The sequence below is a fragment of the Carassius carassius genome, chromosome 1, assembly GCF_963082965.1.
Source record: "Carassius carassius chromosome 1, fCarCar2.1, whole genome shotgun sequence".
Classification (NCBI taxonomy): domain Eukaryota; kingdom Metazoa; phylum Chordata; class Actinopteri; order Cypriniformes; family Cyprinidae; genus Carassius; species Carassius carassius.
The window spans coordinates 45905969-45966916 of NC_081755.1; the positions used below are offsets into that span (position 1 = coordinate 45905969).

Sequence of the window (60948 nt, forward strand, 5' to 3'; positions counted from 1 at the left end):
TCAGCTATTAGACTCTTAAACAGTGCCCGGTTGCTTGAAACTCCTTAAGTGAGGGTTTCCCTGAGGGAGAAAAAATCCCTGAGGTAAGGGATTTCATTAAGAGCGTTGCAAGAAACCTCTTAACTGTCACCCTTACCTAAGTGTTTATACTAAGCGTTTCACTGTTTCTGACAACATACGGCAAAGATCGCCGCAGTTGCTATAGTTTCTACCTCTACCAGTAAACAGAACATAATGAACCACAAAGCCAAACCTTTGCTAAAATCACAATTGTATTAATATATTTTTGCTATGGAGAGTACAAACATAACAGAAAACAAAAAAACGTAAACCAAACTGTACAGAGGACGAAAAGGCAATTATTGTTTTCGTAAGTGGTTATAATAATAATAATACTTTTCAGTCTTTCATCAACCATTCATCGTCTCCAAGGGATTATTACGATCATTAAAAACATGCCTTGGTATTTCCTCCTCCTCAATTAACATTAAATCAGCAATCGTATTTTGAGTTTAAGTTGACTTAAGGGAGCTGTTTTGGTCCCTTAAATTTATTAAGGTGAAACGGTCACTAAGGACTTTGTAGCAACGCTTAAGGGAACACTTAGACCCTTAGGGTTTTTTCTTGCAACCCAAGTTTCACTAAGGGTACCCTTAACCTTATATCTAAGGGATTTCTTAGCTTAAGGAGTTTCATGCAACCGGGCACATCCAGTGGACATTACTTAACGATCATGACATAAATATTAAAAACAATACAGGGCATTTTTGCCTCATATCTTGAATTATATTGTAGGCTAACCTGATAGCCTTCATCCGACACTGAAAACCTCTCACAATGTTTTTTTTTTTCCTTTTTTGCAAAGTTACAAAATGTCAGTTCACACATCAAAACAACAGTTAGGATATTAGTACACTATAAATATTGCACACTCCTTGCTTATTTACTTTCCCCATACGAAGCTGTCCAGTGCGTCACAGTGTAATTTAATGTTAGCCACGAGTTGTGATTAAACTTACATGTTGTTGAGATAATAATACCTTTTTTCCATCTCTCCTTAAATAACCTGTCCGTCGTTCCAGGCCAAATATCTTCTTTTGGATGTTTAAAATCACAATAAAATTGCCACACAGTTACAACGCAGCTATCATCATATCCTCATGCTGCTCGAGATTCTGGCACCACTTTAAAATGCGCATGTTAAGTGTCCAGACTCCCTAGGCGTAATATCAACGTAAATAAATTAGTAATTTGTTCCTCTTTAAATTAAAAATAAAAATGTTGTAGCGAACACACTTTATTTAATTTTCAAACTGATGTTTATTTTATTATTTTATATTATTTTTAAAATCCTCCTGCGGGCCGGATTGGACACCTCTGTGGGCCGTGTTTGGCCCGCGGGCCGTATGTTTGACACCCCTGAGCTAGTCCAAAATAAATGTTTGCATGATTACTGAGGATAAGTCACCCATTCAATTGATAAATTAACGGCTACTTAAAGATGTAAAGGGAACTGAACTACTATAGTATTAATTAAAAAGAAACTGACATTGGGAATCAATCTCTTGCTCTCCTTATGTTTCTATATGCGTGTTAACAATTCAGCAGCAAATGAAGACTGACGCCAGGATGTGGTTTTTCCAAAAAACTTTTTACTTCGATTTCAGTTTAATAAGAAATAATTGAAGTCAACAACTCACTTATAGAACACTGCTCATTTGTATTACACTGCTCACTTATATCACATTACTCACTTACATTACACTGCTTACTTACATTACTCACGTATTACATTTCTCCCTTACATTACACTGCTCCCTACTATCCATATGCATCTTTGCTTTTTCGTGTTTTTTCACCTTCTCCGAGAGATGATGCATTTCGGTGATGCCTGTAGTTGTCCATGCGATGTCCGTTACGCTCTCGCGATGGAACAAAATGCAGCGGTAAATGAGCAAAATAAAGCGTCAGCTACTTCGCAGCCGGCTAGCCTTTTTCTCCGCTCATACCAAATCCTTGAAAATCCTCGTTTATACAACTTCCCTCCCTTTGTAGATTCTTGTTTGATGTTTAAATTTGGTTTTGGTTGTCCTAATTCTTTAATTGCCAATTTATCCTTATTGCTACGATGAATGAATGGTCTTTCTTTCAATGACACGATAGAATTAATCTGCGCTGAGGTAACGTTTGCCGTGATATCGATCAAGTTCAGCTGACAATTAAATTTGCATAGCCGTCTCTCTGAGGTTTTTTTTCACATTTGATAAAGATATTAAAGAAGTTTTTCATTTTTTTCTTGTTGTTAAAATTAAAAATAGTTTTTTAAATATTATTGGATGTCAGTGTTCCCACCAGTTGTTGCACAAGTTAAGGTTACACACGATGACGAACGCACGTTAGGGCTAGCCCTCCCAGAACTCATTGCGATTGCATTGCAGTGCCTGCAGTTTGAAAAACAATGATCTTTGAATGGAAGTCTATGAGAGCACTCGGGGCGGTTCTCAGTTCCCTTTCATAGGTCACTTCGATTCTGCGGTGACGTCACTGTATGGGAACATCCCTCGGTGTGACGCATCGTATACCTGTGTGCCGTGCACTATTTCGCTCAGATTTCATTCCTTCAGGGAAGCGAATCATCTGTGCCCTAGAATCGTCTCGCGTTCTCAGCGGTTTCTACGAGCAGTGCTAACTCCTCTTCGCGGACGCGATGAATTTCCGAAAATGTTAGAAACCGTGTACCAGGTTCATCACAAAGGGAGACTCACATGAAAGGTGCGTAGTATGTTTAGGCTTACATCACGCACAGGCGGCGCTTAGCGGCCTTTCCTCTTGCCTGCGGCTCAGAGTACTGCGCTCGAGGGTGGATGTATTTTCTAATGTCACCCCCCGTGTCTAACCCCCGTCATCTCACTTCTGCATCAGCCGAGGCACCGCACGAGGCGATAGCTTGGGGTGACACGTGCGACATGGATTTTGAGGAAAGCGCAGCGCTGGAATTTTCTCCACGTCACTCGCTCTCCCCTACCCTGGTGCAGGAAAAGAGCTTTATTGAACCGGACATCTTCTCTAACGAGGATTTTCAGCCCACACCGGAGGCATGCGACGCCATCTCCTTCAGTTGTGGACTTTATGACGATGACATTTTATCCACCGCGGCCTCGGGGTCTGAGGACTTCGCGGCCAACACTAGGTCTCTCCCTCCTAGTGGACAGGAGAAGCGTGTTTCCCCATCCCACAGCGAGCTGTTGGATGTGGTTTCTCACGTGGTGGGTAAATTGGGACTGGATTGGGAGGTTGAGAAGGCCGAGGCCCAACCTTCATCTAAGCTGGACGACCGTTTCTTAAATAGTCGTACACCTGTGCAGCCCCGAAGGCCCTTGCCTTTTTTCCCGGACCTCCACAAAAAAGTTTCGAAGTCCTGGAAACAGCCGTATTCGGCGCGTATCACTAACGCTGCGCCTGGCTCACCAGCGACAACGGAAGAAATTAAACCTGAGCTCGACGGCTAATGCCTCTCGTTCTCGGGCCCCGAATAGCAGCTCCTGATGTTCTCGCTGCTTGCCAGGGACTGTACCCTCCACTAGAGAGCGCTGTTGGACCGCTTTTGCGCATCCAACCCTCTCACTGCAGTCCCCATACTCAAACACTGACTGTCTCGCTGCAAATAGCGCCTCGAGCAGCATTGGATCGAGTTGTCATGCCAAGCATTCCCTCAGACACTCAGATGACCCGTTTATGACGGCTCATACAGCCGCCGCTTTTTCGCTAGCGGCAGAGCCCGATGTTCATTCTGTTGGATTAATTCCTGCCGTGGACACGTTTCAGGATTATACACAACGAGACGCAACGACTTTTATGTATGCACTTCCCCTGTTCACGAACGCCACGAGCTTTTCGTGCCCGGACATTTTAACGCGTATGACAGCGTTGCAGCAAGCGGAAATCTTGAGACCGCTAATGTTGTTTCGGGCCGCGTGGGAACACTTGCCCGACATCTCGCAATGGGTGTTACGCACAATTCGTCACGGATACACCATTCAGTTTCGAAAAGGCCCGCCTCCTTTCCGCGGAATTCTTTCCACGGTTGTGAAACCGAAGGAAATAGTGGTGCTGTGACAGGAGATGTCAACTCTGCTGAACAAAGGGGCTATAGAAGAAGTACACCCCTCTCAGATGGAGTCAGGGTTTTACAGCCGCTATTTTGTGGTACCAAAAAAAGACGGCGGGTTGCGACCCATTCTGGATTTACGCCGTTTGAATCTTGCACTCAGGAAGAAGTCTATTTTGTCTCAGATTCAACCAAACGACTGGTTTGTCACGATCGATCTGAAAGATGCATACTTTCATATTCAGATCATCAAGAGACACAGGAAGTTCCTCAGATTCGCTTTAGAGGGCAAAGCGTATCAGTACCGCTTTCTTTCCTTTGGCTTAGCTCGGGCTCCCCGTACTTTTTCAAAATGCATGGACGCAGCTCTGGCCCCGTTGCGGCTCCAAGGCATTCGTGTTTTGAACTACTTAGACGATTGGCTGGTGATAGCACAATCGCAGACTCAAGCACACTCTCATCTGGATCTTGTGCTGAATCATTTAAACAGCCTGGGCTTACGCACGAATTTCCTGAAAAGTGTTTTAATTCCCTCTCAACGGATAACCTTTCTGGGAATAGACTTGGACTCTCGCGCGATGACAGCAAAGCTATCTCTCCCGCGCACTCAGTCGTCATGCATGCGTCTCTCAAAGCGGGTCACACAGTGGCGGTGAGCTTGTGCCTCAGACTTTTAGGTCTAATGGCAGCGGCATCCCCCGTAATCCGTCTGGGATTACTTCACATGCGCCCTTTTCAGTGGTGGACGAAAAGACGGAACATTTCACCCCGTTGTCTACCGCATCGGGCGATTTCGGTAACACGGAGGTGTATTATGTCGATAAAACTGTGGATGTCAACCGAATTTCTTCTAGCCAGGGTTCGGCTGGGGATTTGTGCTTTCCAAGAGACTGTCACGACGGATGCATCGTTGACCGGTTGGGGAGCTGTTTGTCAAGGGCGCCCAGCCCACGGAGTGTGGACAGCGACACAATGCAGTTGGCACATAAACAGGTTAGAATTACTGGCAGTTTTTCTAGCTCTCCAGTTTTTCTCGAATCTGCTGATCGGCCATCATGTACTGCTCAGGTCAGACAACACAGCGGTTGTGTCATATCTGCATCATCAGGGAGGATTACGTTCTCGCCCCCTGTGCAGGCTGACTAAAACAAACATCCCCCAAATAGAGACAGGGACAAAAAAATTTTTTTTTTACTATTTTTCAAGGAGACCAGGAATAATGATAAACTGAATAAAATCTATATCTCTTTTTGAATTGGACTTGAGATTTTCAACTTTGCAGATCTTAAACAGCAACATTACAGACTAACTAAAGTTCAAAAAGTGAATAAGCATAGGACCCCTTTAATGTGGTGCACCGTCGCCCTTTCTACCTAAAAATCTGCCAAATCCTTTAATGTCAGGTCAATGTCAGGTGTGCAATTTTTAGGCCGGGACATCTCACACTCATCCAGGCCACAGAGACAAAAAGGGGCCAAAATTTATATAACAGATGGTAATAATTCAAATGCATCTGAAAGGGGATGCCTCTTATCATTCACAATGATATTAGCTTTACTCAGCACACTCTCTTTATATATACTCTCTATACTTGGTAACTTAATTCCCAACATTTTGCTTATCATTGTTATTACATTCCTCAATGATTTCTTCTGAGCCTCTGAAGCATTTCCATACCAGCGGCTCACACAGAAAGTCATAGTGCTTTCTATAAAAGCCCCATAAAACATCAAAAGCAATCTGCTATGGACGTTAAAAGAAATTAATTTCTTAAAGAAATAGAAAAACTTTGTTGTATCTTCTTACTTTAAAAGTCAGTCCATACATCCCATTTAATCTATGATTATATATAGAAGATGTCATATCTTTTTACACCTCAAGACTCGCCCTATTTTTTTGGTCTCTTTCTTTACAGCCTATGGTTTAGAAGTGTTTGATTAGGATTGGAGCTGAACTCTTCTGAACAGCGGGTCAGAGTTTAAGACAGTGATGCCAATTATAATCGATGGAAAGTACCTAAAGCCTGCTCAAGAAGTCATTACATGTCACTATGATGTCATGCACCAGCTATTGGCACTTTAGTTTAATTTGTCACTGATTACAGTACCTCCTGAATTTTTAAAAAAAATGTTTCCTTTTTTGTGAAAGGGACAGAAGAGATGAAACAGAAATTGTCAGAGGAGATTTTATTTAAAATTATTTTTTTTTAAATCAGAATAGATCTTCCATCTTTCACTCCAAAATGCTCAAAGTGAAACTTGAGTGTTTACAGGTTTTTTTTTTTTTTTTTTGCCTTTGTCCAGTGTGAAACCACATGGACATTCACAATTGTTGCAATATAGATCACACTTACTCACTAGCTGTTATATTTCAGAAAACACACACCCATTATTAGCTATATAAAAGCAGCTTCAACCTTCTCATCTGTTGATTTGAAGAGTCGTGATCATCTAGCTGAGAACAAATTACTTTTCTGTACTTCACTTCACATTGTTACTCCTGAGCTCCTGAAAAATAACAGAAAGAAAACTCACTCTGAAAAAGACAACATTGTTTTCATTTAAGTTTGGAGATAAAGTAAGGTTATATTGCAAACCTATGCACATTTCTACTGATGTGATGAATGTTATGTAGAACCTAAAAATTTCTGTTGGATTCATTTATTTAGCATTTGTGAGACACTGTGTTGTGTTTCTTGTCTTTCATTATCTGCTCTTCACTAGATCTACAAGATCATCTGCGGGATCTGATTGAATCAAGATGCTGCTGATCATTGAAGCTCTTCTTCTCATTTCAGCTGCTCTAGGAAAGGTAAGATTGTGTTCTAGTATGAATATTACAGACATGAATACTGATGATTGATTATTATGATCCCTGTTACTGCAGGATCACAGAGCTGCTGTTAAAGGGAAGATATTTCCTCTGGATATGGCACTGGATTCAGTTGATGACCTTTATTATGGCTGTAAAGAGAAAATGGCAAAGCAGGTGGACAAAGAATATCTGAAGAAGGAACTCAGAAACTCAGTTGATTTTGAAAAGGTTTGGGAAATTAGTAAATAAAAAAGTCTCCCGCAATTTTTTTGGCAAATTAAAAACAAAAAATAAAATTGCTATTTATGCGTACACTTACACCCAGAACAACACACATATATATATGTTAAGTTCAATAATGACACTCGTTATGGCAAACAAAACTACCCAGTCATGAAATACAAATGGTATTCACTTCACTTTCTATTAACAGAAGCACTGCATATTCTGAAGAAAACACAAAATAGATGCTTTGATACTTTTCGCGGTACAAAGCTTACATTTGAGAATGATGTTCTGAACAAAGAGGTTCGTTTTGGCTCATTTACATCCTCCTCTCTTGATCGTAATAAATCCAAAGAATTTGGAACTGTATCTTGTTTTGAAATCCACACTTGTGAAGGAGCTAATATTACAAAATATTCTATGCTTCGTCATGAGAAAGAGGTGTTGATTCCTCCATATGAGAAGTTCATTGTTACTGATATCAGGACAGGAACAAAACGTCAGCAAACTTACTGGTGTAACACAGCACTGGAATACTTGTAAGAAGTGACCTGGACTGTGCCCTTTTCAACCAACCAAAACCGTAGCAAAATACTGAGGTGTGTGCAGAACAAAGGGCCTTGAATTTACATTATATAGTCATGATGGACATTAGTTCAGGTAAAATAAAAAAAATAAAAAATCTCGTGTGACACTGTGTTTACTTTGAAAGATTTTGAAAAAAGTAAGTTCTTCAACCAACAATGTAAAATAGGCCCTTTTTTAATGTTGAACTCCTTTCATGTGACTGATTTTATTAAAAATAGAGTGCTTAAGGTCTGTGTAATGCTTCACAATTCAATTTTCAGACCATATGGAACAAATGAAAAAATGTACAAATTAAATCAAACATAAATCTTTTCATTGTTTTCAGCTACTTCATAAATGACCAATTGCCATTTTCTTTCTTTTTTAAAATTTTACTTCAGAAATGATCATTTGAATCATTTGACTCACCCTCATGTTGTTCCAAACCCGTAAGACCTCCGTTCATCTTCTGAACACAGTTTAAGATATTTTAGATTTAGTCCGAGAGCTTTCTGTCCCTCCATCGAAACTGTGTGTACGGTATACTGTCCATGTCCAGAAAGGTAAGAAAAACATCATCAAAGTAGTCCATGTGACATCAGAGGGTCGGTTAGAATTTTTTGAAGCATCGAAAATACATTTTGGTCCAAAAATAGCAAAAATTACGACTTTATTCAGCATTGTCTTCTCTTCCGTGTCTGTTGTGAGAGAGAATTCAAATTAAAGCAGTTTGTCATATCCGGTTCGCGAACGAATCATTCGATGTAACCGGATCTTTTTGAACCAGTTCACCAAATCAAACTGAATCGTTTTAAATGGTTCGCGTCTCCAAAACGCATTAATCCACAAATGACTTAAGCTGTTATCATTTTTAATGTGGCTGACACTCTGCATTACTACACTGCAGTGAACGCACTCACAACAGACCCGGAAGAGAAGACAATGCTGAATAAAGAAGTAGTTTTTGCACCAAAATGTATTTTCGATGCTTCAAAAAATTCTAACTGAATTTGGCAAAATCGATCCAGACTAAACCTGAGCCCTTTTGAAATTCTTTTTGGCAACCCACTATTTATGGGTAAAGAAAGTGGGTAAACAACAGCTAGGTGTGTGAGCATGACATGTTGAGTTATTGCAAGGAAATGTCTTCTCTGTTGTCTAATGTCTGTGTTCAGGTGAAAGCTGCTCAGGAGAAGGTTGCTGAAACCCCGTTACATAACCTGAAACCAGGAGATTTCGTGGTGGTACAAGATCTGAGGAGAAAGAGCTGGAAGGCGAAGGTGGAGGTAGCAGAGAGAGCAACGTGGATCCAGGCCAGCCACTGCAGAAAGGTCCCACCTGCATCTGAGGAAGAGGAGCTGAGGGAGTAAAGATCTGGAGACACACGTCAACAAGGCCAGAATCCAGCCTAAGACTGAAAAACAGCATCGAAGTAGTCTGTGCACAAGTGAAAAGATAAATATGAGCATCATAGTTGGGTACATCATGTTGTTTTCATATTCCAGACTACAGTGACAACGTTACCAATATCATCACCCACATGAGAATGGCCGTAAAAGAGCCTGAGCGTACACATAATGCTGCTAAATGATTTTTGCTGCTATTATGTCTACCATATATTTTTCAGTTGATAGCTCAGTACAGAGACTGGTGAAGTCTAGCATTTCAAATCAAATGGTTAAAATGACTGTGTACAATGAAGACATTATCATGGATTTGAGTAGGGAGAAAGTTATTGATGAAGGGACAAACAGTAGTGGAAGCTACAGTGAAATGTGTTAAATGTATGAGATTTATGATATTTTTTCTTTGAAATAAGTAATGTTCGGGCCTATCTGAATTTATACTGTTTGCTTGCTTGAAATAGGGTCTGTCCACATATAAAAAGCCTTAGCATATTTTCTAGCTTTTTTCACAAATTTAAGAGAGTGATCATTTATGCGAAAATCTGAGATGAAGCGTATAAATATGATGATATGCCTTAAATTTGCTTTATTTTGAATTATGTTTGTTGAGGGTCTGACTGATGTCAGAAACACAGTGACAGTGTTTTACTCATTTAGCCTGGCGCCCAGAGCAAACATAATGTTAAGTGTGTAGTGAAAGTATAACCAGTAGTAATGCATTTTGTGAATTGTGAATGTTTTAGTGATCAATGAATGATTCTTTTTTTTTTAAATAAAATCAATACTTTTATTCTGCAAGGATGTGTTAAATTGATAAAAAGTGATAGTAAAGAAAATATATTATTAGAATATATATTATTAGATTTTTATTTTTATCTTGAATAAATGCAGTTCTTTTTAACCTTTTATTCATCAAATATATTAGACAGCAGAACTGTTTCCAACACTCATAATAAATCAGAATATTAGAATGATTTCTAAATGATCATGTGATAGACTGATGTTACATGTGACACTGAAGACTGGAGTAATGATGCTGAAAATTCAGCTTTGCATCACAGGAATATATATATATTTTTAAAGTATATTCAAATAGAAAACTATTATTTTAAGTTATAATAATATTTCACAATATTACTGTTTTTTCTGTATTTTTGATCAAATAAATGCAGGCTTGATGAGCAGAAGAAACTTCTTTCAAAAACATTAAAAATAGTAATTTTTCCAAACTTTTGGTCTGTACTGAATATGTATATATATATATATATATATATATATATATATATATATATATGTATATATATATATATATATGTATATATATATATGTATATATATATATATATATATATATATATATATATATATATAATTTTATTATTATTTAATAAATTAATTTAAAAGTCCCATTTTAATGATTATTGAATTGACATATGTCCTATTTCAGGTCCATGCGTTTATGACCTCAAGGTTAGATTATTGTAATGCTTTACTGGGTGGTTGTTCTGCACGCTTAATAAACAGACTACAGCTAGTCCAAAATGAACCAGGAAATATGCACTGGTTACCTATTAATAATCTGAGCCAAACCTATTGACGAAACTCTTTTTAATAAAGAGAAATACTGAATTTCAGAGAGTGGCCGGTAGATGGTGCTGTTTCAACACGTTACAATGACCTGGCTTCACCTGTCCACATCATCATTCATTGATTGGGTTAGAACAGCTGATTATATCACAAATCTGTAAGTAGCTTTTGACTGCTATTGTCTGAAGCTGTTATTAACAATGTTGACTGTTGATAAATTTCATAAAATTTTACAATGTGGTTCTGTAAAGTCTGACCACACTGTAAAGTGAAAACTGCATTAAAATAAAGGAGTGAATTCCCCAAATTATGATTTTGTATGTACACAAAACAGCTCACTGACTGAAGAAATATTACAACTTTTTCTACAATTTTAACAAAACCACCACCAACAGAGGCAACTTTTTTTTATATAGCAGAGGGGTTTCCAAACTCTGTCCTGCTGTGCTGGTGTCCTGCAGAGTTTAGCTCCAACCCTAATTAAACACACCTGATCCAACTAATCAAAGTCTTACTAAACATACTAGAAACTTCCATGCAGGCATGTTTAGGAAAAGCAGCAGTATTTATACCTCAATTTAAAGTCAACATTTTGAAAAGAACATCAAATCACATTTCAGTATTTACATCAGAATTAAAAGCAATTATATTATCATTACAGTGGGTTGAAGAAGTTCAGCCAATCATATCAGTTATATGCACAGACTCTCTATCTGCAATTAATCTGAAATTATTGCAAGTGGTATTTCTTTAGCTAGACAGGACTTAATTTATGAAATATTACAAAGTCTTTTTAGAACCAGACAATTGGGAATCATTATTCATTTTCTTTGGATACCGGCTCATATGGGGGTGGTAGGAATCGAAGTGGTGGATAGTTTAGCCAAACAGACCATGAAATTTACAGAAGTTGATATTAATATTAATTGCATTGAGTAAGACTGAGATAAAAAAGTATAATAGCAAAGGAAATTAGGAAGAAATGGCAGAAGGAGTGGGACAGTGGAAATAAGGGTCGACATTTATACAACATTCAAGGAACAGTTGGTTTAGAAAGAAGAAACATTGGAAATAGGAGGAAGGATGTTTTAATTTCAAGAATGCGCATCGGCCATTGTCTATTAAATCAAAATATGGTCAAGATTGGGAAACACCAGACTGGGTATTGTGACAAATGTAGTTCAGAAAATATGGAAACAGTAGAACATGTATTATTAAAATGTGAGGTTTATCCAAGAGAAAGATTTAAATTATTTCAAGCATTAAGAGAAATGGAAATAGAAGTTTTTTTCCATCCAAGCATTATTAGGTAATGGACCAAAGCAATTTAAAATATACGAAGAATTATTTAATTTCTTAAAAAACACTCATTTAATTAACAGAATTTAGGTCCCTTCTACCATAAAGTTATCCACACTCCAATCCAGTAGGTGGCGGGAATGCACCATTTAAGTTTGGTTTGTCAACCGCCATTAAACTTGAAAAGAAGAAGAATGTTTAGGAAAAGTTGGAGCTAAACCAAAAGGTTTTCTTTTACTGTCTATGAGCTAAACTCAGGACACTGCAAAACGATCTGGTTTATGGACTTATAAAGTGGGTCCTTAAGGGTTACATTATTTTTGTTGTATTTTAAATATTAAGTATTTTGATTTTTTTCTGTTTATTATGAAGTTGTTCTTGTTGGTAATTTTTTTTCTAGCAAGATCTGAAGTGAGTAAAGACTCACCGACTGTGTCTTGTACCAGAGACACGTCTCTAACATGCGGCTAGAATGAGTAAGAGTTAAGAGTGAATCTTCTCATCTCCTCTGATAAATTCTGGTCTGTGTGGTTTCAAGTAGGAAACAACTGTCTGTCTAAGACTCATGTGTAAATCCTTACATATGTTTCAAGTGCAGATGTTTAGTGAACTTAATCAAACTGAGTTAAGCTTTTCTAAAGATCACGTAAGACGACTTGAATAAATAAATGTTTTTTGAACAAAACTAATGAATTAGAATTTATCAGTTATTTATTACTTAAGTCCTGAGTCCTTAACCATCTTCAAGAATCAGCTTAAAACACATCTCTTATTTGACCCTCTAACTTTAACACTCACTATTCTAATTCTATTCTTAATAAAAAAATCTAACTACCTTTCTAATCTTTTTGTATTCTATTTTCTTTTCATTTATTATGCAATTGTATGTGTGTGTGTGTGTGTGTGTGTATGTGTAAAGTGAAGTGAAGTGAAGTGACATTCAGCCAAGTATGGTGACCCATACTCAGAATTTGTGCTCTGCATTTAACCCATCCGAAATGCACACACACAGAGCAGTGAACACACACACACACACACACACTGTGAGCACACACCCGGAGCAGTGGGCAGCCATTTATGCTGCGGCGCCCGGGGAGCAGTTGGGGGTTCAGTGCCTTGCTCAAGGACACCTAAGTCGTGGTATTGAGGGTGGAGAGAGAACTGTACATGCACTCCCCCCACCCACAATTCCTGCCGGCCCAGGACTCGAACTCACAACCTTTCGATTGGGAGTCCGACTCTCTAACCATTAGGCCACGACTTCCCCAAAAAAAAAGAATTAAACATCTGCCGTTTCCATGGCAGTGAAAGTGAAAAGTGAAAGTGAAGTGACATTCAGCCAAGTATGGTGACCCATACTCAGAATTTGTGCTCTGCATTTAACCCATCCGAAATGCACACACACAGAGCAGTGAACACACACACTGTGAGCACACACCCGGAGCAGTGGGCAGCCATTTATGCTGCGGCGCCCGGGGAGCAGTTGGGGGTTCGATGCCTTGCTCAAGGGCACCTAAGTCGTGGTATTGAAGGTGTAGAGAGAACTGTACATGCACTCCCCCCACCCACAATTCCTGCCGGCCCAGGACTCGAACTCACAACCTTTCAATTGGGAGTCCGACTCTCTAACCATTAGGCCACGACTTCCCAATAAGACCTCTTAACACTAGCTTGCTCTATTCTTTTTCTATTCTATCTGTTTTCTTTTTATTTATTATATTATTTAAAATCCCATGCTATATGTACTGTGTTAACCTAACTGAGACTTGTTATAGCACTTATATATCATTGCTCTTTTTGTTGTTTTTGATTGCTTCCACTTAGGGCTGGGACAACGCGTCGAGGTCAAAACGTTTACCTTATGTGTGCTGAATATACGCGATGGCCGGTTCAACATTCTGTCCAATGTTATATAACCAATCCAGGGGTTTTTCTGCATTGATCTTTTTTTTTGGCGGCTGTCAAAGCCTTATTTGATCGGTGAGTGATGTAGAATAGAATGACTGCTGCGCCTGACAGGGCGCGTACGAGAGAGAGCCCCGGCTGCGCGCGTGCACTCACAGTCTTCAAACAACACGTGAGCTTCTTGCTCTCTCTCTCCCTCGTGCATATTAATCAAAATCATTAAACACGATAGAAAAAGGGCGAAAAACCAAAGTTTCACGCGCGCTCGCGCACTCACAGTCTTCAAACCACACGCTGTCTTGCTCGTTCTCTCTCTCTCTCTCCCTTGTGCATATTAACCAAAATCATTAGACATGATAGAAAAAGGGCGGAACGCCAAAGTTTCACGTGGAGCATTCGGAGATTTTTTTTTTCTACATGACAGGCTGTTGGCTCCCACTGTTAATTTTTTTTTGTTTGGTTTTTTTTTGGAAAAGCACTCTCTGTATTAGCTTAAAGCCCTCAAGTTTACATTGGTTACTGTATTCTTTCAATTGCTCTAAACAAGTATTTTGGGTGACCTTTTTTATTGAATGCTAGACATCGAGTTGTTGTTATTTTCATCTGAAAGAAGAACTTTTTTTCAGTAAGCTAGGCCCTATGTGTTCAGTAAGCTTGTTTCAGTAAGCTATGTGTTTTCAAGGTTTCAAGGTTTTATTGAATGCTATCTCTATACAAGTGCAAAGTAATGCATTCTTAGTCAGTCTTTTATTTTGTAATTTTAAGAGCAATAAACATATATTGCAATGTTAAGAAATTCATGTTTTTTTCATTCAGATATGTAAATCAACATGTATAAATTGTTAGTAGTCAATTAATGGGGAGATAATCGAAATCGAATTGGTCTGAAAAAAATTCATTGTTAGATTAATCGATGCATCGAAAAAATAATCGCTAGATTAATCGTTTAAAAAAATAATCGTTTATCCCAGCCCTACTTCCACTATCTTCATCTGTAAGTCGCTTTGGATAAAAGCGTCTGCTAAATGAATAAATGTAAATGCAAATGTAATATAAATCAATCCCTTTCGTTTAACTGCTAGCTACTAATACGTTTGATTCAGTCTCCTGATTAAGAAAGATTACGCTATAAATATTAAGCCAGTTTTTATTTGGTATCGGTGACTATGATATTGTTAGCAAGCATTAAATTGTTCATCAAAAATGTGTAAATATGAGCAAATAAATCAAAATCACTTAAAGGCCACTGAATTGAGTCACATAAGTAACTTTATTTCATTATGCTGAAGTTGTGTAAACAAATTGTGTTTTCTTACAAAAAAGTATTTAACAAAACTGAGAAAAACACATTCTATATAGAAATGTTGTACATGATTTTATCATTTGAATTTAAGCCTTATGGTCTTGGATTGTTTCTTAAATAGAGCACAGTTCAGGTAACTTTTTGTTCCAATGCTTTTCAACACATAGACAGTTTCACACCAGAGTTTAGGCTCATCTGTTCTTCTTTTGATAGCAGTGACTTTAAACATCTCATACGGAGGAATCAGCACTTCTTCCTCCTCAGGAATCATAGAATATTTTGTAATATTAGCACCTTCACAAGTTTGGATTACAAAACAAGATTTAGATCCATAATCTGATGTACTCTTACTATTCTCAGAGGATGAAGTAAATGAGCCAAAACGAACCTCTTTGTTCAGAAAAACATTATCAAATTCAATGTTGGTACGACGATAAGTATCATAGCATTTATTTTGTGTTTTCTTCAGAATCTGTATGGCTTCTGTTAACAGAAAGTGAAGTGAATACCATTTGTATGTTTTGTTTTCATATTCTTTCTTGTCTTTACGATCAGCTGCATTAAAGTTCTTATATACATCAGATGTTTTTGAGTTAGTGTACACATAAATGGCGATTAAATGATTCTTTTTCAAGTTATCTCCTGGTGGCTTGTGATTCTTATCAGCATTGTTCCAAGCCTTTGCAAAATCAGATTCGGGGTTAGACGTTTCTTGATTCAGATATTTGTTCTTCACCAGGTTTACCATTTGTTTTGTACACTTCTCATACTGATCATCAACTGAGTTCAGTGCCATATCCAGTGGACATATCTCTCCTTTAACCGCAGCTCTTTGATCCTGGAGTAATAGGGATCATAATAATCAATCATCAGTATTCATGTCTGTAATATTTATACTAGAACACAATCTTACCTTTCCTAGAGCAGCTGAAATGAGAAGAAGAGCTTCAATGATCAGCAGCATCTTGATTCAGACAGATCCCTCAAATGATCAGTGAAGAGCAGATACTGAAAAACAAAAAACACAACAGTGTCTCATATTAACCAATGACACTGAGTATAATAGAAAGCAATATGTACATTAATCTTTCATGTGAACACCAAATTTACCTCGTTGTCAGATTGTTTTTTCTTCTAGTTTTTGTAGAAGTTCAGGAGCAACAATGAGAGGAGATCAAAAGATCAGAGAAGTCCGCCACATAGAGAGTTGACAGTGACTCAAACCAAAAGATGAGAAAATTGTCTGTCTTATATCCCTGACAGTCTCTCTGTGTAGGTGTGTGTGTGTGTGTGTGTGCGTGTGTGTGTGTGTGTGTGTGTGTGTGTGTGTGTTTGTGTGTGTGTGTGTGTGTGTGTGTGTGTGTGTGTGTGTGTGTGTGTGTGTGTGTGTGTGTGTGTGTAGATCATAATCACTTGTGTAGATCTGGTGTTTGTGCGGTTTCACACTGGAAAAACTCTTGAGATCCTGTCTGTCTTACATGAAGGTCAGATATTCTCAGCCTGATCTCCTTAAAATGTATAAATGTGTAATGGCACATGATGAAAACTGTTTAAGAAGACATACAGACATGTATGTAAATATGTATAAAAGTTGATTTTGTTTAGTCCCCATAGATCACACTTGAATAAAGCATCATTATTTCTAGTCAGAGGTCACGACGTTAGCCCTTACAGTAAACCTGAAATAATACCAAGTGTTAGCTGGATCTCTTAAGATCCAGTTGGTTTGCCCTATGCTCCATCTCAACTGAATTTGAGTGCATTACTAACCTGACACAGAAATGCGGTAACAATGTAATCAATTAGTGTCAATAATCTCAGAGTAAGTCAGAATAAAATTAAATGTATTTCATTCTGGTAATTATGTATTATGCCAATTACATGGCCAAATCAGAGATATTATAAAATCAATACAAGACATCAAATTCTCCAAGATAAACCTAAGAGTAAAAGATGCATGACTTTCAGAAAAATACACAGCATGAAGTGTATGGACACACTCCAAGCTTTGAGCTCATCTGAATACAGAAGCACTCTCAGTACTCAAACTAAAACAAACATCCCCCAAATAGAGACAGGGACTAACTATTGGAATACTATTGGAACCCCAAACCATCAAAAAAAATAATAAATAAAGAAAGAAAATATTTTTATTAAGGAGACCAGGAATAATGATAAACTGGATAACATTTTTATTTTATTTTATTTTCTACTAAGCAGAGCGTGTTTTAAAAAAATAAATAAATAAATAAATAATGCCTTGTCTTTGTTTTTGCTTGAAAAGATTTTGCACCCCATGCTCCCCATCTCTAAACTCTTAGCATCTGTATCACCTGTTAGTCTACTCCTCGTAAGATTGAAACCATACCAGTCGCACTAAGGCAATTCAAATGCTACCAAACATGACTATGAATATCACCGAACATTATATTCTGCTATTGACCATTCTGTGTCTGAGTTAAGTGAAGGGAGATGGGTGAGGGGAAGGAAGTGGATGAAAAAGATAGATGAGAAGAGGCTTTTCTCAAATCTTCTTTCAGTGAGATGTCGAAACAGATGTCTGTATCTTAATACACTGTGTGTGGATTGTCCCTATCTCAGAAGACCAAAGTGTCTGAGGTTCAAGTCTTACAAAGGCTTTTACTCTATATCTGAAAGGCCATTCGGTATATACCAACTCATCTAAATTTTTTAAATCTTGTAAAGGAGGTGATTCAACTGGCAGTAATGTGGACTAAACTAATTAATACATTTCTGCTTTATGATCAAGAGAGGAGATGCAACTGAGCCCAAATGAACCTCCTAGTTCAGATTCATATTTTCAGATTTGTGGTAACACAAACTAAATATTCACATTTAGAAATGTATTTCAAAACACAGTGAGATCAAATAGAACTGAATTAATCCTGATGCATCAAGCTCATCTGATGCAACACTGTGTGGTCAAGGTCTGTTTGGTTCAAGCAGGTCAAACTGTTCCTGTCTGTCTATGATAAGTATTATGCTCATTTATAAAACCTATCAAATATTTCAAATGCATACCAAAAAGTAAATAAATAAATAACTTAACCTAATTAAAACGATGAAAGCTTTTCTATTGCATTAACGTTTGTTTGTCAAACCTCTCAGTATTCTCAGTGAAATGTGACAATCACTTACAAAGGGGTTTTTGTGAGAACCGGTCTGATGTTTCGTCAGAGTAAAAGTATCATCCAAAGTAGCAGAAAGGTATTTTGTGTAAGTTATAAATGATGAGTACCATACTAGAAAACTGTAATGCATTTCTCACAGGAGGTGAATGCATCAGTGGGTGCTCTTTAAAAAAAATAACAACAACAACAACAAAAATTAATACATTTTTTATTAAATGTAACGTTTCTTCCTCGATATGCTGTATTATAGCATGCCGTTTGGTTTTTATTTAGATTTGTTAAAGCATCTATTAACAAAAAATAATAATAATAGCGTGACTGTGATGCGTGTAGCTCAGATCATAATCACTTGTGGAGATCTGATGTTTGTGCTGTTTCACATCGGACAAACTCTTGAGTTCCTGTTTGTCTAACCTGAAGGCCAGATATTCTCTGCCTGATCTCCTCAAAATGTGTAATAATGGTACATGATGGAAACTGTTGAAGATGTACAGAAATAGAGATGTGTACGCAGGGCATCCAGGACATCCCTAATCCACTGCCAAAACATAACTTTCAAAAACAAAAAACAAAATTTAAAGAAAGTCATGACATTTGCCAAGTAACCCATATTCAGAATTGGTGCTCTGCATTTAACCCATCCAAGTGCACACACACAGCAGTGAGAAGTGAACACACACCCGGAGCAGTGGGCATCTATTGATCCAGCACCCGGGGAGCAACTGGGGGTTCAGTGTCTTGCTCAAGGGCACTTCAGTCATGAGTATTGAGAGTGGAAGAGAGCGGTGTTCATTCACTGCCACCCGCCTACAACTCCCTCCAGCACCGAGACCCAAAAACCTGTGACCTTCAGGTTACAAGTCCAACTCTCTAACCATTAGGCCACAGCTGCCCCAATTGTGCATTTATGAATTAATCAACTCAAATTTTCATACAAGTTCACAGACAACACAATTAGACTTATATCAACGTGTTTTTAGAGACACTCTATATCTGAAAGGCTGTATAATATATATTGACTCATCTAAATTAAGGATAATAAATAAATGAATAAATAAATAAATAAATCTTGTCAAGGAGGGGATTCAGATGCCAGTAATGTGTTGACTAACTATTATACTTTAAAACTAGTATCCATTTTTAATTGCCAGTCATGTGTGCACTATAGTATCCACTGAAAGCCTCTGCTTTATGCGGTTTTCAGATTCATGGTATCACAAAGCTAATATTCACATTCAAAAACAAATCTGACAGTGAGATCAGTAGAGCTGCATTAGTTTTGTTGCTTTAAGTCCGTCTGACAATGCTGCAGGCTTGTGAAGATCGGTGGCTTTATGTGGGACAAACTCTCTGTTCCTCAAGATGAGTAATATGAGCTTCATGTAGGCCTAGAAGTACATTTATTTAATAATTTCACAACTGTTTACTCTTGAGAAGATTCTTGTCCATTCTTCTGCTAGTTGGCAACATTTATTTCTGAATTAATTTATTGGGACGAACACCTAAGAAAGAAACTAATTGTGCAAGTTTTAGCAGCTATTGCTCATTTAAAGTGACATGGTGTTAATGTGGCATCCCACAACAAAACCACAAACTGATTAATAAAAGTTGATAAAAAATCAGCATTGAACTCAGGAAGTTAATATTAAGCAGTTAATATGCTATCACTGTCAGTTAGATAAAAAGAAATTAAATTGTTCAGTGATGTGATATAAGTATCATGACAAAATAATATGTCATAAAATGACAAAAATATTTTACAAAACATTTATTAGAGGCATATATAAAATCCCTTTGAATTAATAATGTTAAAATTATGCAAACAAATACTGTTTTCTGACAAATGTAGGGACAAATGTTGGATTATGTACTTATATCTTAGATTCAACACACTTTGTTCAGTGCTTTCATTGCCAGTCTTTTGTTCTTGTCTTGGTCGGTTCCTAGAATAGAGCACAGTTCAGGTTACCAGAGCTTTTCACACCAGAGATCTTTCTGATCTCTTTTCCTGACAGCAATGACTTTAAATTTTTCTTATGGAGGAATTAGCTCCTCTTTCTCCAGTAGAATGTTTTGCCACATCAGCTCCTTAGATTTCAAAACAATACTTAGATTCAAAATATTTTACTCTGTTACGATCAAGAGATGATGATGCAAATAAGCCAAAATGAACCTCATTGTTCAGATTCATGGTACCACAAAGTAAATGTTAATATTTAGAAACATTTCAGGCACAGTGAGAACAATATAGAGCTGAATTAATCCTGATGCATCAAGCTCATCTGATGCAACTCTTGTGAAGGTCTTTGTGGTTTCTGTCTGTCTGAGATGAGTAATAGTAGACCTTACTTCCTACATATATTTCAAAACTACACATTCCATAAATTGTTTTATCAACTTAATTAAATTGTGGAAATTGTTTTTACAAAATTAAATTCATATAAGAAGACTAGAATAAGTCCATTAAAACGTAAAATTTTGTTAATTAAAGTTCTTAATGAATTATACTGACATCTTTTCCATTACATGTAACTGATCGCTAGCAATAACATTTTTGACTAATGTAATGGACAGACACTCCTCACATGAAGAGATGCGTCTCATTGCACAATTCTAGCAGCTATTGGTCATTTAGCTCCCAAGCTCTTTATACATGAAGAGTTCAGATGCAAAAGCCTCCAAGTGCCTACGTTTTTTTTGTTTTTATCAGACTCTTGTGAGTATATTGGTCTAAATGAATCTACTCCAGCAAACTACTGTTATAAGCATGAGCCCCGTCAGACTGGCCGTGGCGGAGGTGTTGCAACAATATATAGTGATATTCTCAATGTTACCCAGAAAACAGGATACAGGTTTAACTCATTTGAAATACTTCTGCTTAATGTTACACTGTCAGAAATGCAAAAGAAATCTAATGTTTCTCTTGCTCTGGCTACTGTGTATAGACCACCAGGGTCGAAAGATCCCTGTGTTCTCCACCTTAATGATGTTCAGCTCGGGCTCGGGTGGTGAAACCGGAAGACTAGAGGACTGGTTAGGGGGGCTACAGGCCAGGAATGACCCGTCTGTACTGGTGGAGGGCATGTCTACTGATTTATCATCCATCCCCGTGAAGGAGTCTGTGTGTGGCTGTGTGTACTGGGGGGCAAATGTTTGAGAGTGTGTGTGTGTGTGTGTGTGTGTGTGTCGGCGTGCGTGCTTGTGTGTGGGTGGACTTGAGTCTGGGACTCAGAGTTTGGGAACTCAAACTCTGGGTTCCTGTCTGTCTATGATAAGTATTATGCTCATTTATAAAACCTATAAAATATTTCAAATGCATACCAAAAAATAAATAAATAACTTAACCTAATTAAAACGATGAAAGCTTTTCTATTGCATTAAAGTTTGTTTGTCAAACCTCTCAGTATTCTCAGTGAAATGTGACAATCACTTACAAAGGGGTTTTTGTGAGAACCGGTCTGATGTTTCGTCAGAGTAAAAGTATCATCCAAAGTAGCAGAAAGGTATTTTGTGTAAGTTATAAATGATGAGTACCATACTAGAAAACTGTAATGCATTTCTCACAGGAGGTGAATGCATCAGTGGGTGCTCTTTAAAAAAAATAACAACAACAACAACAAAAATTAATACATTTTTTATTAAATGTAACGTTTCTTCCTCGATATGCTGTATTATAGCATGCCGTTTGGTTTTTATTTAGATTTGTTAAAGCATCTATTAACAAAAAATAATAATAATAGCGTGACTGTGATGCGTGTAGCTCAGATCATAATCACTTGTGGAGATCTGATGTTTGTGCTGTTTCACATCGGACAAACTCTTGAGTTCCTGTTTGTCTAACCTGAAGGCCAGATATTCTCTGCCTGATCTCCTCAAAATGTGTAATAATGGTACATGATGGAAACTGTTGAAGATGTACAGAAATAGAGATGTGTACGCAGGGCATCCAGGACATCCCTAATCCACTGCCAAAACATAACTTTCAAAAAACAAAAAAAAATTGAAAGAAAGTCATGACATTTGCCAAGTAACCCATATTCAGAATTGGTGCTCTGCATTTAACCCATCCAAGTGCACACACACAGCAGTGAGAAGTGAACACACACCCGGAGCAGTGGGCATCTATTGATCCAGCACCCGGGGAGCAACTGGGGGTTCAGTGTCTTGCTCAAGGGCACTTCAGTCATGAGTATTGAGAGTGGAAGAGAGTGGTGTTCATTCACTGCCACCCGCCTACAACTCCCTCCAGCACCGAGACTCAAACCTGTGACCTTCAGGTTACAAGTCCAACTCTCTAACCATTAGGCCACAGCTGCCCCAATTGTGCATTTATGAATTAATCAACTCAAGTTTTCATACAAGTTCACAGACAACACAATTAGACTTATATCAACGTGTTTTTAGAGACACTCTATATCTGAAAGGCTGTATAATATATATTGACTCATCTAAATTAAGGATAATAAATAAATGAATAAATAAATAAATCTTGTCAAGGCGTGATTCAAATGGCAGTGATGTGTTGACTAAATATTATCCTTTAAAACTAGTATCCATTTTTAATTGCCAGTCATGTGTGCACTATAGTATCCACTGAAAGCCTCTGCTTTATGCAGTTTTCAGATTCATGGTATCACAAAGCTAATATTCACATTCACATTCACATTCACATGTTTTTACTCTGGTCTTTGTATGTGGCAGAGAGACAACCCTGGTAACTTACCTTCGGCGTCGTCAACATGCGCGCACACGCACGCATGCACGCAAGCACACACAAAAGTAGTCCCGGCCCGCGCGTTTAGCCTGTCAGATACCCCGCAGCCAATCAAATTATGGCATTTCTTGTACTTTCTTGTTCTTGTTCTTGTGTTTCTTGTCGTCGTTTCGGCCGTTAGAATCAATCCAAATAGCACTGCAAAGATCCAAATAACAGTTTAAAGGAGCTTGCTAAATATTGGTGGGGACAAATTTGTAATCTCAAAATATTGATAGAGACTAGTACCTAGCGTCCCCCCCTAAACCTACACCCATGATCATGACAAAATAATGTCATAAAATGACAAAAATATTTTACAAAACATTTATTAGAGGCATATATAAAATCCCTTTGAATTAATAATGTTAAAATTATGCAAACAAATACTGTTTTCTGACAAATGTAGGGACAAATGTTGGATTATGTACTTATATCTTAGATTCAACACACTTTGTTCAGTGCTTTCATTGCCAGTCTTTTGTTCTTGTCTTGGTCGGTTCCTAGAATAGAGCACAGTTCAGGTTACCAGAGCTTTTCACACCAGAGATCTTTCTGATATCTTTTCCTGACAGCAATGACCTTAAATTTTTCTTATGGAGGAATAAGCTCCTCTTTCTCCAGTAGAATATTTTGCCACATCAGCTCCTTAGATTTCAAAACAATACTTCGATTCAAAATATTTTACTCTGTTACGATCAAGAGATGATGATGCAAATAAGCCAAAATGAACCTCATTGTTCAGATTCATGGTACCACAAAGTAAATGTTAATATTTAGAAACATTTCAGGCACAGTGAGAACAATATAGAGCTGAATTAATCCTGATGCATCAAGCTCATCTGATGCAACTCTTGTGAAGGTCTTTGTGGTTTCTGTCTGTCTGAGATGAGTAATAGTAGACCTTACTTCCTACATATATTTCAAAACTATACACTCAACAAATTGTTTTATCAACTTAATTAAATTGTGGAAATTGTTTTTACAAAATTAAATTCATATAAGAAGACTAGAATAAGTCCATTAAAACGTAAAATTTTGTTAATTAAAGTTCTTAATGAATTATACTGACATCTTTTCCATTACATGTAACTGATCGCTAGCAATAACATTTTTGACTAATGTAATGGACAGACACTCCTCACATGAAGAGATGCGTCTCATTGCACAATTCTAGCAGCTATTGGTCATTTAGCTCCCAAGCTCTTTATACATGAAGAGTTCAGATGCAAAAGCCTCCAAGTGCCTACGTTTTTTTTGTTTTTATCAGACTCTTGTGAGTATATTGGTCTAAATGAATCTACTCCAGCAAACTACTGTTATAAGCATGAGCCCCGTCAGACTGGCCGTGGCGGAGGTGTTGCAACAATATATAGTGATATTCTCAATGTTACCCAGAAAACAGGATACAGGTTTAACTCATTTGAAATACTTCTGCTTAATGTTACACTGTCAGAAATGCAAAAGAAATCTAATGTTTCTCTTGCTCTGGCTACTGTGTATAGACCACCAGGGTCGAAAGATCCCTGTGTTCTCCACCTTAATGATGTTCAGCTCGGGCTCGGGTGGTGAAACCGGAAGACTAGAGGACTGGTTAGGGGGGCTACAGGCCAGGAATGACCCGTCTGTACTGGTGGAGGGCATGTCTACTGATTTATCATCCATCCCCGTGAAGGAGTCTGTGTGTGGCTGTGTGTACTGGGGGGCAAATGTTTGAGAGTGTGTGTGTGTGTGTGTGTGTGTGTGTCGGCGTGCGTGCTTGTGTGTGGGTGGACTTGAGTCTGGGACTCAGAGTTTGGGAACTCAAACTCTGGGTTCCTGTCTGTCTATGATAAGTATTATGCTCATTTATAAAACCTATAAAATATTTCAAATGCATACCAAAAAATAAATAAATAACTTAACCTAATTAAAACGATGAAAGCTTTTCTATTGCATTAAAGTTTGTTTGTCAAACCTCTCAGTATTCTCAGTGAAATGTGACAATCACTTACAAAGGGGTTTTTGTGAGAACCGGTCTGATGTTTCGTCAGAGTAAAAGTATCATCCAAAGTAGCAGAAAGGTATTTTGTGTAAGTTATAAATGATGAGTACCATACTAGAAAACTGTAATGCATTTCTCACAGGAGGTGAATGCATCAGTGGGTGCTCTTTAAAAAAAATAACAACAACAACAACAAAAATTAATACATTTTTTATTAAATGTAACGTTTCTTCCTCGATATGCTGTATTATAGCATGCCGTTTGGTTTTTATTTAGATTTGTTAAAGCATCTATTAACAAAAAATAATAATAATAGCGTGACTGTGATGCGTGTAGCTCAGATCATAATCACTTGTGGAGATCTGATGTTTGTGCTGTTTCACATCGGACAAACTCTTGAGTTCCTGTTTGTCTAACCTGAAGGCCAGATATTCTCTGCCTGATCTCCTCAAAATGTGTAATAATGGTACATGATGGAAACTGTTGAAGATGTACAGAAATAGAGATGTGTACGCAGGGCATCCAGGACATCCCTAATCCACTGCCAAAACATAACTTTCAAAAAACAAAAAAAAATTGAAAGAAAGTCATGACATTTGCCAAGTAACCCATATTCAGAATTGGTGCTCTGCATTTAACCCATCCAAGTGCACACACACAGCAGTGAGAAGTGAACACACACCCGGAGCAGTGGGCATCTATTGATCCAGCACCCGGGGAGCAACTGGGGGTTCAGTGTCTTGCTCAAGGGCACTTCAGTCATGAGTATTGAGAGTGGAAGAGAGTGGTGTTCATTCACTGCCACCCGCCTACAACTCCCTCCAGCACCGAGACTCAAACCTGTGACCTTCAGGTTACAAGTCCAACTCTCTAACCATTAGGCCACAGCTGCCCCAATTGTACATTTATGAATTAATCAACTCAAGTTTTCATACAAGTTCACAGACAACACAATTAGACTTATATCAACGTGTTTTTAGAGACACTCTATATCTGAAAGGCTGTATAATATATATTGACTCATCTAAATTAAGGATAATAAATAAATGAATAAATAAATTAATCTTGTCAAGGCGTTATTCAAATGGCAGTGATGTGTTGACTAAATATTATCCTTTAAAACTAGTATCCATTTTTAATTGCCAATCATGTGCGCACTATAGTATCCACTGAAACCCTCTGCTTTATGCAGTTTTCAGATTCATGGTATCACAAAGCTAATATTCACATTCACATTCACATGTTTTTACTCTGGTCTTTGTATGTGGCAGAGAGACAACCCTGGTAACTTACCTTCGGCGTCGTCAACATGCGCGCACACGCACGCACGCACGCAAGCACACACAAAAGTAGTCCCGGCCCGCGCGTGTAGCCTGTCAGATACCCCGCCGCCAATCAAATTATGGCGTTTCTTGTACTTTCTTGTTCTTGTGTTTCTTGTCGTCGTTTCGGCCGTTAGAATCAATCCAAATAGCACTGCAAAGATCCAAATAACAGTTTAAAGGAGTTTGCTAAATATTGGTGGGGACAAATTTGTAATCTCAAAATATTGATAGAGACTAGTACCTAGCGTCCCCCCCTAAACCTACACCCATGATCATGACAAAATAATGTCATAAAATGACAAAAATATTTTACAAAACATTTATTAGAGGCATATATAAAATCCCTTTGAATTAATAATGTTAAAATTATGCAAACAAATACTGTTTTCTGACAAATGTAGGGACAAATGTTGGATTATGTACTTATATCTTAGATTCAACACACTTTGTTCAGTGCTTTCATTGCCAGTCTTTTGTTCTTGTCTTGGTCGGTTCCTAGAATAGAGCACAGTTCAGGTTACCAGAGCTTTTCACACCAGAGATCTTTCTGATATCTTTTCCTGACAGCAATGACTTTAAATTTTTCTTATGGAGGAATAAGCTCCTCTTTCTCCAGTAGAATATTTTGCCACATCAGCTCCTTAGATTTCAAAACAATACTTAGATTCAAAATATTTTACTCTGTTACGATCAAGAGATGATGATGCAAATAAGCCAAAATGAACCTCATTGTTCAGATTCATGGTACCACAAAGTAAATGTTAATATTTAGAAACATTTCAGGCACAGTGAGAACAATATAGAGCTGAATTAATCCTGATGCATCAAGCTCATCTGATGCAACTCTTGTGAAGGTCTTTGTGGTTTCTGTCTGTCTGAGATGAGTAATAGTAGACCTTACTTCCTACATATATTTCAAAACTATACACTCAACAAATTGTTTTATCAACTTAATTAAATTGTGGAAATTGTTTTTACACAATTAAATTCATATAAGAAGACTAGAATAAGTCCATTAAAACATACAATTTTGTTAATTAAAGTTCTTAATGAATTATACTGACATCTTTTCCATTACATGTAACTGATCGCTAGCAATAACATTTTTGACTAATGTAATGGACAGACACTCCTCACATGAAGAGATGCGTCTCATTGCACAATTCTAGCAGCTATTGGTCATTTAGCTCCCAAGCTCTTTATACATGAAGAGTTCAGATGCAAAAGCCTCCAAGTGCCTACGTTTTTTTTTGTTTTTATCAGACTCTTGTGAGTATATTGGTCTAAATGAATCTACTCCAGCAAACTACTGTTATAAGCATGAGCCCCGTCAGACTGGCCGTGGCGGAGGTGTTGCAACAATATATAGTGATATTCTCAATGTTACCCAGAAAACAGGATACAGGTTTAACTCATTTGAAATACTTCTGCTTAATGTTACACTGTCAGAAATGCAAAAGAAATCTAATGTTTCTCTTGCTCTGGCTACTGTGTATAGACCACCAGGGTCGAAAGATGTAAAATACAACTAGCCTACATCTCATAGGCTTACTGTAGTGATAAAGGCTAGGGCGAAAATATGATTTGGAATATTTATGTTGTACTCTATCATTATTTAACATTTTGTCAAACTCTACCAAAAAAAGTTGCATATGCTAGTAAATTAAAAAAAAGTAAAATAAGGTGTCCATTTAAGGTATTACAAAAGTTTCAGTTATTTAATTTTTATACTTGTTCTGATGAGGATTTCGAAGCATAAAAAAAAAAACATGTAGTCATACCATTTATGATCAAATATTTATTTGTAAAACAGACGTTTCATTCCTATTTCAATCTTAAAACATTAGAATAGACCATACCTGTATTAAACATCTAAAAATAATAATTCAACAAACTATTACTGTTCAGGTTTTCATTTTCTAAACCAGTGAGTGTTTTACTATGATACTGTGCTTAAATAAACCGTAATACAAAAATAACAGCACAAACTATGTCTACGGATATTTATTTTCTTTTAAAAAATGAAATATTTCATATAAAAAGACAAAATTACTGTGTATAATTAAATAAAACTGAAAACATAGGAAACTTTTTTTTTTTTTTAACTTTGTACGGGTTTCAATCTCTTGGAAGCTAAAACAGTTGTGCACAATAAAATACAGTGTAATCCAAAGTATTTGGACTGTGAAGTACAGATTTGAGCTATTTTTAGGCGTTCTCCACCTTAATGATGTTCAGCTCGGGCTCGGGTGGTGAAACCGGAAGACTAGAGGACTGGTTAGGGGGGCTACAGGCCAGGAATGACCCGTCTGTACTGGTGGAGGGCATGTCTACTGATTTATCATCCATCCCCGTAAAGGAGTCTGTGTGTGGCTGTGTGTACTGGGGGGCAAATGTTTGAGAGTGTGTTTGCGTGTATGTCGGCGTGCGTGCTTGTGTGTGGGTGAACGGGGGCCCCCCGGAGGTCGGGCACTGCTGAAACCCATTCATGTTGGGTGGGCTGAGCTGGTCTAGAGAAAACACCTCAATGCTCTCTAGACCAGAATCATGGATTTCGTTGTATCGTGTCTGAGCTTGGCTGCACTGAGCGTAAGCGCCCTGACCGGCCGCAGTCTGGACGAAGGGTGTAGAGGAGGCCAGGGAACAAGACGCCGGTGCAGATGCAGACTGCAGAGGGTCGAATTTGGATGCGAGATCTTGCAGGGTGCTGAGGATCTGCTTCTGGACTTGAGTCTGCTGGGCTTGTTCTCTCTCCAGTCGGCCCTGATGGTCCACCATCATCCTCAACGCCAGTCCCAAACTTCTCAGCTCAGAGCCCAACAGCTGGATCTGCTCCTGCAGGCCGCTCACGGCTCCAGGGTCCAGGCCGGTCCGCTGGGGAGGAGGTGAGGGCTGGTTGGTCACGTTTTGCACCCGTGCAGGGGGGGCTGGATTTTGGGACGTCGTCCCAGAGGTGGATGGGTCGGGTAGGCGGATGCCGACACGCGGAGGGTGTTGAGGAGCGCGAACGGGAGCACTAACCCGCTGGTGCATCCACCTCCTGTGAGGATTGGCTCCTTGGTGCAATGATCTCTGGGAAATAAAGATTTATTTAAGCCCTCAATCTATATACTGATGAAAAATAATAATCATAATAATAAAAAAACACCAATATTACATTTTTTTGTTTATTACATTTTATTAAATTATTTAAAAATCATTCTGCGTATTGGTTACGTGATGGGACACTTAAAGGTGGGATTAGTGATTTTTCAAAACCTGATTCTGGCCGACTAACAAAACAAACTTGTAGCCAATCAGCAGTAAGGGCCGTGTCTACTCATGATGTGGAGGAGAGAGCAGTTAGTGCACAGGACGGACATTAGCCAAACCGAGCGGAGCGACAGAAAGACAGAGATGGCAGATAAAAAACAAAAGAGGAAAATGTCTGATTGAACAAAATAAGGCTTAAGGCAATAAGTAGGACCAATGTAAATATCGGATATATCGATATCTATATATGGTATAGACAGCATCACTGATTATAATGAGTCCACTCGCGTCCAGTGTAGACACAATATAACATTGGTTTTGCTTTGTTTCACAGAACTAATCATTGCCCGGGTTACGTATGTGTGTGGTGGAGCTATCAAAACAAGGGTGAGACCCTTTTAGGGTAGGGGGTGTGTTTGTTTTGGTGAATTCAAATGTCAACATTGGCTACCAGAAATCACTTACCCCACCTTTAAAGCCACCATGAAATAAACATTTAGAATGATTGTTTTTATGAAATATTCTTTAATCAACAACAACTTCTCCCTCTTCAGACTCTTATCTGAAGACATGTTTACTGGCGGGAGGGCGGGATCAACCTCAATCACTCAGATGAGATCCACCAATAGTAAACCAATTAATTCCCCATAGACAAAATCAAGACCTGTCCAACATTTTTCTTGTTCGAGAAGCCGTTTCACTTTGATATACGTCACAATTTCATGCCAATGTTACACATTTGTTATTGTTTATTAAAGTTTATTTTTATCTATCTCTAATCATAAAATAATTGTATTAATGATGTTTCATAACTCACTATGTTTGGAGGCCTGGCTGTAGCCAGGTCATAAGATGATGTCTGAGCTAAAGCAAGCTTTCTGCCTTCAGATCCAGAGAAACAAGAGGGGTCTCGTCTCATTGACAGCGACACCTGCTGGCCGCTCTGAGGAACGCTGTCTCTGACCTTCACAAAACACATGCAAGATATTAAGGTAAAACATAACCACAAAAAGAAACATAATTTATATATATATAAATATATATATATATATTTTTTTTTTCTGTATTTTTGATCAAATAAATGCCGGCTTGATGAGCAGAAGAAACTTCTTTCAAAAACATTAAAAATAGTAATGTTTCCTAACTTTTGGTCTGTACTGTGTATATATATATATATATATATATGAACACTTTTTTTATCCTAAGTGCATTATTCTGTAATGTGAATTTAATTACTGTAATACAGTCATTTTTATTGTAAATTAATGACTCATTTTTTATAATGTACTTTGATGCAATGTAATAATCCCATAATGTATAAATGCATTACAATTCAAATTTGCTTTATATTACTGTACTAAACATTTCTTCAGTGTCACACAATTCTTTAGAAATCATTCTAATATACTGATTTGCTGCTCAAAAAATATTTTTGATCATTATCAATGTTATAAACGCATTTGCTGCTTAATATTTTTCTGAAAATCATGATTAATTTTTTTTCAGGATTCTTTAAACAGAAAGCTAAAAAAAAACAGCATTTATTTACAATGTATTTGAAAATAACTATTTTAAGTGAATGAAATTTCTAACATTATAAATGTCTCACAGTTATTTCTGATTTATTTAATGTATTCTTGCCGAATAAAATATATATATATATATATTTTTTTTTTTTTACTTTTGTATAGTGGTGTATGTAAATGTAATGTATATCAGTACACTGCACCCACCCGTGCTCTATGGAGCAAAGCCTTGTCCAGCAGTCGTTTGCGAGCCACTAGCACAGGATTGGCAGGTGAAGGAGTGTGTCGTCGTCTTACATAGTTAGCACCACTCATCGCTCCGGTTCCCACTCCTGAACGTGGCCCTTGGACGCCAGTGTGCTGTGTACCCTGTGCCAACGAGGTGACGCTGACAATCCGGATATCCTCATCTTTTTCCCCTCCTTGTGCCTCTCTTATGCCTGCAGAACCCGTCCTGGAGGACTGTCCTCCTCTCCCATCGGTGGACACCCCGGCCTGCTGGGAGGCAGCGACTCGAGAAGCTTCTCGGAGGAGGTTTCTGAGCTGCTGATCGCTCCAGCCGGCCGGCCGAGTCTCAGAGCTGCCCACCTCCCTGGCTGACGTCGGCAACGAATGACTGCTGTTCGCAGATGCTCCGTCCTTTTTTCGAGCTCTGCCCTGAAACTCCTTCAGGAAAAGGTAGATGGCCTGCGCTGACACCTTGATGTTCTCTAGCTCCAGCACAGCTTTGATCTTACGGAAGCTCAAACCTGCTTCCCGCAGCTCCACCACCTTACGCTTGGCAGCGTCGTCCAGTCTGCCCATGCTGGAGACCACAGCACTGACACTAAAAAAACTGGTTGTTCAAGTAGATCCTGAAATCAATGAAAAAACAAAATGATGTTCCCTAAAAAACTGCTGTTACATCTCTCTTGTTAGTAGTTTTTATACACACACACACACTTTTAATTTTGTGTTGTGTCAGAATGTAGGGTTAGCAGATCTTTAAACACACACACAAAATAATTAATTAAAAAGTAACAGGGATTTTGCTGGATTCAGGTTTTAACTAAAGCTAAAACTAAAAAAACAAAACCATTAAATAAATTTTTGCTACTTGAAATAAAATAATGTTAACATATACACACACAACTGTCACATTTTTACATTCATTATTTGCATTTCATTTAGATTTTTTTTTCAATAATTTCAAACCATGTTTATATACATGTGTGTGTGTGTGTGTGTGTGTGTGTGTGTATAAATATATATATATATATATATATAGACACACACACGCCAGTTTGAAACGTTATAGCATTAATGTTGAAAATATAAACTAATAACAGGCAGTATATATTTCAAACAGTAATGCTATAACGTTTCAGAAGCATTACGTTCGTTTTTTTTTTTTTTTTGTGCCCCAAACCCCAGGAACACAGGCCACCAGGAACACCCACCCACCTTAGACTGGTTTAAGCAGTTTTTCAAAAAGCTTAGACCAGCTGCATTTTCCAAAAACACATTTGTTGCAGGGAGCAAGTGTAGACTGATGTAGCGACACTGCAAAGTGATCCAGTAACGTAAACAAACACAATGGAAACCAAGCATCTCTCACCTACTGCGACTTTGCTCTTCTGTTATTTATGTTCAAAGAGACGATCTGCTCCATTGTAAACACACATGCTTGTGTGCATATCCGTGACGTGCTTCTGATATTATCGACACAACAGCAGTATCTTTATTTGAAATGCACACATTAGTGGTTTACTTTACGACCGTTGCGTTAACGGACCCCCAGCCTCCGTGCGCCTGTCGCAGGATCAGCGGCGTCACGCCTGCGTCCTCACGCAAACGTCATAAAGACGCGACGGTAGTTACGCACGACGTAAAGTGTGTAGCGCTTGTCCGTTCATCATGTAAGTTTGACCCTTTATTTAGAAGGATATTCATAATATGCCATTGTTTTTCCGTCGTGTATGAGGTTGAGTGCACTCAGAGAGATGCTAGCGACTATTATTATTTGTTTATTTTTACATTTTGCGTAATCGGGTTCAATATCGGCGGGATTAGCATTAGCTCAGCGCGTTGAATTCACCGAATCAATAACGTTAAACGTACTTCCTATAAATAATTTGACGGATTTATTTATTCTCATGCACTATTTATACTTTAAAAAAAACGTTAGGAGTTTCCACGAGGTGTATTTGTTGGCATGCGCATTGAATGCCTTTGGTGAATTACGTAAATGATTGATTTAACGTTACTAACTTAACGTTACTTCATTTAAAAATATTGTTTTATATTGTTGGAATATTCTTAAATTAATCTATCTGATAAGAATTTTTATGTGGTGCACTGCATTTAAACAAAGTAAAAAAAAAAATAATCTCGATACTTCAGTATAAAATTGTGCATAGAATTATTTTGGTTCTGTGCATTTATCAATACATAAAATGCATAAAACTGAATGCTTAAATTGAATAAATTAAAAGTTTTATACAAAATTGGGTGACTTAAATGTGAAAAATCATGATAATGAGGAAGATCATAATAAAAACGCAGCTATCATTAGAAATTTTTATTTTGGTTATTGTTCATAACGTCACCCTTTTCCTTCATCTTTCTAAATCACTTGCATTCTATAAGAGTTTTAAGCACTCTGTTCACATTGTTCATGCGCTACTGAATTTTATACAAGTTTTGATGACTAAAACGTGAAGTATAATAATAAAGAGTCATAATAATGGTCTTTATTTGAGAGCTTATTGTGGTCATTAATAATAATAATTCTCATCATATATCTGTTGCTGCAGACTGTTTTAAATTAATGTGACTTTTTTTCACACAGGGCTCCATCACCAACCAAGCGCAGGGAGCGATCAGAGGACAAACCCAGGGAACGAGGGAAGGAAAAGGCTGCTGGGAAAGAGGGAGCGGAGAAGGAGCGTGGCCGAGACAAGATCCGCAAGCGCCGCAGCAAATCCACCGGCAGCAGCAGCAGGTCAGAGGGGATGGAGGTCAGGGCTCATGTTTGTGTGATACTTCGGCTCTTTTCTGAACACGTGTATCTCATTCGACCTCAGCTCCAGCTCCAGCAGCAGCTCCGGCTCCAGCTCGGGCTCGTCCAGCGGCTCCAGCTCTTCCTCTGGTTCCAGCCGCTCCGGGTCCTCCAGTTCCTCTCGATCATCTAGTTCGTCCGGATCCTCCGGGTCTCCCAGCCCGAGCCGCCGCCGCCACGACAACCGACGCCGCTCGCGGTCAAAGTAGGTTCTGGGCTTTTTGACCCCCAACACATTTCATACATGAGAAAACCAGGCATGGCACCTAACTTGTGCTTTTAACCAGGTCCAAATCACAAAAACGGACTGATGAGAAAGAGAGGAAGAGGAGGAGCCCGAGCCCCAAACCCACCAAACTTCATCTGGGAAGACTCACCAGGAACGTTACCAAGGTACACACAAATGGATTAAGTGTTTTTATTTAATTATTTTATATTTTACGATTTATTTGTGTATGTAAATTTGAGCTTGAAGTCTCCTTTTGTTTTGTAGCTCTTACATGAACTAAACTTTCCAGTTTTATTCCTCCTTATATTCTGTTGGTTCTTAGAGAAGGGTTTCTTCATATCATTCACCCCATATCATTTTCCCTAGAAACATGGTGTTTGACAGTATTTTCTGATTTATGTGGTGATAGTGATCTCTAAAATTCCCTTGTAAAACCTTTTAGCTCGGTCAACAAAATCAAACAAAACGGCTTTATACAATGTTCAGAAATGTATGCAAAGTGATGCATAATTGATAATGCATCATTTGATATATATATATATAAAATTTCATAAAATATGTAACCCAAAACACGCACACAAAAACCCACTTTAATCATTACTCAAACAGCAGACATTAAAAGCACATTTGCACTTGCATTTTAAACAGATTTATTTGAATATGTCGAGGTATTGGTGCATCCGCACTCATCCTGACTTCGTTACTCAGCTCTTTTGTATTGCTAACTGCTGATCTGCTTCTGTTTTTGATTTCCTGTAGGAACATATTCAAGAGATCTTCTCGACTTATGGCAAGATCAAGATGATTGACATGCCCCCGGACCGTTTGCACCCAAATCTGTCAAAGGGTTATGCTTATGTGGAGTTTGAGTCTCCAGAAGACGCCCAGAAAGCCCTCAAACACATGGATGGAGGTTTGTGTGGGGGACCAAAACAAAATAACAAATGAATCCGTTTCAGGGTTTACATGTTACATGTAACATGTTAGTTACTTGAAACAAAGGTTAACTAAAAGAAAACATAGAAAGATACCACTTTACAGTAACACTTTACAGTAAGGCTCATTTTAGGGATGCAGCGAAAGCATTTTTTTCATACCTATATAAAAATTCTGTGTATCGGCTGATTCCTTTCCAAAACCAGCACAGTTTATATATTTTTAAATCAATGTAGTATTTCTATACTTCTGTTGAACTGATTTTCACTCTTTTGTGTGTTAAACTTAATTTTAATGAAAAATAACAACTGAAAAAATACATAATAGTATTTTTGTCAAATTATGTTTATGAGGTAGTTTAGTGGATAATTTGGCAGCAAAGGTTATTCTAGAAAAATCGTGAGTGCACAATTGTATAAAATCTAAAGCTACTATGAACTAACAATGAACAGTGGCATTTTAATGAACTACCCTAATTAACAAAGATTAATTAATTCTGTAACCAATGTCTTGCTCATTATTAAGTTAATGAATGCATTAATTAGTGTCACCAAAAAACATATTTTAGCCAATTGGCAAGTCACATTTCTCAGTTTCAGCTTGTTTAACTTAAAAAAAAAAAAAACAGATCAGGTGACTTCAGTTCATTTGAAGGGATTTTTAATACTCCATTACTGTCCTCAGGTCAGATCGACGGTCAGGAAATCACAGCCACAGCTGTCCTGGCCCAGAGGATACGCCCCGCCCCGAGAAGACCGTCTCCACCTCCGCGGCGCATGCCTCCTCCGCCTCCCATGTGGCGCCGCACGCCGCCTCGCATGAGGAGAAGGTTGGCTTTCCTAATGTCTTTCAGTCCTGCTGGCATGCTGTGTTTTTTTTGTACAGCGATACATTTGATCTCAGTAACGCTGTTTGCGACTGTCAGATCTAGGGCTGTCGCGATAACCGCAATATTGCAATAACGCGCTATTGACAAGCAAACCGCAGAGGAAAGATAGCAACCGCAGAAACCGCGGCAACCGCAGTGTTCAGTTTTTTTTTTTTTTTTTTTTTTTTTTTTTGATGAGGCTGTGGCCGCCTTGTTTTTTTTTCTCAATTTGTCACTGTGCATTCAATGTTACATAAATTAATGATACAATATGGTTACGACTGTAATTTTCTCGCGAGCCTTTGTAGCTTTATGGTGCTTCGTTAGTTTTGAATAGGCCGGCTGAAACGATGGGAGGCGCTCGATCTCGTCCCAAAACCTAATGTCACGTCGCCAGTTTGGGAACATTTTGGCTTTCAACCCAATGAAAAGGGCGAGCAAGCGAATATACATGAGCCGATATGCAAAATTTGCTGCAAAAAGGTTCCTGTGACGCGGTAATACATCTAATTTGAGGTCATCGGGACATTCTAAAATGCTTAACGTGAAAAACGCTTAACGTGGTTTAATGTACTAATACAGTGATATTAACAGACCAAACTCACTAAACATCATACTAATAAAGTATATTATCTACAAAAAAATCAGATGATCCCTGAATATGAATTCAACGCGTTTAATAACACGTTAAGCCTTTTCCTCTCATAGAAAACCATCATAAGGCTTAACGTGTTATTAAACGACTTGCATTCATATTCAGGGATCAACAGGTTTTTCTTTTTTTTTTTATACATCGTATACTACTTTATTAGTATAATGTTTAGTGAGTTTGGTTTTTAAAAATCACTGTCTTTGTACATTAAGCGTTTTCTTATAACGTTTTTTTAGATAGTATACTTAATTAGTATGATTTTTAGTGCGTTTGGTCTGTTAATATCTCTGTCTTAGTACATTAAGCCATGTTAAGCGTTTTAGAGTGTCCCCTTTCATCCAGCGCAGCTGCCCCCTCAAGCATCAGGTCGCGGAGCAACATCAAAAAGAACAGCTGAGACCGGCCGACAGTTAGGAGTAGCTGAAGCCTTTGCGAAATCTGTAAAATACAGCCGTGAAAGTAACAGGCATACCTGCTGAAGTCACGGACAACCTCTGCGTCAGTGCCCATACCCAAGAGAGCGTGAGCAGATAACGAGCTCACACGCTATCTGCATGAGGAGTGCATCGACTCCAGCGTGAATCCACTGTCCTGGTGGGCCAGTGGTGACGCGATAATCAGTCTAGATTTCCGCTGCTGTCCAAAGTCTCGCTCAAATACGTTTAATACATGTTAAAACTCTTTGATTTCTTAAAAAAAATGTATTGGAAAACGCATGTTCTTGTTGCTGTTTGGCATTTAAAGTGAGTGAGTGAAGTGACATTCAGCCAAGTATGGTGACCCATACTCAGAATTTGTGCTCTGCATTTAACCCATCCGAAATGCACACACACAGAGCAGTGAACACACACACACACTGTGAGCATACACCCGGAGCAGTGGGCAGCCATTTATGCTGCGGCGCCCGGGGAGCAGTTGGGGGTTCGATGCCTTGCTCAAGGGCACCTAAGTCGTGGTATTGAGGGTGGAGAGAGAACTGTACATGCACTCCCCCCACCCACAATTCCTGCCAGCCCGGGACTCGAACTCACAACCTTTCGATTGGGAGTCCGACTCTCTAACCATTAGGCCACGACTTCCCATTTAACCATAAACAAAAATGTTTTAAAACGTGTCTCTCTGTCAGTTAAAAAAGCAACAATATATGCTACATAACTCAACGATAGAGCTTTGTATGCAGCAAAATCAGGATAAATTATGTAAAAAATAAAAAAAAAAACGGTGGTAATACCGCATATCGCGCTATTGAGCCACCTATAATAACCGCAGGGGAAATTTCTTAACCGCGACAGCCCTAGTCAGATCTGTCCTTCCACCTTGCATTTCTGTTTATTCATCCTTGTGTTTCACAGAGTAGTCAGACTACCTTGTGTGTTTGAGCAGGTTATTAATCACGTCTGTGATTTATCGTGAACTGACACTTTGTCCTTTCCGCAGGTCTCGTTCTCCGAGACGACGCTCGCCGGTGAGGAGACGTTCCCGCTCCAGGTCTCCGGGTCGCAGACGACATCGTTCCCGCTCCAGTTCCAACTCGTCCCGTTAGCGAGATGCTCCATTCTCACGAGTGGCTTGTCTTTTTGGCACGCTCATATTTTAGTTGGAAGTGACATAAATAGTCCAAGTGTTTTCCCTTTTCTCTAGTACCTCAGGATTGTGCGTAAAAACCCTGTCTTGTAACATCAATGTTTGGGTGGATGTGTTTGGTTTTATTGCTTCAGTGTTTGTACACTCACTGGGTTTGTACTAGAAGCTCCATTTTACTGTGACTTTTTTTTCTTCCCCTTTTTGTAATGTGCTTTTTGTTTTGAGAAATCCAGTTTTTACCATTTTCTTTATGGGATTAAAAAGCAGAACTTTTTTTTTTTTATCCAAATGTTAGCATTTGCTCACTGACTTGCTTTTGTTAGTTACATAAGCAGTTCCACAAAATTCTACTCAAGATCGCCTTCTAATCCCGTAAAATCAAATGATCTGTAAGATTGAAAATGGAAAATCAATAAACCAGTTTATCAACAAAAATCTTCACTGCTGTTATTTCCTCAACCTTATGCTGTTCCAAACCTTTATGACTTTATTCCTTAAACACAAAGTTCTTTTTAACCTTGCAAAGCCTGAAATATGAAATCATAGTCGGAAAAGCACATGTTTTAAAATGGAATAGTTTAATTAACCTTTTATAGAATATGTAAAAGAAAGGACATTTGTTATATATCTCTTTTGATACATCAGCCTTTACATATAATATAAAATAGGGGAATATATCATAAGGGTGAATTTTTTTGAAATTGAGATTTATTCTCCGTCTGAAAGATGAATAATTAAGTTTCCCATTGATGTTTGGTTTGCCAGGACAATATCTGGCTGAGATACAACTATTTGAAAATCTGGAATCTGAGGGTGCAAAAAAAATCTAAGTACTGAGAAAATCACCTTTAAAGTTGTCCAAATGAAGTTCTTCAAATGAAGTTTTGATATATTTATGGTAGGAAAATTACAAAATATCTTCATGGAACGTGATATTTACTTAATATCCTAATGATTTTTGGCATAAAAGAAAGTTTTATAAATTTGACCCATTCAGTGTTTTTTGGGCTATTGCTACAAATATACACAGCGACTTCAGGCGGGTTTTGTGTTCCAGGTCCACATATATGATCAAATAGGCTTTATAATATCACCAGTTGTAAATATGACATGAGAGACCGTTCATGTCTAATTTCTTATGATAATTCTGGTAGAATGTGAAGCTCAGCTGACTCAAAAAACATCCATGCCCAAAGATTGCAAAAACTTGATGCATCAGTCATTAAGATGAATGGGAATGCTGAACTCTATTTAAGATCTACTTAGGGGAAATATATGTCCGTTTCATGCTGTGAAGAGCTCTCCAAAATAATTGTCCACTGGTGAAATCATAGAATACAGTGATATTCGTGCAGAAACTAAACAGCCAAACCTGCTCAGCTGGGCCTCAGTTCCGCTTCATTTTAATTCAGTCATTAACATGGACATTAAAACAGCACTTTATCAGCAGCTGATCCCCGGGGCTGACAAGCCCAGACGCTCGTGTTTGGAAATGAGCTCCTGTATCTGTGGCCTGCTGGAGATTGACTCATATGTGTCAAGGGTAATGAGGCATGTTGGGTCACAAGCTTGTGTCTGTCAGGCACGATAAACAGTAAGCAGAAGTGGACAAAGAAGGGCCTTTTCTGCTGCAGATGAGGCTTAATGTGAATGATGGATTGTGAGCCACATCGCATTGATTTAGTTGCTGAATTTGCTTGTGGACCAGTTAAATGTACTAATTACTTCGAGCAGCTTGAGCGTTGTACCCAAGAGCACTAACATTTATTGTGCAGGAAGGTGAGCTAACAACCGGTGTGTTATTACTGGATATATTTACCAAAACTGCCAAGCTCAGATTTTCATCTTTTTTTTTTTTCTATTAATCCAAATATTATTATTTTTTTAAAATGCATATAAGAAAAAAAAACTTTTTTTTTCATTGCAACATCACATTTTATGCACATATTATATAGGCCTATATTATATTATTTAATACGTTTATTTTAAATATGGGTTTTACACGTCTTCAACATAGATTCAGCACATTTATTCATTAGGCTTAAATAAGTTGTCTTCATATGGTAATAATCAGAAACTTCAGACACTGAATGTAGGTAAAAGGTGATACATTTTTTAATGATTAATGTGTTCAAGAAAATATACATCAGAATAACTTGCATGCTATTTTCCATAACATACAGTACATTCACTGGAAATACACAAGTACATTCACTTGGCCTACATAATATAGAAAGATTCACTGCTGATCAGCCAAACATCTTAAAGAACCTGTAAAACGTGGCTATATACTGGAATCAAAGCAAAAATGCTTCATATCTGATCACATACATTCATTCTTGTACACATATCAAAGGTGAACGGCCTTGATGACTTAATCAAATAAAATATGTACATTATTGTTCAAACATGTGCTCAAAAATAACAATTTTAGTGTCTCTTAGGCCGCATAAGCAGACATGACCCTATCAAAAAGATTGAAGGATCAGGAAACATATATATCTTACCCCCTTATTTGTTATTTTTTGCATGAAGGCTGATCGTGGCATTAAATGATCTGTCGTATCAATACATTGGCAGTAATGTCCAAATATATAAGCTTGATGATTGTTCAGAGAGAAGGAACCCTGGACATGAAAACATTTATTATTGGTTTTCGACTGGCCCTTCGGGTAGTGGCCCCAAAAAGTACATGAACACAGAAGTCATACTTAAAAATCTACAAACCTTTTTGCATTATACAAAATATGAAACCATCTACTGCAATGACATTCAGACATGACTCACGATACTTTTCAGTGGCCACTCTGGATTCTGGATTCTAGGTCATTTTTTTGCAATGTATTCGTAAATCTTCCCTTTAATAGTAGTGTGAATAGACAATCTTAGAGAAAAAAGGACAGAGGCAAATATGCTATAAAACAAATAACTAATAAATATCAGTCTGGATGATATACAGTACAAACACTTTAGCAGCACCTTGACATTCTAGTCTATAGTTTTGCTTGATTTGTATTCTGTACATATCTAACATACAATATTACACACTTTTTGCTTATAGTTCACTGACATGACAGAGATTTCACAGGTTATACAGGTTAACCCTTTCCTGAACATTCTACTGACTGAGTGAAATAACTCAGATTTGGTAAGACTTTACATTACAGGGTCCATATTAATATAATTAATTACAACAGCAAGAACAATCAATATGCATAATTACAGGCTGCTCCACAAAATAATTGCATATTAAGAGCATTTGATTACTGTTACACACACTTCATATAATTACTTTTTTAAAAACCCCATGAAATCAAATGCAAACGTGTTGACGTTTCCTATTAGGCCGGATTGTCTGTGTAATTTGTTTTGCGTTTAATTTACATCATAAGCTGGCAAAACCACAATTTGCTACTTTGCTATTGCTAGCATGGTGGAAATTTTGATTCATCTGAGTGAACTAGCTGAACGGGATGGGATCGTCCTAGTTAACTCCGATTCGTTTGTTCAGTTTGTTCAAAAAACAACTCTTGTTCGGTGCCACTTTGAGTCTCGCTCGGGTTCAAAACACTGACTTGTTCAATAGTTTCAATTAATACAAATATGAACTAAGTACAATGTAAGTACAGGGTAAGTACAGTGCTGGGTAGTAACTGATTGCATGCAATCTGGTTTACATAATCAGATTCCAAAGAGTATAATACATATAATTAGATTATATTATGTTTTAAAATGCTCATAATCATGTTACAGTTACTTTTTGATTACAAATGTATTTATTCTCCCTAGTTCTTCCTTTTAAATGAAAAAAAATGTAACATTTTAAAAATTGTCCTTAAAAAAAAAAAAAGTACAACGAGTAATCACAATATAGAATGGTCATGTAAATGTCATGCAAATTAATTTGCATCTTTTTTGGGGGGGGTCACCTCTTGGTCAACTTTGATGACATGACTTTTGCGGTTTTCATGTTTATTAATGTTTGTTCATGTGATGTAGGGATTCCAATATTTTTCAAAGTGTTTTGATTTAAAATATTTACTTGAAGTCCCCCTGAGATTGAAATCTAAATGTAATTAATATGTTAAAAAATTGTTAATGGTCATATTTTATTTCTCATTTTCTTCATAAAAAGAATCCCAATAAAAACATTTTTTAAATAAAAAAAAAAAAATTCTAAAGTAGTCAAAATACATCAACTGATTAATCTAAATTACAATACTGACTACAATTTTCATCATGCAATGTGCAATCAGTCACAGACCACAGTTTGTAAGTAATCTACCCAGCACTATGTAGGTGTGTTTTAGACTCTTAAAAGACAGAAAAATAGTCACATGTTTCAGTCCATGTACAGAAGTGAGCCAGAACAAAGAGAACTGTTCACTTAAAATATTCATTCAAAAGAATGGATTCACTTATTCATATGGAAGAGCATTTTTTGGACAAAACATGTGACCTTGCAAACAAAATAAGTTAATATTGTTTTGTCCATTACCCTGGAATTAAAACACTGAAGATTTTAAATATATAAATGATCAACTTTAAAGAGTATGCAAGCATACATTACATATCTCAAACTGGTCCTTAGGGCAAAAAAGCCAGTGTTTTTAAAAGGACGCTGTAATGGAAAGTTACCATTTCAATTCTGAAAGAAACTATTTTTCTCTTTTACATTTTACCAGCAACACAGCATTTAGCATTCATAGCTCGCCCTGCTGTAATGAGACAGGCGAACACAGCCTTGTCTACGACAGAAATCATACATTTTTAAGTTGTCTAGCTTATCTATGAACACGTTCCCCGCTGTATAGGTGAACTATATATATATATGCATCACAGTTTAAGCACTCCAGATGGCAGACTGTTACTCCACGCCGCAGTGAAGATGAATGAATGTAGTTTCCTCCAATAGCTCACTCTGGAGACAGCAATTGATTTTATTTGAAAAGCATTCTCTTTTTCGCTTTCTTTTTTCTTGAGCCTGCTCAGCAAAGATAAATGAGTGTGTGTATGTGTGTGGCAGAAGTTGAAAAGTCTTAATTATGTAGTGTTTGTCACTGTGATAGAAAATCTGTTTATGTACCGAGCAATGAGTGTCGATGTTGCTTAGAATACAGAATAGTTCTTCTCTAAAGGTATTTTTTGCCTTAATTGTACACTTAACAGTCAGTTGCACCAGAAGCTTTTTGCTGAAGCAGAAGTCTTTGCGTTTTTGTAATTATTCTTCATCAGGCAGCAATAACAAAGCGGGTTTCCAGCACTGAGCATGTCTAAAGGCTTGATTCTTTCATAAGAGCTTGTGCTGTTTGCGACCGGCCCTTGGAGACCAACAGCATATTAAATGAAAATACCAGCATGGTTTTTTAATGTCACAAAGGGAGGGAGTGCTCCGTCTCTCTGATGAGAAGGTGAGAGGGGAAAGGTTGTTGACATACAGTAGCATCTCATTGGCTCTGGCTTTGAATTCTTTATCTTCATGTAAAACGTTGCTTTGGTGCATATTCAACTGAAACCATGCTAGAGACTAGGACTGGGCGATACATCAAATATTAGAGACATTATCGCATTGACTTTGCTGACGATTAAAATGCAGGCATTATCATGTATAAGAGTTTAGTTTATATATGGCGAATATGTCTGTTGTTGTGCATGCTTTGAAATGCTCCTGTGCCCATATTTGTGAGTGCTTGGAGATGAGCATCAAAGGATTCTATTTTTCAGCATTTAACAATGTTGAGCCTGTCGGCCAATAAGCACTGACCAATCAGAGACATGGAAGTTTTTGTCCAATGCTGACTTTGTTTATTCTACAAGCTCACAAATCATTTATGGTAGCCAGTTTCAGACTTTTTCATGCTATTCTAACTTTTTCTCACAAATGTGAATTTGTTTCTCACAATTCTGATGTCTTTTCCTGTAAAGTCAGATTCTGAGGAAATTATATTTGTTAACAAAATTGTTAATACAATAGTTCATATCTCACAATTATGAAAGAAAAACCGGCAGAACTGTTTATTCTAAGCCGCTTTAAATTGTCGATCTTGTTACAGCAGGATGGATTCTGATTGGCTGTCAATTTTTTTAGCGTTCATCAGCTGTGATAACACCAATAATATTGTTTCTCTTTGTCTTTATTGTTATAGCTGTGGTGTGGAGAACGATTTTTAGAACTATATCTTTATCAGTATCTTTATAGTTATCATGCTTGGTGTGAACAGGCCTTTACAATGTGGAAATGCAATGTAAATAAGAGATTCATATAAATAAGATAAATACGTTTTGTTAAACTGGTGTTGATTTTGACTAATTTCTATAAGGGCACAAAAAATGCCCACCTTTTTAAAGTTATCAAGAACAAATGCAAAAGTATTGGCAAATTAATGAATATTGTTAATTTGAAAAATATTGAGAACTTTTTTTTATTATATTGCCCAGCCCTAACAGAGAAAAACTCTTTAAATCACATCAATATGTATATTGGTCTAATTGGACAGTCACTGCCTGGAATGCGAGCAAGCCTTTCATGAAGTCTCTTGACTTGGAGATTGAGTCTTTTTTGCATTAATATCCTGAAAGGCATTAGCATGTTATAGCTTAATGACCACTTCTACTTTTTTTTGCCAGATAAAGAACAACATTTTGGCCACAAGATGTCTCTGAACCTGACACTGGATCTTTCACTGAGGCACTTTCCAACAAACCAATCACCGCCTTCTGCTTGTCACCAGTAGGGATGGACTTTTCCCAAGCTCGCCTCACCTGACTTAGTAGCCAGCGTTATATTGTTACGGCATGACTGGATTTGGCATTCAGGAGGAAATGCAGACTGGTTTGCCGTTCTTGTCGTACTGGTACACCAACATCTTGATGCAGTGTGAGTTGGCTGGTGAGATCCAAGGGCTGCTGGTGATGGAGAAGTTGTGACTGGTGTAAAATGTTGGCGGCTGCTTCCTGCATCGAAAAAGGGCCTTTAGCACCATGCCGGCCATCCTGCGGAAACGCTTGCTGATGAAGCAGTACAGGAAGAAGTTGACCCCAGTGTTGAGAAGTGCCAGCATGTTCGCCACATCTGTGACCAAATGCAGCAGCCTGGCCGGTCCAGGCGTCGCCGGTTGGGCCGTGTAAAGGTGGTAAAGGATCATGAGGGTGCGTGGTGCCCAAAGCACAGCGAATACTGAGGTAATGGCCAGCAGGATGGCTGTGGTTTTTCCAGTGGAGTAGCCCCGCAGACGGAAGCAGCTACGGCGGCAACGGAGCTTGCGTACAATGATGGCATTGAGTGAGAAGAAAACGGAGCAGGGGAGCAGGTAAACCATTGCACAGTGGACCCAAACCAACACATGCTGGCCTGCACTGCTACTGCGGCCCCCAGAGCTGGCTCCCGGCAGCCCGTGCCACAGCTCTGGCCACCAGTAATATGGGACGCTGGTGATCAGGCAGCCAGCGTACACTCCCAAGATCACTTTGCGAGTTCGGGCCGGGTAGGAGACGGTGTGGTAGCGCAGGGGATGGCATACAGCAATGTAGCGGTCCACGGTCAGGGGAACCGTGATCCAGATGGAGGTATGGATGGAAGCGAACTCCAGCACCTGCACAGCTTTGTTTAGCGAGTGGGGAAGAGGGGCTTCGAGAATGAAGTCCTCCAACAGGAAGTCCACAAATACGATCAACAGCAGGACCAGGATGTCAGCTATGGCCAAGGCCAGTAGGTAGTTATAGGATGATTTCTGCCGCCGCAGCACCAGCTGAGAAAGGATGATCACGGTCAGGATGTTTGCTGTGGAACGTGAGAAGAAATGGAGAGAACATGGTGAGAAACTGTTGAGGTGAGAAAGTGTTGAAATCTATCTTGCTGGATAAATGGCACATACAGGTGAGAAAATTGCAACTTTGTTAAACTTACAGGTGAAAAGAGTGAGTCATACAATATTGCATTGGAATTGCAGTACCACAAATAGTAACAAAATTTAGCGAGGCTGAAATCAAAATGCTCCATCTTTCTTACCCACTGCACACACTCACAATGTAATGCATACACCTACCTTTAACATGCACACACACATGCACATGTTTACATGCATTTAAAGCATTAAAATGGATGTGCTTGTTAAAGCATGCACAGTCATACACAGTAGTGCATTTATATTTTCATGCATATATGAATGCTCATACGCATGCATTCACAGGCAAACACTAAAATTTATATCCATATAGTCACCATTTCACATGCACACATTCACATGCTTGCTAGCATATTTGCAGGTACGTACATTTAGACAAATTCACATGCACAAGCTTTAATTAACATACATGCACAGTCAAATGCATATATTTACTTATACATTCACATACATGTTTAGATGCATACATATACATTCACATGCATGGATTCATACACACTCAAAATCACATGCATGCACATTACAGCCACATGCATAAGCTTCAGAAGCATTTACCCAAATACATTCACACACAAGTTCAGATGCATACATTATCATTCAGGTGCATGCATTCACACATGCATTCATCTTCACACACATGCGCGTGTTCACGTGGTGACACACATGCACATTGGAATTCACACATGTATAAAGATGCATATCCAAAAGCATGAGAGAACGTGACCTTCTGAGAATTGGTCATTCAATTCGTCCCTCTTCTTCCTGCCTGCCTGTTTTCCTCCACAGTTTTCACCTCTGTCTCATTGTGACCTTCAATAAAAACTGAACAAGCAGCAGCAACATGTGCAATTACATCCAATCGCTGGTGCTTATGCTCTACGTCCATGTCACAGTGACCCAGGAAAAAGGCCCAAGGATGCATAAACCCTCTAGCATCCACTCTTTCCTCTTCTAGACCCTTTCATTACCTTGCTTTCATCCAAACCTGTTTGTTTGTGGGTCACGCACAGGCAACGTGAGATGTACGACCAGAAGAAATGACCAGCGATTGCCATGACCCCTCACTGTGATAAAAAGAGCATGCACACAAAAGCCCTTTCTTTATTTAAGCCAAACAATTTAACACAGCAATAGGGGACGCATGAAGGATAAAGCCTCATTACAAAAGACCTCAGGAAACATTCTGGGATATGTTAACCTGAAAAAGTAATTCGCCAGAAGTTGCAGTAAATTTCCTACTGTGGCTTTACTGTAGCCAATGGGCTGCTGAGTGGAACGATATACTGGATGAAAACTTAAAAGTGTTTCAGACCCATGATGTGTATCTGCCTGTCTGTCAGTCATTCGGACTGCTAATAATGATGGGATTGGATTGCATATGCCAGTCAGGAGTCTGGAGAATCACACTTCACAGTTTCAGAACATCAGCTGATTACAAATTACAAAGACTCCAGCTTCATACGCACACATACACGTTTACATAAACACTGGCAATCTCAGGCACACAGGCATCCTTTTTAAGATGTATAGACAAACAGAGAGACAGACAGAGATAGGTTTGATTGATTCATCTGCAACGGGTTTGAAGAAAAATGCATGTTTTACCTTTTCAGAACACACACACACACACAAACATTATAAATGCAAACAAAGCTGTCTGTCTATCTCTCGGATGAACTCACAAACATGCTCTGAGGTTAGTTTTTAATAGCTAAGGAGACTTTTTAGGTTAGAAAAATAGCATATCACCATGCTACCCTTATTTCTTCTAGCGTATACAGTATGTATATTGTGCACTTTCTGTATGCATGAATAGCCACTTGACCTAGGCTACAACATGCAATGTGCTGAGCTGACTATCTATTTCCCATGTTACGATTGTGATTACAGCTGGGAATCTCAATATCTGTGATCTCTTTTTCCCCCAGGTGGCTGATTTGTAAATTAATACTGATTACTTATATATATATATATATATACACACAGATGATGGCGGTGTTAAAGCTCTTTTAATTGCCATCAAATGGTTGACTGTTGTGTGTGTATCCTTATGCAAAATATGGCTAAAAATCCTACACGACGTTAATAATTTGATTTAAGTGTTTACATGTCTATACTGCACTAAAATTGGAATACTCCACATCTTCAGTCGATTTCTGTTTACTTTGAATATGACTTAAACTGCTAAGGTAATCAAAAATCTCTTGTCTCTATCGGATTATTGTTGTCCATGTACAGTAAACCATTCAGTCTGGCTTCAATAAAACATTCGTTACAACCATTGGTGGAAAGGCAGAAGTAGCAGAAATGAATGGCGCTTACTCTGAATAATGTGGCACATGAAGTGTATGGCTGTGTGCGCGGACTCCACCGCAGGAAAACAAGATAATTGCATATAAGGTTCAGAATTATCGTTTAGGTCTTTATAATAGATTATTACTGTAAAATTATTTGACACAGTTCCGAATGAATGGTCTATAAATTTGAGAGTATAGAACCTTCTAGCGACCTAGATTGAGCTGTAAAATGAATGTGGATCAGTCAGATCATTTGGTTTGGGGAGAAATGTTTTTATTGAGATGACTTCTGATTGCAGACTTTGGTATCTAAGCAAATCCGAGCACAATTGAGAGCTGTTCTGAAACCCATATGAGATTACTAGGGTCTTTTTAGCAAGAGACAATCCAGAGATTACAAATGTCTCCTTTTGATGCCATTGCTTTTCGAAAAGAAACAATTGAGATCTCATTTTAGATTTGTCTTTCCTACGGGCTGCACAAAACAAGCTTTCCAGTGTCAAATTCTGTGTGTTTTTTCGTTCAGGATCACTAACAGGATAATGAAGGTTATTTTTGTGTCTTAGTTCAGTGATAACAGCCTGGACTCTATTACAGCTGAACTGAATTCTCTGATTTCTTCTTCAGATTACTATTGATTGTTTCTTGTCATAGTAATGGCATTTATTATGAAATTCAGTTATTAATTTCTCTCTCATTTGCATTAAATTCTGCAAATTGCAGTCCATTACTGATTCCAAATTACATGAGACAATCTGTAGTAGATCCATTACATTACACATTTTAGGTAATGTAATCAGACTACTTTTAGATTACTTGCACCCAAAATCGTTTATCAATAGGATAATCCATACTGATATTAAAAATAGAAAGAGAACAAACATATAGCCTATTCATTGTTATTAACAACACGAAGTGCATAAAACATTTTAATGTGTTTGAAAGACAAAAGTTTTCCATAGACAAAGACTTGTGTGAATAATGTAATGTAATCATGTAATCAATGTAAAACTAACTAGTTTGATTATGAGTATTTTAAAATTAAATATAATCTAATTTCAACAACTTAATCCAAATAACACGTAATCAGTTACCTAGCATTGTCAGGTTTAGATGTTTTTTTTTTGTCTTCAACTTTTAATGCTGTAGTATTTGTTTAATTGCTAAGATTATTTCGGGTTAGCCTTAATGTGATTGGTTATCTATTTGAGAATGAGTTCTTCTAGCGGCTTGTGTGTGTCCTTGGCTGTGTGTATCAGTTTTAGGTCTTGCAGACTTCGTATGTAAGTGTGTTCATGTGTATCAGAGTGTCACTAAGACTGGAGTCCAACATAAGATCCGGATTCACCAAATCCCACTCCCAACTCCCTTGGTTTTACTTTCCTTATCCTCTTTATTCTTCTTTTTCATACTCCACTGTCCATTCCGCTTTTGTTTCTCGTTCACTGGATTAATCTCTCAAGATGCCCCGCTGAGAACGTACTTTATTTAGACAAACAAAAGGAATCCATTGCAGAGGTTGTACATTTCCTGACATTTCCATTTAGCTGTGGTCAACATAAGCATATTGATTTCACTTGACTCTTGTCTTTGTACAGGTCTCTGAGGCACAGAACAGGAGCAACCAATTGTAATGGCTTAGTTTGCTTTGAATCCACATGTTTGTGAGTATTGTTTACAGCATGTATGCATTCTGCATGCTATTTTTCATAAAATAGTATATACAGTATTTGGCAACCATTTAAATGTGTATACTACATGTACCTTGTATACTACATTGTTGCCACATGATCTTGTGACATTTTCAAAATTTTTCTCAGTTCAAATAAATAATGGGACAATAAAAAGATGTTAATTGTGCACAGTATGCATATTGTATACTGCTAAATTGTAAATATTACCAATGAGATCTCTATGCTATCTATTTGTTTTTTTCTTGGAAATCATTTTTTTTTTGTTTGTTTTTTTTGCACATTGAGTTTCATAGCGGGTAAAAAAAAAATGGATGGCAATTTTCTCAAGTCATCTCCCATTGACAGTATAAATAGACTTTTGCTGAAGTCTCCAGCTCCTCAGTTTTTTAACTGAGTTTAAGCTTCAATAAACTCTGTGTCTCCCTGGAGTTTGAGATCTTAGCAGTGTCTCAAAATCTGACAAGATACTGCAACGAAGCCTGCAAAAAGTGTCTCAAAATCTGACAAGAGACTGCAACGAAGCCTGCAAAAAGTTTTTCTCTGAGTTCAGCAACTCTCACCCTAAAAGTTTTGCCTGACTTGCTGATCAACACGAAAACGCTCACAAACACTTTCCTCCCAGAAGCGGTGAGCTCTGTGAGTGCCCTGGATCATTTACCTAAATTGAAAATCATTGCTTCCACCTCTTAACTGGTGAATAATCCCACCAGGGTAATGTAGAGGTGGGGAGAGGATCGTTACAGCAGATCTGTGACCTTCCAAAACACGTGACGTTACAGTCAGTTTCTGGATGAAAACCCTTCATCTTCAATTGAACCGAAACACATAAATCCAACAGTCCTTCAAAGTACAGCCTTCAGTGTGAGAAGCCAATGAAATAAGATCAACCTCTTCCAATTAGTGACCTAAATGAGCTTAACCTCCAGCGATCAATCAAACAGGCATGAGCTCATCTTAACACACTCGTTTCTGTGGTTTCTACTCTTATGTTATGATTTAGCCAAATTCAGAATATACAATGATACAACAATTTTCTTATTCCCCTATTTTTCCCTTTGTTTTTCAAGCAAATTGTTCCTGTTGGCATGTGTCTAATTACCTAGCTTCTACAACAACTGACAGCTGAATGTTGCTGAATGGCCTATTTACAGTATTTTGCAACTATTCACAAATGCATTTTGTTATGTGCATTTAACATTTCATTTGTTTCGTTTAACAACAAACCTACTGCTATACTTCTACTGTTAAACTACAACATTTTTTAACTATTTTTTTCCACCACCCCCCCTCAAAAAAAAAAATTTTAAATAATCATTTGCATGCAATTATTATTATTTTTTTATAATCATTTGCATGAAATTTTACATTTTTTACATATGTATATAAAGTTCACTCATTGTCATAAAAATATTTTGTCAGCTACTATAAAAAATACATATAAATAGTATCACTCTTCACCTTTTCCCTCTTTAATCACACCTGCTTTAAGTCAACCTCTCTCTCTTCATTCACTTTCCATCCATTCTCTATGCTTTTCTCACTTTCTGTGTACAATGCCTTTGAGAGGTTTCGCTTTTTCACCTCCTCTCCGTTTCTGTGCGTTTTATCACCTCCATCTACCCAAATCACTGCCAGGTGTGATGACTTTCACACAGTGTTGAATAAAGACTCAAATCTCATCTCATCACGCCCCTATTTGTCCCACCAAACCGTGTCGAGTTGAAATTCAAGCTGCTATTTAGCAATCGAGCAACAAGAAGACTGCCTGCCTTCGAAAGCAGATGAAAATATTTGTGTAAACTGCATAGGCTGAGTGCTTTGCTCAAGGGCACGGCGATTTATCTCAATCTGACAACGAATCATTCCGCTGAAACTGTGCCACATGGCGGCCGACCTGAGAGAAAAGCTTCGATTAAAATGTTCGGCACACCTGCAGATAATACCATTAGTCATAAATGAGCAATCAACCTCCAATTGTGCAGGGACAAAATATAATTTTAGTGTCCAGGAGCATTAATATTAAATGCTTGAGGCCAATTAATACGAGGGCTACTCAAGACATCTAATGTATCATCTGTCTTGCTCCCCAGGTCATTCCAGTTAGAGCCGGATCTAATTTCAGCATCTGTGGAATAACAGGTATTTCTTGGTGATATATGATGTGAGACTGATTTCTGAATGTCACCGATGACCTTTGGAAACAGTGTTTTTCCTCAGTTCTGATGCCAATATGGCTGTGTCTCACAAGGTTACAGACCATTTGGTCAAGTGTGCTACTAAATAATCAAGATTAAGTGGGTCACGATAAAATTTTTATAATCTACATGAAAAATCTCTACTGATGGGCCACAGACAATAATATTGGGATGATGCATTCGCTTCAGCCCTGTGTATTCATAAATATACAGGTATTTACAGGTAAAAATGTGAATATTTGGGGTGATGCACTTCTCTCACCCTGATGCACTTCAGACATTAATATACAAGTCATGAATAAAAACATCCATTGTGCACAAAATAATCAAGATTAAGTTGGACCCAAGGCAGCATTTTAATAATCTACAAAGAAATACTTTCATTGATTGACCACAAATGTAAAGTCTGAAGATAATGCACTCGCCTCAGCTCATTTAGTACTAAATATTCAAACATTTAAGAAGCTGTGATTGGCCACAAATGTGAATTCTGGGGAGGTTGCACTCCTCTGACCCTTATTCACTTCACATATGCACAAAATCATGCATAAAAACATAAATATAAATATTTTACGAATCGGCACAAAAATCCATGACAGGCATTGGGCACAAATGAGAATATTAAGGGTGAGGCACTCCTGTCAGTTCATGATTACACATAGTCATGCATAAAAACATGGATTGTGCATTAAACAATCAAGATCTTGTGAAAAACCTGTGTTAATAGGTACAAATGTGAATATTTGGGATGATGCACTACTCTCACCCCTATGCACTTCACAAATGCACAAAGTCTTGCATAAAAGCACTACATAGTCAAGATATTAAGAATCTGCACAAAAAAAATCTGTACAAACTGACCACAAATGTGAATATTTGTGGCAATGCACTCCTCTCACTCATATGCACTTCATGTATACACAAAGTCATGCTTGAACACATGCACTGTTGCACTATTAGTGCAGCAAATTTTTCTTGTATCCTTCTTACCAGGCAGGCCGAGGCACAGCAAGGAACTGTAGTAGATGACAGGAAACTGTCCGAGAGGGCAACCGCGAGGACTCCAGGAACTGGAGTTGGTGGACAGCACAGTGAAGATGTGGCTGTGCTCCATGGCCTCTATGCCCTCCTTCAAGCTCCAGAGAAAAGATGAACTACAGCTGGACCGACAGACATGCAGAGGAAGAGCCGGCTGACACGTGTGGGAACTGGAGGATGACTGCGCGGCAGAGACACAGACGATGAAAGGCGATGTGATGGGAAGAGAGGCAGGGATGTGAGGAAGAGTGTGTGTGCGTGAGAGAGAGAGAGAGAGAGAGAGAGAAGGGGGGGGGGTTAGGGGCAAGCTGGTGGGAATGAAATCTGGGGAGGCATGAACGCAAAAAGGGTGAAAATAAGTGACGAGGGGGGAGGGGGGTGTGAAGGAGAGGAACATTGGGAGAGCGAGAGGCGTTAAGTGAGAAAGAGACGATTGGTGTTGAGAGGTGATTTCTGTGCTGCTCACACACTTGTGTGTCTGAAGGGCGACCCAGAAGTAAATAAGAGCTCTAGCATGACTCGACTAGTTCACACCAGTTACAGTACAGTACGTCCACGGCGCACATAGTGGACATGGGTGCTAGCTATTTCGCATTTTTGAATTTGTGAATTTTGTCATTATCTTAAAAGCATCCTAAATTAAAAGCATCCTATATCTATATATTTTTATTATTATTATTATTAATAGAATTTACATTAATTTTTTTGAAATAGATGTTTCCTTTAGTCATTTTCATGCTCAATTAAGCTTGTTAAAATGTATTATAGAAGCTTCTGCTACTTCTTCTGTTAATTTTATTTTACTTAAAATAATATAATAATAATAATTTTAATAATTAGTATGATAGTTAGAGATGTCTCGATACCAGTTTATTTTTTCATTACTCTTTATGTACTTGCTGATACGATTACTCTGTTATTTAATTGCATATTTGTTTTAATATATATATATATATATATATATATATATATATATATATATATATATATAATATCATATGTCATTATTTAGTCAATTTCATGCTTAATTATGCCAGTTCTAATGAATTGGACGAGCTTCTGTTACTTTTACTGTTACTTTAATAATTTATTTATATTTTATCTTTTAAAAAAAATTGTAAAATGTTCCAATACCACTTCTTCCCAGAACAAGTAAAATAATAAACAATTTACAATTTTTACGATACCACTTACGATACCACAAGTTTAATTGCATTAGTAATTTTTTATATAAATATTAGAGATATAGGCAATTATTTTTATTCATTTAAAATTCAAATGTGTTTTTTTTTGCTTATCACAAAAATGAAAATAATAAAATAAATAATAATAATTAGTCTTATAAATAATAGTCCAAATCTGTGCCCATATGTACATATTCTATGTGTTTGTGATGCTAGCGTATTGAGTGAATCACTATGTGGTTTTTAGAGTTTTCAAGATGATTTATTGGTGGTTTATTACTGTACTTTAGTATCTAGATATGCTTTTTTAATCTATTTTATTGTCCACTTCGAAAAATAAGTCTGATGGTTTCTCATTAATTATTTACAAGATACATTATTTGAGGACAATAAGACAATACGTTCAATTCCTATCATTTTTTTTGCATAAATAATAATTTAGGAACAAATCAAACACAGCAGTAATTACATGACATTGATGGAAAGCACACTCTCTCCATTGCTGTGGGTCACAGAGTGCATTTCTGCGGCACCTGTTTACTTTGCATACTTGATCAGTCATATGTGTGATGTGGAAGGGAAAAGGCTGATTTTCTCCATGCCGTCCTTCTCGTAAAGTCATTTTCCTACAGCCCAGTAAATGAGTGTGAAGTGATAGAGAGAATACGGCCATTTAATAAAATATAGCTCAGTGGCTCGCATTGATTACCGAGAGCGACAGAATGGCAGGTCTTTCCTCATGTTCACACACAGGCCTGAGGCTATAAAGCACACACACACACACACACCGCTCTGCACTCAATGATCTACTTTACTGATACTCATTGCTTCTTTGAATGCAGAACAGATCTTTAAAAACAATAGTAACTGGTATGAATTTATTAATTTAATACTGATTTGACTATTACTCACTAGAAGAGACTGTGTTGGATCACTCTAACAAAGCTCCATTTTTATGGCACGAGTTAATTTGAGAAAGACATAGAAAGAGATTCCATCTCTAACAGCATTATCCATCAGCTCGGCTCTAAGCGACAGACTATATTAATAATGAATCGAAAGCTTTAATAGCAGCCCGGTATGCATAGCGTAACTGTTAAATTAGATGTTTGATTTTGGTAAAGGGGTGAAAGAGTTCATATGTGCTTTTTCATTTCCCTGCCGTCTCTCTCTCTCGCTTACATTCTTCCTCATAAGTGAAAGGTGTGGGCTGAAAGGAGTCAGTTAAGAAATAATCTAGAAGTTCTGTGTGTAGAAAATGACAAAAGTGGGTAAATGCAAACTAGACAGTGAGGAGAACATCACACCTGTTACTGTTTTAAAGTAGTGTGAAGATTCAGCAGAGCGAAGACTTTCTCACTCAATATCTGTGTGTAATCTCTTAAAAACAGACATGTGTCTGAACCTGTCAGAATCCCAGATTGATACTCATGCTCTGCTGCAAAATCTAGTGAGCTACCTATGTAGGCAACATTTTAAGGCTTTACAGGCCTGCAAATGTTGTACCAAAAGTAGGTCAATGTAATTACACTACACATCTTGTTTAACACTAAGGCAGCATTTCCATCCAATTAAAAAAAAAAAAAAAATCTATGTTTGATGAAGAAAAATCCAAGATGATCTGAACCAATTTAAATGGAGAGATAAAAAGAAAAACAAAATTGTTTTGTTATATTCAATTCAAGTTTATTTGTATAGTACTTTTCACAATACAAATCATTGGAAAGCAACTTTACAGAAAATTAAGTTTCTTGTGTAAAAGCTTGTGTAAATCCTAGTTACCACGGGATGTCAAAAACAGAGAAACAAATAGAGACATGAGCGGCCCTAGTACTGAGCCTTGAGGTACTCCATACTGTACTTGTGATCGATATGATAATCGATCTTCATTCACTGCTATGAATTGATGGCGGTCATATAAGTATGATTTAAACCATGCTAATGCACTTCCATTAATGCCAACAAAGTGTTCTAGTCTATGCAAAAGAATGTTGTGGTCAATAGTGTTGAATGCAACACTAAGATCCAATAAAACTAATAGAGAGATACAATCACGATCAGATGATAAGAGCAGGTCATTTGTAACTCTAAGGAGAGCAGTCTCAGTACTATGATACGGTCTAAATCCTGACTGGAAATCCTCACATATACCATTTTTCTCTAAGAAGGAATATAATTGTGTGGATACCACCTTTTCTAGTATCTTGGACAGAAAAGGGAGATTTGAGATTGGTCTATAATTAACTAGTTCTTTGGGGTCAAGTATACCGCTGTACCGCTAATACCACTGTTTGGATGCTAGTTGGTGCATCATGATTTATTTTCGTTGCACACATTCAAGGAAATGCATTCATTTAGGTTATATTATCATGAATCTAAAATGCTAAGACTGTTATACTTGTTTGGCCATTTGTTTATCTAGACGTTTCTACAGTATGGGGAAATCATATATTCAGTTTGTTTATTTCAAGTGTAAACACTAGGAATGGCAAGGTTATTGGTTTGATCCCCATGAGATGCATGCATTGACAAAATGTAGGCTATGCCTTCAATGCAGCATAAGCTGGTATGGATATAAGCATTTGACAAATGCTTAGATGTAGATGTAAATAATGAAAGGGGTGCAAGCTCTATTCGAGCCCCTTCTGGACTACTTGATTAAAGAAAGAAATGAACAGATAATGTGAACTCATGTAATTGATTTTTGCTTCACATTGTGAGATGACCAGGATTATTGTGAATATTTATAATAAGTTGAGTACACAGCTCAACTGCATTTGTTGGGACTTTGTGTTCTTTGGGTTCAGTCTGCAGTGTCGAGACAGGGACCAGATCTGTTGTTTCAAAAGACTTGTTGGGCATTTGTCAGACACTGCAACTGCACATTAATTCCTCATGGTTGTGTCGATGCATATTTAGGGATTTCCAGGGCTCTTCCTGATTCACATATCAATTTCAAAAGCAGTACACTGCATGAATATGCAGAGAGAAATTAAGAGCTCCATTTTGTTGAGTCCGTGTGACGTGATCACGACCAGCTTTGCACTTCAAACACTTTCCCATCTGCTTCTCTCATTAATACCATTCTTTCAAAAGCATCAAAAACCCTAGGAAGGGTTGGACAGCTTTTATTTCCCTTTATTAAAAAGGAGAAACATCAAACCTTAATCCCTAAGCCTTCAGAAGTGTTTATTAAACCATTCATCTCCTCACATCTCCCTTTATTGCTAGTTAGTGTTGTATTAATGATTGTTTAATGTATTCTGTCTCTCTCTGGCTCTGTCCTGCACGTCTCTCTCCCTGCGGCCTTGATCTGTGTGAGTTGTGCCTGAATAAACACAGTGTTTTAACACCCTGGACAAAAACTGCTTAATCTGAGAATGCATCTACAAAACAACAAAGTGAAGCTGACATTTATTGAACCTGAGTGAAGGCCACCAATAAACCTTCAAAGAGAGACTGAACTGAGTGCATGTGACATTTGTGCATTTGACAAAACAGCTTATTTTTTTTCATTTACATTTCTTAACCCCAGGTCATTCTAAATCATGGATTAAAAGAATCTTGGGTTATTCTTTTTTTTCATGTTTTACACTTTTTATTAATCCTGCATATTCAGATTTCAAACTGTACCACTGAAAACACTTTTTAGACCATAACTATAAGAATAAATCTGTTCTTCACTTCAGTTAACACTTCTCAAAGTTTCTGTGATTGTAGACAGAACATGAATGCTTAATAAGGCAAGTGGTGTTAAAGGGATTGTTTAAATGATCATTCATTTCTCACTTTCATGTCATTCCAAACCCGTAAGACATTCGTTCATCCTTGGAAAACAAATGAAGAAGTTTTTGACGATATCCGAGAGCTTTCTGACCCTCTATAGACAGCAAGGGAACTACCACATCAAGGCCTAAAAACATAAGGACAATGTTAAAAAGGCTTGTAGCTTCAGAAAATTATTGTTGAGAGATGTCTTTTGTCTCACGACTTTTGAATTTTAAGTTCAGTGCAGTGCCGCTCTCCATGTCAGTTCCAAAACAGTGGACCAGTAAGAAGACCCCAGAGCCAGGGCAAGTGTTCCAAGTTTTTGGTTTACAGTAGTAAGTTGGCAAAGCAACTGTTTAATTTGATGGCAATATGGCGGAGGAGGCATTCTGCGCTGTACTTAAAAAAAAAAAAAAACATTCCTGAATGTTGCGTTTCACGTTTTTAGATGCAAAGATGTGTTCTGTGTGAACAGCCCCTAATACTGCATTATCTCACACTTTTACCAATGTCAATGCAATTTGGGGTAAACGTCCCATAAACAAGGGTTACAAATTATGACAACCTGAATTTCAAAATGGTGAAAAACATTTTTTTTTAATGTTTAAAAACATGAACCCAGGGTTGCGTGCAGTGTAAAAGGACAGAATTTTTATTTGAACTCTTTTTATTTGTGTTAGAAACGTTAGTAACAGGGATGACAGGTCTTTGAAACAAAACAAGCCGAATTGCAAATCAAATCTAGTCCAGTAGCACTTTTCCCACAGTTTCCCCTGCAGCCAAAATTGTGTTTTGGGGGGAGGGGAGATTGCTTCATCTTCTAAACTGAAAAACAATACATGGCTATTGAGTAAAGGTAGCACAATTGAACAGTAAAACCACAGACTTGGCAACCCTACTTAGTAAAACGTTCATAGTAGATGTAATGAAAATCTGTAAATCAGATCTCTGAGGCAAATATTATCTCTAAATCTACATTATCCCTTAATTACAAGCTGTATTTGCATTTATCTTTGACTTATCTCTTGTCTCACTTCTTCTATTTGCTGTAGTCTTTCACATCAAATCTTCTGGTTTAATGGGGTTCAGAGTGAGGCATTAAAGAGGTCGGAGCCAAAAGGTTATAGAAGCAGCTTTGTTTACTCTTCAGAGCTCTTGTCTGATTATATCTGATTTTCTAACCCTTAGGCTTGATCTCTCTAGGTTTGGATGGTCAGATTGCCTCAGAATGAAATGGTTTGATGATTTACTACTTGCTAATGTTAGTGAGTAGCAGGCTGAATGAGGTTACAAAACCATATCCAGAGAGCCTCAAAATAGAGATTTGAGATTGTTAATATATGTTGTGTTTTGGACTATTTTGAAGTCCTGTCTAATAATCATTCGCAGTTTCTTTTTTAATTGGCTAATGGTTTTTAGGCATAGGCGAGCCAATTTTAACAGCCAATTATAAAATATTAGCATAGTAAAATTTGCTAATTCATTAGATCTGTACATCCTTTGTTAAACTGATTTAAGGAGTATAATGCATCCTTATAGAGGTGTTGAAATGCTGAATCAGGTAAAACATTTCTAACAGCACTTAATGGGAACAGCGTCATAGAGGGCAGAGCGTCACATTATTAAAAGGGGAAGGTCACTCGTTAATGAGTAGCAAAGGATTAAGTAGCTGCATTGATTACTTATATGCCACTGATCAGCCTTTTATATGTAGTTTGGGGTAACAGAGGGTTTTATAGGGTTGTGGAAATAATAAAGCAATAACTGACACTTTAAAACAATGTTTCAAGCAACAACAACAAAACAATTGAACAAAAACAAATAAATACAAAAAGTAGCTATTGATAATATGTAAACGTGTATCCAAATCCAAATGTAATAAAATTAATTTATGTGTGATTTATGTGCAACTATTTGCAATGTCTTAGCTACTAGTGATTGTTACATAGGGCATAGGACTAGTGGCAACACAATGATATTACAGATAATAAATTGTGCAAAACCTTTATCTTAACAGTTAATTTACAAATAATGCATTCAAATTTGTTGAACTCATAATGCACTGAATCTCCACGAATTAATGTTGCAACCAATCTGGGAGTCAATAGGGATTTCGCCTAGGGCATCTTTTTTTTTTTATATACAGTATGTAGTATGTGATATATTTTCTATACTACTGTACAATGCGCGCTACAATATGCATGACTTGTATTGACATATTGCATAATAAGTGCAAATGAAAAATTACATGAAGAGTTGTTGGAGTGTTACTCATGTACTTATATTAGCACAAATGGTTTTGTGCGAAAGTAATTTCCATTTTGCATAATATTATCTCAGCACCTGTACAGTA

The 60948-nt window shown here is 37.6% G+C and overlaps 4 protein-coding genes and 1 pseudogene across 4 annotated transcripts; 2 read left to right on the plus strand and 3 right to left on the minus strand.

The window, feature by feature from the left end:
* Positions 1-6803: 6803 nt before the first annotated feature.
* Positions 6804-9084, plus strand: LOC132130090 (NAD(P)(+)--arginine ADP-ribosyltransferase 2-like; annotated as a pseudogene).
* Positions 9085-15290: 6206 nt separating this feature from the next.
* Positions 15291-16178, minus strand: LOC132130174 (NAD(P)(+)--arginine ADP-ribosyltransferase 1-like). The gene is made up of 2 exons (XM_059541893.1): positions 16128-16178; positions 15291-16052 (listed from the first exon to the last, which is right to left on the minus strand). Exons 1-2 carry the CDS (start codon positions 16176-16178, stop codon positions 15291-15293), a joined length of 813 nt encoding a protein of 270 aa, XP_059397876.1.
* Positions 16179-28211: 12033 nt separating this feature from the next.
* LOC132152589 (uncharacterized) lies at positions 28212-33001 on the minus strand. The gene is made up of 4 exons (XM_059561340.1): positions 32804-33001; positions 31414-32060; positions 30498-30644; positions 28212-29500 (listed from the first exon to the last, which is right to left on the minus strand). The coding sequence occupies exons 2-4, from the start codon at positions 32008-32010 to the stop codon at positions 28637-28639; spliced, it is 1608 nt and encodes a 535-aa protein (XP_059417323.1). The 5' UTR covers positions 32011-32060; positions 32804-33001; the 3' UTR covers positions 28212-28636.
* Positions 32966-38950, plus strand: LOC132152600 (RNA-binding protein with serine-rich domain 1). Its single transcript, XM_059561348.1, has 7 exons — positions 32966-33104; positions 34037-34192; positions 34269-34451; positions 34534-34639; positions 35235-35388; positions 36096-36240; positions 38369-38950. Coding segments are annotated over exons 1-7 (852 nt in total). The 5' UTR covers positions 32966-33102; the 3' UTR covers positions 38475-38950.
* A 6377-nt stretch (positions 38951-45327) lies between these two features.
* On the minus strand, positions 45328-53847 carry LOC132152632 (probable G-protein coupled receptor 139). The gene is made up of 2 exons (XM_059561404.1): positions 53596-53847; positions 45328-46295 (listed from the first exon to the last, which is right to left on the minus strand). Exons 1-2 carry the CDS (start codon positions 53717-53719, stop codon positions 45328-45330), a joined length of 1092 nt encoding a protein of 363 aa, XP_059417387.1. The 5' UTR covers positions 53720-53847.
* Positions 53848-60948: the final 7101 nt, after the last annotated feature.

Bases quoted from the DNA above. Each gene is read 5' to 3' on its own strand.
- LOC132130174 (XM_059541893.1), bottom strand. From the start codon at position 16,178: ATGCTGCTGATCATTGAAGCTCTTCTTCTCATTTCAGCTGCTCTAGGA. The intron at 16,053-16,127 runs GTAAGATTGTGT...CTATTACTCCAG, and splicing joins TTTCAGCTGCTCTAGGAAAG to GATCAAAGAGCTGCGGTTAA.
- LOC132152589 (XM_059561340.1), bottom strand. From the start codon at position 32,010: ATGGGCAGACTGGACGACGCTGCCAAGCGTAAGGTGGTGGAGCTGCGG. The intron at 30,645-31,413 runs GTGGGTGCAGTG...TGTTTTGTGAAG, and splicing joins CTTTGCTCCATAGAGCACGG to GTCAGAGACAGCGTTCCTCA. The intron at 29,501-30,497 runs GTGAGTTATGAA...TTTATTTCCCAG, and splicing joins CAGCCAGGCCTCCAAACATA to AGATCATTGCACCAAGGAGC.
- LOC132152600 (XM_059561348.1), top strand. The intron at 35,389-36,095 runs GTTTGTGTGGGG...TACTGTCCTCAG, and splicing joins CCTCAAACACATGGATGGAG to GTCAGATCGACGGTCAGGAA. The intron at 36,241-38,368 runs GTTGGCTTTCCT...TCCTTTCCGCAG, and splicing joins CCGCCTCGCATGAGGAGAAG to GTCTCGTTCTCCGAGACGAC.
- LOC132152632 (XM_059561404.1), bottom strand. From the start codon at position 53,719: ATGGAGCACAGCCACATCTTCACTGTGCTGTCCACCAACTCCAGTTCC. The intron at 46,296-53,595 runs GTAAGAAGGATA...CACGTTCCACAG, and splicing joins GCTGTGCCTCGGCCTGCCTG to CAAACATCCTGACCGTGATC.